Here is a 63,532-nt window from a genome sequence, read left to right on the forward strand (position 1 = left end):
TCATAGTAAGACAGAGTAACTAGTCCAGCGAACAGACTTTATTCTTAAAAGAAAAGATCTTCAGATGATTATAACGTATTGCAGCTGGTCAGACACAGAGAATTTACTCTTGAGACAGTGTCTTTTTATTACAGTCACGCACAACTGCTGCTCCGATGCAAATAATCTATTTCTTGGCGGGAACCTTCAGATCAAGTGCAGTTACAAGCTCTTAATAATGAATACTAGAAAATATTTCATAAAACACTCACTAGTTGCAGCTTTCAGATTTAAGAAGTACGGAAAAGGTAAAAGCCATATCTGTTCCCCCGGATACCCTGGGTATAGATGTAGAAACTGTAGTTTCGAGTTCACAAGCTGAACACTTGAATTTAAATAATTTTAAGTCATATCAAGGAATCAACACACATAATACATGTTGATTAACCAATGATCAAAAGTGTTTGTTTTTTCGATAATATCCTAAGATGCGAAATGTCGTTTACATAATTTACACCCTTTATCAAATATCTCATTAAGATATTTCATATCTACAATTCTTCTTTTCGGAATATGTCCGTAATCACCTGAATGTTCTTACATGTTTAAAAAAATCGACTTTTCTTTAACGCTTTCTTAGCAAATCTCACCATATGTCTCTCAATACTTTCATGTCGATTCATTTCATCAATTCATTCCGAATTTACCGTTAATACATGCAGCTTCGCATATTCTTTAGATTATTTTGTTAAAAAATGACGATTAAACGTGTCATTTCTTAATGGGGTAGGGGTAAAATATTGTCAAATATTGAAAAATTAAAGTCGGTGACCCCTAAGTATTTATGTGTCTACTAGACGTACACACACTGCGAAGCAACATACAAAAATTTTACGTTTTTTTATCGAGTCGATTTTTTATAAACTGGATTTTAAGGCAACATTTGTAACAAAACTTGATGTGAGTTTTTCCGTTCTGACGTCACAATATCGTCTCTGACGTTCTAGGCGTAAATCTTAATTCGCTGAATTTCATACCATTAAGTAGCATTTCCTGAATGCAAAGTGACAATTATTTTGTATTTTTCATTGATATGACATTCAGAGCGCAGGAAAGGAAAAATGCCGAAAGCACCCGGAACTGAGCGTTACACGAAAAGTGACGACAGGGGCCATGTTTGTGACACAATAGCAAAAAATACGAACAATATGGCGACAAAGTAAAACCGGAGCTCAATCGCATATATCTTGAATTTTATACAGTATAAATTTCAGGACGAAATTCGGCAAAAAAATTTGGGGCGCATTCCACCTTAAAACAATTTTATTCCTCTGTTTACAACAGGTAAATATGAATACTGTTAATAAATGAACCATAAATATCACGATAAGTTTGATCAAATATTAAGTAGTAGGTCTGCATATAAAACTTGGGGATAAAACAAAGACTTGGTCAGACGTAGTACTCGAACCTACAACCCTGATATTGGCAGCTAAACGCTTTGTCCGCACAGCTACCTCTACATGCGACAGTATACCGATTAAGACTTTTAATATTGAGTTATACCACTATTTATATTTGGAAACGAAAATTGATTTACGGAAATATATGGAATAATCATGAGTGCCAGGTCAATACATACGGACAAAACTTGTTTGTTTGTTGTTTTTTTTTTTAATTCTGAAAGATATTATTGCAGTAAGGTCAACCATATTTCTAAATTTGTAATTAACCATCTATTTGTCAATAGTTGAACGATTTTGAAAAGTTTTTCAGCGTTATGAATTGATTGCTGGTTGGTGCTTTCACAGAAAATTGACATTAATATCATAGATATGGTTACATATTCTGTCCTCTTCTAAATGATATGTAATATCTATTTTTTTTTTGCATATAAACATGTATCTATAATGAATGAAGCTGGTGGTGCCTGTTTTCAAGAGTTTGTCCTCAAGTTGTCAGTCTTACCAAAACAAGGGATAAAGGACATGCTGGCGAGAACAAAAAACATTTTAGATTTGATATGTAGTAAATAGACTATCATTGATTCATGTAATTACACCTTAAAACGATTTTCAATGTCAACATTTACTAAGTTCTATAGCAATTAAGTCTTATCGAGTACGATTAAATTTCTTTACCCAAATTTTGCACCATTTATCGGAATGAAATTCCAATACTTTTTGGCACATATGTTTCTCAAATTAACCTTCGATTCAATTTATCCTTAAAGACTTAGTGTTGTTATACTACTGGTCCTTGTTGGCCATGAATATTGCATATATTAATACTTTTCATGAACAGACTAGACTCCTTGGTTGCCTTCTACGAGTCCCTTTGGTCGCGTTCTCTGCTTCTTAGGGAATTTCTTGCATGCGTTATTACTTCATGCACTGAGTAGAAAACAATAGAAGTAATCATGCCACTGTCTAAATATTAGTTCGTGCATTAGTAAGTGGAACGTTTGTTAGATGCCACTCTCTTAATACCACACATATCCTATTAACCGATGCAATGACTAGCGTATGATTATAGCAGGCGGAAGCTTTGTGAGATGCCTCTCGTGTCTTTCTTTTATATTTTATAAGTTCATGTCCTGAGAGAAGCAAAACAATTTAGGTAGCGATAGTCTTGTTAGAAGCCACTCTCTTATTACCGTTACCTTTTTCTTACATAATTCATTAGTTCATGCACAGACAGGCGGAAGTCTCATTCAATGCCACTTTCCTGTTACCGTTAGATCTTTCTTAAATATTTTATTAATCCATACAATGAGACAAGCAAGTGGAAGTCTGGCTAGATGCCATTTTCATATCGATTTGATTACAGGCAAAACTTTTCACGCCGATATTTTACGAGATATGGATATCAAATCAATGAAATGTTTGTTGAACTTAACATAAATCATGTTAAAAGGAAGTTTTGTAAGAATATTTCAGTTATGTATACCAGTCCTTGAACTAGGTTCTTTACCAGTGCGCAAGTTATGGATGAATAGGACGTGGAGGAAGAATAACCTTAGAGGCAATGTCTTCAATTAAGTGTTACGGAGAAAACATTTAGCGTCCAGACTAGGAACATGAGACCTCTATATAAGGAGTCCTACCTATTAATATACCCCAGTTGGCTGAGTTTTAATTAATTAAATCTGTGAAAAGGTACTTTGCAACCAAGCAACATAATAGCAGACTCGGTTTGGTTTAGTCTTCTGTTCATGAGAGGGTATGAAATGTGTAACACCCCTCAGGCTTAAGCGGAATTCTATTATTATTGTTAAAATGAATAAACTCCATGATCTCAAAGGACCAATAAAATAAGTTTACATTGTTGTAAGTGACATATATACACTTAGACATAGAGGACAAATTATTTACTTTAATACTATGTTATTTTCACCTATGTAGAAGAGTAAATGGACTCGTGAATTTATTCATTTACGTTGAAACACGAAAACCTTCGGTAAGATAACATTTTATGAACAAGCTAAGTCCCTTTAAATATCCATTAAACTCTTAAACATTGTTATCCAAATTCAAATAATTGTCGGTGCATAAACCAGGAAGTAATTTAAAATCCACTTTATGAATATATTTGTCACATTTAAGACTGAGATCATGATAGTACTGTACATGTATAAGTCAAAATACGAGAATAAGATATAAAAACCTTCTTATCTATACTTTTGATATGTAAACATAACCTATATTCAGAATAAATAAACATAACCTAAATTTGAATTGTGTAAACATAAAACGTACTGAAACGAAATACAATATTGATTTTAACGGTGACGAAAATTAGAAAACAAAATTGATTACCTTGAATTTCTGTCGATCTTTCACTTCTTCTGTAGTGCATTTCATTTTCTCACTTTACGCACTGCCCGTTTTAAGCTATATTTTCTGAAAATGAAAGGTTATGTTTATCTCTTTGTGCTTCGATTTGTGCGCACGCGTAATAATATTCATGACCTACATTCGCCTCCTAGCAAAACATTAGGTAGTTTTGTAGCGGTATTTTCGTAATTTTGATGTACGTCCTGTAAATGTTTGTTTACTTTATACTATTTCAATTTGACCATGTTTTCAAAAAGATCAACACTTAGGGTGCAAATCCTTGTTTATCAAGGAGTGATTTTTACGATAAAAAAGCAGGTAAAAGACAATGTCGTTTTGCTACAGAAAACACACTGCTTCGTTCAAATCTGACTCCTGAAATGATGACTCACATAATAGTTTATGTGCATGTAAGGTGTAAAATATTTGCACCTGCTATTTAGAGTAGCATGCATGTGCACATTGATGTCTTTGAGAATCAGGTTTAAGTAATTAAGATCTTTTGTTATACTAAAATGCAGACGGGTTGATCTTGCTTAATTAAAGCAGTGAAGCGACATGAGTAGCTTTAGAATACATGAATTCAGATATGTCAAGTTTACATAGAAATCCCTAAGTTAATGCTAATTTCCTTATACTCATACTTTTTTATACTGTACTTATTTCAGATGAAGATTCAAATTGATTCAAGGAAATAATGGGACCATGAATGCTATAGTTTTACTTTGCCATATGTATACATCATTTTTATAAAGGTTGATGTCAGTGCTTTGAAAATAAATGTGACATTTAGCGTTTGTCAAACAAACTATATAATAATTGATTTTAAATTTATGTATTTCTCAAATTTGTTTTTAATATACAGTGTCAGCAATTGAATTTTAAAGAGAAAATACAGCTAATTGTGAAAGTAAGATATATGTGTATATATAAATGTGCATGTTGGATTTTTATTTCAGTTACAGTATGATATGGTGAAAAAAAACCCTCAATGCAGCCTTATGGAGCTTTGACTAGACCTTGAACAGTAGACCCCACAAAGGTACAGGATAGTTTAGTGATGCTTTTATTAAATTCTTTCATGTATATACTAAACATCTACATTTTCCATCAAGTTTAAATGAAACTTGGTACACAACATCAGCATGAAGTGGACTTGCAAATATTGTCGTAGACTTACAAAGCCTGTTGAGATCAAGTAATCTGTAATAAAGTTAATGACACTGATAATTTCTAAGAAAACCCTTTCCTCTACAGAGTCAGAGATAAGAGATATTGTATTTGTTTCAGAAAGTGCTATTTGAGAGGATGTAATGACAGAGATATTTATTTTAAAGGACTCTAACAACTGATGCCAGTCTATTATTGTCAGGACTATCAACTTTGAACATATTTATCTTCAATTAATATGCATTTTTTATTTTATTATATCACAGCTACAATAATACCTTGTGTACTAAAACTCCTTCTGCAGATTCAATCAGATTCAAATGAATCATGATATACTTCATGGGCAGGCAGCAGACATACACATTCTATCTTGACTGTTATATCCGATGACCCTTTTCTAAAGTTATGGCCTTTTTTGGATATTATAAATTAAGTATTACACTTTCTATCCTATTCCCATGAAACTTGTTATACATCATTACCATAAATTAAATTTCTAGGCCTTTATCTATTTTAGGGGTTTAATGCCCCTTTTTGAAATATAACAATTATATTTGTATCTAATATACTCCTTTCCTCCTACAGTTTTCATACAATGGAAATGTAAGTTGATATGAAATTAGCATGTTTATTTAGCATGCACATATTGCCAGACCTCCATTTCAGGTTATTTTTTCTTGAGTTATGCCCTTTACTTTAAAATATCACAAATACACTTGTACATTGTGTACTCAAAGTTTCAAACAAATCAAATGAAACTTAGTATACAGCATCAACATGAAGTGATCATGTACATAGCACCAGGTTGTAGCTGAAAAATGAAGATGAAGACATATAGACAAATATATATTATTATCATCTGTTACAATTGATAGGTCTTAGTCTTTATTATCTGTGTGTGTGTGTGTGTGTGGGAGGGGGAGGGGGGAAAGTGGGGGGGGGGGGGGGGGAGTGATACTGTTTTATCACTTCTTAATAAAGTCATGACATTTTTTTCTTAATAATATCTTTCAGACTGCTTTTGTTATAATTCTAAGATATATCATTTTACATTTTGTATTCTAAAAGTCGTTGTTTTTAATGAACAAACAAAACCTGTAAGATTTATACTAGTGTAAAAATGACTAAAATTTCTCCTTTCAGATACCCATCCAAAGGGCCACAAGTGTTTGAAACATTAGTCAACAAAAAACTCAATTGTTTGATGGATCATACAGAATATACAATCATATTTCCAGACACAAATTTAGAGAATCAGAGAAAAAGAAATATCTAGGATTAGGGAGAGAAAAAATATGCATCATGCATGAAGAACCTGCCTAAATACATTGAAATCTCACAATTGGTAATGACACAATGCGTATGGAAGTTAAGAAAGGTGTATATTCTTCTGGAAAATATGTGTCCAATCAATACTGCAACAACAAAATATTATTTTTAAATTTTCTGAGCATTATTCTACATAAAATTGTAACATGGCTACATGGATAATTCAAAATGTGCAATCTTTTTTACAGAATCAGAGAAGAAATACTAATATCAAGAACTAGGGAAAAGGAAATATTTGTCATGCATGAAGAACCTGCTTTAGATTAATTTGCAAAATACATTGTTAATGACATTATGCATATGGATGTTTAAAAATTGCATTTTGATGAATCATCTACTGGCAAAATAAAATAATAAAAAAATCAATTCTCTGAGCATAGTTCTACATAAAAAAGAACTAGTCCTGTTGAGAATATAGTTTGTGATTTGTCTGTCAATCTGTCTTTTTTGTGCCCAACCAAAAATTATATATAAACTAAGAAATACAACTATGGTATATTGGAATGTTTGTAACACTCTCTATCTGTTTAACTTGTTCCATATTTACTTTTATAAAGTATGTCTTTCGTACTTGTTTTATAGAAAACTTTTCATGATGTTTTCAATGTAAATGTGCTGTTACTTTTATCATGTACTTTTGATAAGAAGTAACCTTTGTGGTTGAAAGTGAGATTTAAATAATGCTTTTCTCATTGTCAGTAACTTTTCCGTGATTGGGTGAGTTTTCAAATTACTTGGCACGATCATTGAATGTTATCATTCGATGTGACACATGCTACATTCTAATGATACTCAAGGTCAAGGTCACAATAAATAGTCAAAATTTAACCTTTTTCTGTCTGTAACTTTTTATGAATGTGTTGCAGCTCACATAACGTTGCACAAATATTCATCATAACAAGATGACTTATAAAATTTATGACTCGGACTTCTAGCTCAAATATCAGTGTTGTACATAGAAGTTCCCCTTAAACTAGGTTAATGAATCCAGCTTACTACGTTATGAAAACTTTTAAAGCGTATTTATTCCAAAAGGGATGGTGTTGATATATAATGAAATCCTGATGTCTCCGGGGCCAAAGAACTTAACCCATACAGTTGCCATCAAAGTCATATAAAACTTTGTTTATATCATCATCATGAAGGGGACATGAGCATTGTATCGGGACCTTTACGCACAATTATTTTTTCCGGAGTTTTCTGTCTGGAGTTGATGCCCTTTTTTACCTCGAAATAATTCATCACATTGTGATGTGAACTCAAGTCCTACAGCTTCCATCCAACTGAATTGGAACTTGGTATACATCAACAACTTGAAGTGGACATGTGCATGTTGTCCGGACTTGCATGGTCGAGTATTTTGTCTGGAGTTGTGGTCCTTCTTTAACGACTATGACTACTACATTGTTGTTTCCTACATGTCTCTTCATTTCAAATAAAACTTGTTAAGATCATGAACATATAGACATGCGCATTTGTTTTGTTTTTCGTTCAGTTGTTTTAGTTATGTCATTTTTTAAATAACATTATTGAGCCGTCGGTATACTACATTGTTGAATAGAGCATGTCGTGACACCATTCTAGTTCCTTTTCAACCTCCGCGAAGGAATACTGTCTATCTTTACCGATAAGGGGAAGAAACACTGTTTTGGAGTTTGGTTCCTTTTGTAGCACAACTTTCTATGCATAATTGTGTATTGATAATAAATACTTTTATTTGTATGGACATACATGTATTCTGTAAACCGAAGAGACAATAATATGCATATAGTTCTTATCGAAGTACATATACCAAATAACTTTGCCCTGTACAGAAGAAAAAAAATGAATAACTGTCATATATTTCTGAGAATATTTCAATATTTCACTGTCTATACTTTTAGATTATTCTTGAATTAAAGGCCTGAAATAAAGAGCTACTACATTTTGGTGTTACTATCTCCTGATTCGGCGTTTTATATAGACACTTAATGTTTCTTTTGGATTTTCGTTTCATTTTACTAAAAAGCAATTTCACAATTTTGCATTTTAAATTCTAATTATGAACTTTCAGTTATTTTGTCCATCTGCAGTTAAATCACGTTTAAACTTCATCAGTTTCTGCGAACACATTTAATTGATAATAATAATGACCGTGTGTATTACTTTCGGCATGAATCTTCAAAATGTTTATGGCGATCTTTCTTTAAAATGACAGAATTCTTAGAACCTTGACCATGCTCTACATAAATGAAGTTTTTTGCGTTAGGTATATTCTTGGGAAGTCCACGCCTATACAGTATGATGTTGCCTTATCTTAATTTAGCACGGAAGTATGTAACTTATGTTGATTCGGATGCAGACAGGCACTTCTATAATTTTCTGTTTTATAATTTTATAACAGCGTTATTATAACGGTATATTGATCTGCAATGTCGTATTCGGCTTGAGAGGATATTGCCATTCTAAGGAAAACAGATGTTCTATATAGAAATAAAAAGGGCGTGTACACATTTTAACTAGTAATATATTAGAATCATTATGTGCAAAAAGTTTATCCATGTTTAACATTGGATTCATAAAATGATATTATGAAATACATTTCATCCTTAATTTCAACTGACCCTCCCCACGATTTTCGTCATATTTTTTTTCTCTGCTATTTCCTAGTATATAGAATGTGTAAAAGTGTTATGCATGCGTTGTTTTAAGCAACTTTGTGTTTCAGACCATTGATATGAAAACCTTAGGTGTAAGCGACTTTTTTCTCTCAATGAATGATATATATATTTCATTTTTGTTTTAAAAAATTGATGAACTCACATACGGTTTATTTCCACTAATTTTGAACAATAATTAACTTCGGCGCGAATTTTTGTTGTAGCGTCGTTTGTAGGCGATACATAATACCGTGTAACCATCAAGTATCGTGATCAAAAGGTTGAAATAAATTATTAAGTCATTTAAGTTAATTTGTGTTTGAATGTTTTATTCGACTTAGTTAGTGTAAATTTTAATATAAGTGTACTTCGCAAATAGTGTTGTGTTAATTATACGTAACTTATAGCATAAGAAATCGTCCAAATATTGCATATACATAACGTAACATAACATAAACTTTATTCGTCTTAAGCGACATAAAAAACATATAAACAGAACTTTTGGCATGCGTAAAATGTTCATGTAAAGGTGCGAGAAAATCAAAATAAACGTAAGCATAACACAAAGTATGAATGTTAAGATGTGAGAGTATATTCAAAATACGAATGTACATAAATAGACTGATGTCTTAGTGACACCTGGTCTAACATATAAGTATAGGTTATAGATCATTTATTGAACTTCTAATGCAATTTAGTTTGCCGAAACGGAACGTAGCGTAGTGAAGGCAAAACTTAATGTGTTAGAAGTTCAATAAGTGTATCTATAACCTATTTATAGTTTAAACACCCCATTTTATTTAACTGACCGGTTAAAGAAACAAAAAGCTCTCTTTGAAGTAAACTAAACCACGCCTTCTTCAGTCTCTTGGAATTCATTGGCTAGTCTTATCTTCACTCATGATGGAGAAGTACATGTTTACTACAACTTTATACAAGGTCATTTTAGTGCCAACCTTTAGCAAAACAGCAGTTGATCCAGTGCTAGAAGATTTTAATTTAGTTATCATAAATACATAGTAGACGACTAAGTCTTATCAAGTAGTTTGTGGAACACAATTTTATATTCTTATTCAATGGAAATATAATATGCAGGTTTATAACTCGTAATGATCTAACAGTACAATTTAAGCAACTACATATATAAATAAAACAAGACAAGGTAGAATCTATGTGCACCCTGGTTTATTTTTAGACTAGTAGAGGTAGTGAAAGGTGCAGAAAGGTCAAACTTGAACTATGACAGTACAGCTTGCATTAAAATGAAACTAAAAACATAATTTGGTATTTGAGCCGCGCCATGATTTGCGATCAGCATGGATCCAGACGTCTGGTCAGGATCCACGCTGTTCGCTTTCAAAGCCTATTGGAATTAGAGAAACTGTTAGTGAACAGCATGGGTCCTGACCAGACTGCGCGGATACACAGGCTGGTCTATATCCATGCTGGTCGCAAACCCACTATGTTGGTTTTCACATGGCACGGCTCATTTATCTATTTGGTCCGTTTATTACATAGACACATTATTTCTTGTATGCAGTCCCTGCTTTGGTAATTGCTCCGCCCCCTAGAATGTGGGAAATCCATAGTAGGCGGAACAATGAATACTCATTAATTTTGAACTACTTCATGATTAAGTGGATCAGATTCTTCAGTTATGAAACAATATGAAAATAAGTTGGTTACTTTTTTGAAAATCCCTCACTTGTCATTGGATAAAAACGATGTTTGAACTATAATGATACTTTCGATGCTAAAAAGAAAGAGGTGCGCATTTTCTTCTTATGTTGTTGTTCTCACCTTCTGCCATTCACAATATAACTGTCAATTATGTTAATTAAGAAGACAAAATAATTTGCCTTTGATTATTTGCCTTTGAATTTTTGCTATACTTTACCTAAATTTTTGATTCAATCAAATCAAGGTTCGTCTTAGTCAAATTAAAAGGGGGACTTATTTCCGGAGGATTTTGATGCACAAAAAGTGTTTTTGTAATGTTACTAGAATATCCGCATCAAAAATAGATATTTAATTCAATAACTGAATTTTGTATCCTCTTAACTACTATTTTTTCATGAAAACTTTCCCAAAAATAATGCGGGTACTTTTAATGAAAACTAAAAATATCATGAAAACAGATATACATGTATTTATCATGTTAACTTTTCATGAAACCAAATGCCACCAAAATATAACCGTTCTTTATTAGCTCTTACATACAAATAACGTGTTTAAGTAAAATTCTTATAGTGTCAATCGTTACTGATAAAAAACTTACAAAAACTAATGGTCTTTTTACCTAATGTTCACTAATATCTTAATCTTTACTTTATCTTAACTTTAAACCTATATTTCTGAAGAAAATTACTGTTGTTATCTTGAACGTTTAATTCGAACACTACAAATGTAATTATCCAGATATAAAGCTTGATATTGAACATTGATAGAGAAAAGGAGAAAAACAACAATGAAAAACAAATATGTCAGGAAAAATGTGAATCAACCGTAGATATAACCTCTTTATTGGAGTTGTAATAAAACTTGCCACTTACCCGTTAATAACGAGTGTTAAAACAACAGACATAATACAAAACAGATAAGGCTATAAATGTTTCAGTTACGAGTAGTTATTGGTAATTGCAAAATATAATTTTAATGCCATTTTTATCTTTCGCAGCATTTTATTACTACACAACTTTGGAAAGGGGAAAGAAATGTAAAAAAATACATCTGAATAATTTACAATAACCATTTGAGTTTTATTAAGCCTACACGAACATCATATTGTTGAATGAGTGCAGTCATACAGGACAAAGAACAGTTACTCAGACCTTGATATGATATAGCTAGACAACAATGATCTCTTGTATAAGCATACTTCTGTGATCTAATCTTGGTCCCTCGCTGCATGTTTTTTTTTTCAAAAACACTGCAAACATTTTATTATTTAATTAAGCCTCTAAAATAACACTTTTTTATCTGATCGCTATAAACCATGTTCGGAGCCAGGGGTAATAAAAATGTCCCTATAGAAAGAACCTGCTGGTGTTACTTCCACTGTTAATGAAAAGACTTATATATGAGAAATATGACAGAACAAACATAGGGACAGGAGCCATTCTAAAGCATATCGTGTACGTTAAAGAAAATGTATCTAAACTGGCCTTGCATTATCTGAGCCGGGCTCTGAAATAAAAATTATAAATCATGGTGTCAGTCAAGCCACAATTATTTGTGATGATGGTATACAGCTCTCGTTAAAATGAGGCGGCATGTGAATTACGCCATTTAAAGGGGCTTGTACAGTCTGATATATGTGTATTTTTGTAATGTATGTAACTTATACAATCTTTAAAATTGTATACCCAACATAAACTTTGGAGTATACAAGGGCATTTCTAGAATACTATAGACTTTTGTCATCAATAGCCGAATATTGCGTAAAGAACAATGTGAAATATATCATTCTAATTTGCAATCTTTCTATTATTTGTCATACATTCTTGGTATTGTTTTTGCTGATAAACTAAGCGCGTAGAACGTTTTAATTACCATAGCTTCGCATTATCGGCCCAGTCGCTGTTTCATCTGTCGTGTTTTGAGCATAAGATTAAACGTGTCGTATGTAGAGTAGTTAGTAGAAAGATTTAGAATCACTATGTTATATGTTTTGTTTTGCCTTATCAAAGTATGTAAAAGTTAAAAAAAAGTCTACGTAATTTTTTAACAGCCTCGTATAGATTAGGATAATTTTTGTACAGTTACATTTATTTATTAACGATGTATTATATATTTCAATATTCATTCGTTATAACGATCTTTCTAACAGAAAGCAGTATTGATTCTGTCGAATGTCTTTTTAAGTCTACCGGGACATTGTTCGTTAGCTTCATCACCATCTGCCAAATCGAATCTTTGCAAATCCAAGCACATCTGTTGCTGTCCAGGGCTGATAACTTCCTCACTTAATACTCTCCAGTGTCCAAACAGAAGACCAATATCGAAAATGGTCGAAATGAGAATGATAAGACAACATCTCTTTAGTATCTGAAATTTAAAGTTCAAACTGTTATAACTATGGCATCGATTGCATTTTATCAACATGTCATTGCTATATTATTTAAAAAATAATTTACATTGCCAGATTTAGCAGAGTAAGATTTTTTAATATCGTGTCGCGCACTGTCATGAATAAATACAGCGAATTCTCATCGCTCCTCAAAAATTAGCTGCCACAAACGTTTAGAGGGGAATTGTATAATCCTATTTCAATTTTCAAATTTATAAATAATCATAAAGTGTCAAATGTAAGAAAAATTACGATGGTTTATTGATTGAAACGGTGAAGAATATGCGAAGTGAAATGTATCTACAATTAAACAGTTTGTCTACGGATCGCGGGGTCGTGAGTTCGATCCTCGGGCGGGGCAATGTTCTCCGTGACTATTTGATAAACGACATTGTGTCTGAAATCATTAGTCCTCCAAATCTGATAATTCATGTGGGGAAGTTGGCAGTTACTTGCGGAGAACAGGTTTGTACTGGTACGGAATCCAGGAACACTGGTTAGGTTAACTGCCCGCCGTTACATGACTGAAATACTGTTAAAAAATGCGTTAAACCCAAAACAAACAAACAAACAATTAAACAAATCCTATGTTTACATTTATTTAGTAAAATGTCAATGATACAACCCATGCATCTAACCTTCACTATTCTACCTACTGAACACACGTATCAATGAATCTAATCATATCTTAAAATAGAAGAAAAAGTTACCTTAAGATTTTCTCGATAATTCTTAAAGGTATCTCCTGTCATGTCCGTAAAATATGTCTGAAATATTTCACAATTGATTAATAAAATCTATAACAAAATCATGCAACCTAACAGAATGATAACAGAACGTGTTTGATTGAGTCTGTTCATGAGTGGTAATGAAAATTGTAACACCCATCTCTCACGCCCCCCTAGCACCGTCTTAAGCGGAAATATATTACGCATCAATAGAATGGACTCCATGGTCCCAAAAGACCAGAACATATAATAATGAATCCAAGTACGGGGAGACTTTGTTCAGCCGCCACACGGCACTTAAAGACTGATGTTGTGATAGGTAAAAAGATCCTTTAGAAGCAAAGAATGCAACCAAGCAGAATAATAGCAGACTCGAAAACATATTATTTGTGACGTGGTGACGTGTAGTATGTAAATATCATATGGCAGCGTGTGTGACATTGATATTATTAACACGAGGGCAGAATGTCACCCGAGGCGAAAGCCGAGTGGTGACATTCTGTTTCGAGGGTTGACAATATCAATGTCACACACGCTGCCATATGATATTTATATTATTATACCGAACACAATTTAGTACATAAAAATGTTTAAAAATGTTTTTAATTCATTTAGTTTAAGTTTAAACATATTTTTATTCCGAAAAGCATGAAATATATAAGTACAATACAACATTTCAGGAATTGGACAGAAAGCTATATTAGCTTACAGTTGTCCTCTCCTTAATTCATTTAATTTAACAGTTTTAACTTAAGCGCGGTAATCGCCTGTGTATACATGGAATAGTGACGTCACTACTATATGTGTACAAAGGAGGCAATCATAGGGCTAAAAAACTGAAGCAGTTAGTTAAGTTTATATGACATTCAAAATATCAGCGCGGTCACATGACCTGACAGTCACTTTCGCTTGGTCACGTGTCAAAAAGGTTGAAAATGTTTTTGATAGTCAAAATATCTCTTTCGCGGGTAATGGGATTTTATCATTGTAGGCAAAAGAGAGGTATAATAATATATTATATGCAAGGAGGAAGATAATAGTTATATTTGTTTAAACTATTCTATTTTTACAATTAACCAGCGTAAACCTTTACGCTTACTGTCAAGCTTTCGTTTTAAATCTTATACATTTTTTCACTTTGTACTTTTATTTTGAGTTATACTCTAAAAGTTTATTAAATACAGGTAGAAGGATTCAAATCACGAGTATGTCAGGAATGCTTATGAATTTGAATTATATAAATCAGTGTCACATAATGCTAAGGCTAGATATATTTTCTTGTTATTTTTCATTTTGGTTTTTACCAAAATGTGTGTATACATTGTAATCAAAGAAAAGATTTCTACGAATATATATATAAACAAGTATAAGACGAATAATTGACCAAATGCATACAAATGTAATGTCAGCATTTTGAACATGCTAAAACATATGAGAAAATTGATATATTTATAGAATGCGTTGCTATTCGCTGACATTTAGATAGTAGCATTGTAGCAGATAGTGTTGTATATCGCCATAAACGGTTTAACTGGCACGATAACATGTAACAAAAGGAAAAATATTGTGATAGATGTTATACATAGGTTATTTCCATACCCTGGATGATTTAGAGTCACATCATAATTAAATGTAATACAAGTTTCTTGTGCAGTATATCATATATAAAAATCAGTTTGCTACAAACTCCGTTGTTTTCTGAATTCTGTGGGTCTTTGCAGGTATATTTCCAGTATTTATTGATTTAGACAGGTTGACTGATTCAGCCGAGGAGCTTATATACATCGATGATACACTTTTGTTATTTTTGTATTTTTCGCGTATTGTTACGTTGCGTGGAAGCCGAAACAAATAGCAGAGTAATATTCAATAGCTTTCTTATTTGTAAAGCGAACTTTTTAGTTGAATCTTATCACGGTGTCACGTGATCAACTGGTAAAAGTCGATGTTAATACAGTGATGAAAAAATGGATTTTATCTGGAATTTAATGATTTATTCAAAGTGAAAAGTAAATGTAGTTACTGGAAATATAAATAAGGATATATAGACAATTTTACATGGGGAAAGGAAAACGGATAAGGTCAGAAAAAAGGAAGAAAAGTAGCGAAGGAGAGAACAATGGGCAAACACTAAAGGCGGGAAGGTATAGGTCGAAATCTAGTTCAAATTCAAGTCCGGTAGTAGTGAGCGAAATTCTGAATGAAACTAACGGCATTTTATACAATAGTGAAAATTTTAGTGACAGTGTATTTGATCTTTCATGTACTTCCCCTGATACCACCTACGCAATCAATATGGCATCAAATGTAAATAAGGAGACTAGTAATGATGATCTTCTGGCGTACATGAAAAAACTTGATACCAAAATTACAAATATGGACACTAAACTACAGTCATTAGAAAACCTAGAAAAGAAAGTTGATTGTTTTGACAGTGAATTAAAAAGAATATGGACTAAGCTACATGACATGGACAAGAAAACTAGTGAAAAAATAAACAAAATCGAAGAAAAAACGGAGTGTAATGATTTTGCGCTGGCGCAGACTGCAAGCAAACTAGCAGAGTTAGAAAAACAAAGAGAGGACTTGCAAAATGAGGTAACCTATTTACAATCACAATCTATGCGCAATAACCTCATTTTCACTAACATACCGGAGGCCCCTGCAGAAAAAAATGAGGAAACAGAAAGTAAATTAAGACAATTTATGACTGAACAAATGAAAATTGCGCAGGACCTTGTCGATAAAATATCTTTCGAGAGAGTACATCGTATGGGTAGTAATGCAAACGGGCGCTGTCGCAGTATTGTGGCGAAGTTTACTTTGTACAAAGAGAAAGAGCTTGTACGCAAACAATGGAAGACCCTGTCCGGTACACCGTACTTTGTCAACGAACAGCTCCCGAAAGAAGTTGTCGACAAAAGGAAAAAACTCGTTCCTAAGATGAAAGCTGCCCGGGAACAAGGCAAGACTGCATGGATATCTTACGATACCCTATACATAGATGGAAAACCAGTCAGGGAATAGGAGTTCGCCGGAGATGAACTTAAAATTCTTTCATGGAACATTAATGGATTAGGCAAAGATAAAAGAGGCGATACTGAACTCGTGAACATTTTATTAAAGCATGACATCATTTTTTTGTATGAGACATTCGCTACTAAAGACAGTAATATTGAATTATCAGATTATGTATCCCATAACTTTTATAGAAAATTTCAGCATCGCAGAGCAAAAAGATCGAGTGGTGGAATAGCATTATATTATAAAGAAGCAATTTCGGAAGGTATTTCTGTTATTCAAAACAGGTATGACACTTTAATTTGGATAAAATTAGATAAAACGTTTTTTCATACAAAAAATGATATGTATATTTGTGGCGTTTACCTATGGGGTGAAGACTCACCTGCCTACAATACAGTGAATGTGGACCTTTTTGAGTGCCTTGAAAATGATGTTAGTCTCTATGAAACTCTAGGCTCAGTGTATTTAGCTGGAGATTTTAACAGCAGAGTTGGTGTTAAACATGATTTCATTATTTACGATGGCATAAATCAGGCATTTGATGATGACTCTTATGTTCCCGACAATTACATGGACCGGGCCTCTTTAGATAAGACTTATAATAACTACGGAGTCAAATTAATTGACCTGTGTCGGTCTAGTAATCTTCGCTTAGTCAACGGGAGATTAGGTACTGATTGTAATGTTGGAATGTATACATATGTTTCTCAAAACGGGGCGTCCGTTATTGACTATGTCATAACAAAAGAAAATAATTTTTCTAGTATAAGCTCTTTTTGTATACAAAATATAAATGAATTGAGTGATCACGCTCCCGTTACTTTTTCATTGATTACGAATTATAGCGCACCTGTGTTAGAAGAAGGTGATAGTACTAGATATAAATGGGAAAATTATCTGCAAAATAGCTTCCGGGTAGGTCTGATCGCAAAATTGCCCGATTTTAATCGCCTTACGAGCGATATTGATAAAAATGATCGCGGGTCCATTAATACTATGTTAAATAGTTTTACAGGTTTAATTAGAGAAGTAGCAGACCCACTTTTTTCAAAAACTTTTAGAAGTAAAAAGCGTGTTACATTTGCAGATAGTTATTCTGTAAGTGATGCAGACTGGTTTGATGCTGATTGTAGGTCATTGAAAAGAGCATACTTAGACGCACTGAGTGCTTTTAATAGTTGTAAAAATTTAGCCAGTAGGCAATATTTTTGTCGGTGTAAAAAAGAATATAAAGATTTTATTCGTAGAAAAAAGAAAGCTTATATTAAAATGAAATACTCTGAAATTGAACGATTACGGTTTTGTAATCCTAAGCAATTCTGGAAACATTTTAAGAAAAAGAAGTCTGCCGTTACAAAAGACAACATATCTGTAGATGAATTTAGTAAATATTTCGAAAATTTGTCAAACAATGTATTTCAGTCACAAAATGATGAATGTAAATCTTTCTGTAATGAACATGATTTTAATTCTACTGACTGTAGTTATGAGGAATTAAATGTCCCCATTACGCTTGAAGAAATACAGAAGGCTGTAAAGTCACTAAAGTCAAACAAAGCTGCAGGTTCAGATTGTCTTTTAAACGAGTATTTTATTTCATCTATAGACGTATTGTGTTCACATCTTTGTGATGTATTTAATGCTATTCTAGAGTCTGGTTTTTTTCCAGACAAATGGACAGAGGGCATTATTGTACCTGTATTTAAAAAAGGTGACCCCAACGTTGTAAATAATTATAGGGGAATAACTCTAGTTAGTTGTATGTCTAAGTTATTTACTACAATATTAAATAATAGAATTGAAACATTTTGTAATAATTATTCAGTCATTTCTGATTGTCAGTTCGGTTTTAGAAAAGGAAAGTCGACTGTTGATGCTGTGTTTATTTTGCACTCTGTTATACAACATTACCTTAATAATAATAAACGCCTTTATGTAGGATTTATTGATCTAAAATCTTGTTTTGATAGCATCTGTAGAAATTCATTATGGCTGAAAATGTATAAATGTGGCATACAAGGAAAACTTTTGCGTATTATAAAGGATATGTATGATAAAGTAAAATCATGCGTAAGATGCTGTAATTCATATTCTGATTTTTTCCAATATGCAATAGGCTTACGTCAAGGGGAGGTAATTTCGCCCATACTCTTTTCTCTCTTTGTAGAAGACCTTGAATTGTATTTGCAAGGCAATTTTAATTCGGGTTTATTGATTGATGACATTGTATTAATTCTATTACTTTTTGCCGATGATATGGCAATTATGGGTAAAACTCAGGAAGATTTGCAGAATAGCCTTGATTTATTACACACATACTGTATACAATGGGGATTAGAAGTTAATGTTATGAAAACTAAAATTGTTGTATTTAGGAAAAGGGGGCCTATTTTTGCTAGAGAAAGATGGTTTTACAATGACCAACCAATAGAAGTTGTAGATTGTTTTAATTATCTTGGTACATTGTTCAACTACACAGGGAGTTTTGTTTTAAATCAAGAACATTTGATTGGTAAAGCATTAAAAGCTTTAAATGTTTTATTATGTAACTGTAAAGATTTTGATTTTAAACCAAAGTTATTATGTCAGTTGTTTGATTCTTTTGTAGGCTCTATTTTGTCATACTGTTCTGAAGTATGGGGCCACAATACGTCAAAAGATATTGAGCGTGTACATATGAAATTTTGTAAAAGGATCTTAAACGTTAGAAGTAGCACGTGTAATTCAAGTGTTTATGGTGAGTTAGGTAGGCATCCTCTGTATATTAATAGGTATGTGAGAATAATAAAATATTGGTGCAAATTAATAAACACTGATAATATTATATTAAAGAAAGTCTATGAGCTGGGCGTATCCGACTGTAATATAGGTAAAAATAACTGGGTATCGAATGTAAAAAAAATATTAGATATGTATGGCTTTTCTGAATGTTTAAATAATACTTGTTTGTTAGATTGTAAAACGTTTCCAAAGATTTTTAAACAAAGACTTATTGATAATTACATGCAAGAGTGGCGTGCATCTGTTGAAAATAGTGCCGTGTTAGATTTTTTTAAAAATTGTAAAACAACTCTTGTATATGAATGTTACTTAGATTTATTACCTAAAAGTTATAGATTTTTTGTTACAAGAATGAGAATGTCTGCACATATTCTTAGAATTCAAACTGGCCGATACGGGCAAAATAGAATACCACGTAATGAGCGATATTGTCTATGTTGTAACACGATAGATATTGAAGATGAATACCATTTCATTTTAATATGCCCATGTTATATAGATATTAGGAGAAAATATATTAAGAAGTATTATTATAGCAGACCATCGATGTATAAATTTATTGAACTTATTACTACAAATAAAAAGACTACATTATTAAATCTTGCAAAGTATATTAAAGAATCTATTAAAACTAGAAATATGATTATGAATGTTAACAATTAATATTAACATTTTCGCCTTATATTAGCAATTTAAAGGACATATTTATGCCTATTTGTTGATAGAATTATTTTAAATATATTATGAATGTTATATTATAACTGTTCATCCTCCATCATCAAACATTACTATTTATTGAATAATCATCATTGTTTGTTTAAAAGATCATGATAACGTGACAATGTATTATAATATTGTGTTGTTTATTATGAATGACGATGTACTATGTACAAGTCTTTAATAAAATTCTGTTCTGTTCTGTTCTGTTCTGTTCTTATCTAATCCAACATCAAGCTGAAAGAATTTTTAAAATTGGACCGTAATTGAAAAAGATATGATTGTTTGAAATTTAAGAGAATGGTTGATTAGGGACGGAGCCATTTTAGCGTGTTTGTGACGTCCGTTACACACTGTTGAATTCCCTTTTAAATAGATCAATTTAAAATGTTGCTTGAGTGCAAGATGTAGTACAATGAATTTTTTCTTTATAGTTGGAAAAATGAAATAGGTCATTTATAACAGTAGACTGATCTGGGATGCTGCTTTCAGCTCGAGTAGAATTTGCAAGATCAGAGCTGACGTGGCGAACAGGCTCATTTAAATAATAAATATACATATTTTTGTTGGTTGTTTTGTTATCGAACAAGATTTGAAATATTTGTCGATGTTTATTATTATAATAAATAGAAATGAGCAAAGTTTTACGTGCGTGTGTGCGTGCGTGTGCGTGTGCGTTTGTGTACGTGTGTGTGTGTGTGTGTTTCTGTGTGTCTGTGAGCGGGCGCTATTTATAGAACCGTATGGTCATGCATATTAAATCAAAGTAGTCAGAGAATATTCCATACAAAAGGTACAATACTGAATTCTTTCCTTCGTGTTCGTTTTTACTTGTGAAATACAAGCCTTACATGTATATTTGACAAAATTCGTAAAGGTGTATAAAAAGAAAACTATTTTACAGACATATGTGAATGAAACTCAAATATATATCTAGAAATCTAACAATTTTTATTGTTGTCAAGGAAACAAAGGCCACCAATTTCATCAAATATTGAAATGCTTATATTTTTCTCATTTTTATGCCGATTTTGAAATTTCGAAAACTTTTTAAAAATGATTTAAGAAATCCTAGCAAACAGACTTAACGAAAGAACACTATATTCTACACTATGTCGTCATACATGGGATGTCTTTTACTTGACGTTGTCCATTATTAGTTCTTTATTGTAAGTAACAGTCGTCGTAAGTTAACGACTTCGTGCGGGTGCATTTTACCCGATGAATACGGTATTTTGGTATAATTCTTTGTCAATAAACTGTCACTTATGTTGAATGCTTCATTTTTAACAATGGTCTCAATAATCAAACCTTATTGCTGGGTTTTATTTAGTGTTATGTTTAGCTGGTGACCATAAAATATTGCTTCTGTCAATATGTATGCGCGATATCACATAATATAATTCAAAGGCGTTCAATACATTTGCTTAAACATCTTTGCATAATTATTATTTTATTACATAAAAAAACCCTTTACACAATGTTCTGTTCATGACTTACCTTTTTCTTTCTACCAAACATGGCTGATTATTAGGTACACGATGAACACAAGGAGCAGGATTATTACTAGAACGATGATGACACAGGAAACTGTAATGTGTCATGTAAAAGAAAATTAAAATGTATTGCCCACAATCTGCGAAACTGTATAGTACTTTCCTGTTATTTTAATTTCACAGAAAGTATACATATTCGTAGAATGTTTAATATCTTGAGCGTCAGTAAGCAAAACATTTTGTATAATTCTTACATACAAAGTAACAGAATTAAACAATTGTCACAAACTGCACCCAATACAAAGATCATTTGGCATTTTAACAGTTTCTGATATTTAGGTTATGCACATCTATACATGCTAAACTTTTATTTACATTTTAAAAGTAGCTTGTTACAAAACTAAGTTGTTTTCTTATCATGTTTCAGTCTTTACGACATGTAGATAGAATAGCTAAAAAGATCCATTGTAATCCGCCAACCAATAAAATTTATTGCAGATTTAAAACATATTTCAATCAAATGATAAATCACACTATCGTGTCGATTTCGTTCATCTTCACCGTCAGGAAGTTGTGTTTTACCAAGGAAAAATTGTTATAAGTATATTTCAAAAACAAAAACAAATATTTCAAGGCAAACTGATATGTTACAACTTTTGTTCATTTTTCTTCATTACTTTCTATTGATTATTTTACACATCGGATAAATTATCATTCAGGCAAGACAAACCACATATGTTGATCTTGTTGCATGGTTTGTTTTAAATTGTGTTTATCTGTTATCAATCAGTCTTGAATAAAATAGAAATAATTTTGCAATAGAAATTCAGTGCCAAAAGTCGAAAACATACCTCTTCGATTTCTCAGAATAGCCGCAATGTGCTGTTGATTATAATCGATCACAAGTCCTCTAATTTCTTCAAGCGGTACTATTTGGTCGTCAATTGGCCAGGCCATAAGTCTGTGAAATAATACTAATGCAATTAATATACACGTTTTCTAAGAACATCAAAATTCAGTTTAAGACAGAAGACTCCACCAGATATATTGCAGTTTTCAAATTTAACAAAATACTTTAATCTTAATTTTAAGATTTTTAATATATTTACAATTTAAAATACAAAAAAGATGTAAACATCAAAGAGAACTATGATAGTGACCTATTGTACTTGTAAGCTCGGACGGACGGACGGAAAAGCGCTGATCTATAATCCATTATCAATCAGTCTTGAACAAAATTGAAATAAAAAGCCATTTCATTGAAATAGTGATCCACAGAAAGAACGCTTGCGTTAGAGTAAGTCTGCGTAATAATTTGCAATACGAAGCAATTCAATACTAAAATTAGTAGGGAGATAACTTTGCCGTATAAACATTACATGTAATGGGTTTATTAGTTGACAAATTAAAGTAAAACGTATTTCAAACATCTGAATACTGACAATTCGAGGACATTCAATAATACTCAGAACATTCTTTTCGATTTTCAAACGATTGGCGGCCGAGTGTGAAACGTTTGAAACGCAAATATGAGTACAAGTTATTTAGGTTTTTATTTGTAAAGATTTACTGTTGATCTGACATTGATAAAGTCGAAAACATATCTCTTCGATTTCTCAGATTAGCCACGGTGTGTTCTTGTTTATAATTGATCACAAGTCCTCTAATTTCTTCAGAGAGTACTATTTGGTCATCAATTGACAAGGCCATGGATCTGTGAAATAATACTAAATGGATCAAATATACACATTTTCCAAGTACATCAAAATTCGATTTAAGGCAGAAGACTCCAAAATATATTGCAGTTTTCAAATTTAATAAAATATTTTAATTCAATTTTAAAGATTTTTGATATTTTTAGAACTTCAAATAAGAATGTAGTGATCCTCTCTCTTATGCTGTTTTGAAGTTTCATTAAGGCATCAATGTATTCACTTGTGTATATAGTGCTACCAGGAGAAGTTCTTGAGTTTCTTCCAAGAACATTGTTATACATATCAGAAGAAGTTGCATGTGATAAGATTGGGAGTGAACGGGAGATATGATGTACGTTTTCAGAAGCCTAAAATTCCTTAACATAGTGGCTTTTTTAGAGGAAACTTTGTCATAGATAAAGTGTAGAACTGACCATCCTCTGTTTGGACGCTTCCTATTGCAATACGATTTCAATTTGTCCTACTTACAAAAACTGCCAGTGGTTTTATGACCCGACGTGACAATAGAGTCAATGAAAACATTTTCTCCTTACTAATCGTTTTCTGCAATACATAGGTGAGCCCCCATCTTCTGTCTTTAGTCCCTAATTGTGGCTCAGTCATGTAAACCCAGTTTTAGTCACTGGTAAAAAAGCAAGAACTAATTAGACTGTGTCAGTTTTCGTACTTTTCAAAATGTTTTAACCTCGGAATATAACACATGCAAAATAAAAGCACGTGTTTGGAAGAATCAGACAAAATCAATATTAAATTTACAACAAAAGTAACTTTCCAATTATACCCGATCCTTCGTATGTAATGTAATTTAAATTGATGCTTTTGCTGATACACAGTCCGGTATAAAATTCGAATTAAACACTTCTTTTCGTCTTAGCTTTTCCCGTTACCATTATTTTTGGGTTTTAATCGTTGTGTTGGTTTTGTGCACATAAAACGTTAAAAGGCGGTACAATTTCATTTTTAAATTTCATTTAAAGAGTGAAATCCAAAGTCACATTTTTCTTAATCAGTACAAGGATATAAAGTTTAACATTGACAGTTCATTCATAACAACACGGGCTGAAGTACTGAGATAGCATAAACATAATCATTAACAAGTAGCGTTTTTTCAGGTAAGTAAGTTGTAAATCGTCTCTATTCAAAATGGGTAAGTGCAGTTGTTCAACGTGTGTATTATTGCAGAAGAATGTAAAAGATGTAGCAGTTTAAGGTAAGGTTTAAGGTATTTTTTGAGAATGCTTAACAAAGTGATTTCAGACAGGGCATTAATTAGTACGGATGAGAAACAGGATACAATATACCCGGAGATGATATTATCCAAGCCAAATGTGCCCTTTAATAAACAACGCCTGCTTACATTTTCTTAGTTTAAGGAATACATGATTATTTTGATTTGCAACCCCCACCCACTATATAGTGTAGGTTATAAGCCGAAAGATTGTGCGCTTTGTAGAAGAGTTCTTGTTTTGTATGATCCTTGCGTATTATATCATAATATTACTATTCCGATGTAGCACCCGTTGCTGCATGAAGAATATGGCCGATTTTATGTAACTTTACCAGTGGAGATTTTTATTGTACTTGTCATAACATTTTTTTATATATTTTGTTTAATTCTAAAAATCTGTTGTACAAATGTTTGTCTTTTAAATGCCGGCGCGATACATATATTTGTTTGGTGTTTGTTGCAAAATTACTGGAGCGTGTCGAACTTTATTGATTTAAGCAATTCTGCATGTAAAACATGTACACATCGACCTATTTTGTAAAAATGCATGTAAAGAACAAGGATGAAGCCGGGCCAACTAGAATTGATATGAAAGTGGATAAAATGTCAAGGTAGACATAAATAGACATTTCTGAAACCTGTTTTAAAATTTCATTGCAGTTTTCTAATACAGTGTTCTGAAGCTTATGGCAAAAGCCACTGGACCGTGAAAAAATGTATTAATTGCTAATATGAACGTATTCATTTGTAAATATTAAAAAAAAATGTTTATATAACATGCAGATGATAGACATTAAGACGTTCATGCGAAATAAGGCAAAGCTCAAAGTGAGCTTGACGACTTAGAAGCTATTCAAAGTGGAGATTCTTGAGGAAGTATTTAAATACGGAACGAAGGTAGTAATTCGCTGATTATGCCCTTTTAATGCAAAATTGATAAAAAGGGCTTATGTCCTGATTTTAAGGTGTTCCCCGTACCTTGGTTTCGCATCAGGGACATTATTACAGAAATTGTCGGCTTTTTAAGTACTTACAGCTGTCCCTTGAAAAACAATAGAAATAAGAAAAGTAAGATAATAACCGTTGTAACAAACTCTTGCAAAACTAATGACAATCGACTTAATTTTATGTACAATAACTTAATGTAACCAAAATTGTAATTATTTTAACCCTCGACATTTCTCACTGGTACGGAGGTAGTAATTCGCTAGATAACCTTTGATGTGCAGTGCCGTAAGACCGTTATAGTTTTACATTGAAACATTAAGTTGAGTTTCATTTATTCTGAAGAGGACTTCATTTCAAATGCCTTTTTCTTAATCAATACACGCCCACAGGTAAATCCCTACGTACGCCGGAGCATAAACCGCCACCCCACCCCCACCACGCCCCCCAGATATTTCAGAGAAATCTTCCAAAACATTTGATGAACTCCGGAGTTGTAATTCTTTACATAGAGATACTGTAAACATGTATGTTCACAGCGACATTAATATAAACAAATTAATTAAAAACAAAGAAGTAAGTATTTAAACATTCTAATTGAAATAAAATGTAAATGTTAAAATTATACCGTCGAAGTTTAATTCCCAGTAGTTCCTATCCAACTTGTAAACCTAATTATAACAGTCTCAAATACATATAGTTAAAGATTTGAATTACTCAAGCGATCACTGGATAGAATATGGGTTTGTAGGTTATTCAGGAGTTGTGTAATGTTATAATAATGATAAATGAATAATGAAATGACATAAGAATAGTAGGTTATAAAGTTTCTGTTCATTAAGACTTAATTTTGGTATAGATTTTATATCAGTTATATCATAAAAAAGAAAAATGACCTATGTATATGAGGAAAACACCCTCATACAGAAGGCAGGAATTACTTCTTATCTAAAAAAAGTTGTCTACAAATCTTTATATTTAGTAGTATACTTCCGCAAGACAATGACAATTTTGTCTTTTGAAGAAAGTATTGGTTTAAGGAATTATATAAATATGTAATGAGGGACGATAAAATTGTCTGTCTGTATAAATTAAATGCACAATAAAAAAATGACGGATGCAAGGTTCGAACCATCAAGACTATCACTACAAAATGATTACATGTCTATCCACTCAACCTACTGCGCCAACAAGCCAACTATTGATTATACATGTACTTTCAATATCTTTCCCTTTAAAAGAGATTGCTAAGTACTGATTGTTTATTTATATGATGCTAAAAATAAAAACGCCATAATACTGTGCGGTACTTATATGACATGATTGAGTAAAGAGGCATTGCTTTTGTCTTTATGAAATAAAAAAGTAGTATGTGTAAACAGAGATTTTGAAAATACTTTACTTTGCACGCAAAAAACTAGCCGCGTTCTATGAAATATTATGACTCAGTTTCCCTTGTACCCGCGAAATTAAAAACTGAAAGTAAGAAAACGCCGGAACTGAGTAAACCGATCGACTCGTCGTAACTGAAAATGAAAGTACATACTGAGAAGCATACGACATTTATCATAATACCATAGTAAGTAGTAAATAGGTAAGGATTTTATTATTATGACAGGCGCATATTGTATACAATACAGTAAAATTGTACATTAAGAAATAATAACAACCTAAAAGTCACCTAGTAATCAACGTTTTTATTCACTGTATCATATTAAATTGAATTCAAATAATAGAGCAGAAATAAAATGAAAAAAGATTAACAAAGACACACATATATACATATATATGTTTTCAAATTAAATAACAAAACACTTAAAGGTGGTCAGTCTCATTTAAGCAACATTTAAATACAGTATTCATTTTTGCATATTCGGTAAGAGATTTAATAACTTTGATGTTTACATTTTCCTATCTTTTGCGATGAAATATTTTATTGAAACACATTCTGCTATTATACATGTATGTAAATTGTGTGATAATTTCATTCACTCTAGTTTAAATCAATTAACGCTGAAGTCATGCATTGAAGTTTACACTCAACTTACGTTCTTCATATGGGATTAAACTCTGCTGGTTATAGTTCACAGTTCTTGGATATTCATGAATAAAGTTGTCTTTCTTTATCTGATTGATTAAAAAAAGTCTTGGACGAAACTAGAATTTTCAACTTTTGATAAACTGAGGCGTTAGATAACCAACCGCCCTAGTACCTAATATGTTGTGTGATGGTGCTTTACATCGGAGACGTTACTTAAACAGCCGTTTATGCAAAAAGAGCCCGGCTCTGAAAGTCGGACTGGAAACCAAGTACAAGTGCCATATGAGGTGTGGTCGTTACCTCAAACACAATTACAATGCACCTTGTAGCATTCAAGATCGCAAGATCAAGACACCAGCTGAAAATCAACGTCACAAAAAACTTCTCCTAACAAGAGATCACAGAGTGATCTTGGCGCCCACCACTGAGCCATTTTTGAATGTTCTAAATTTCAAGACTAGATCAAGGTCAAAATCAAGGTCAAAGTTCATTTCGGTACACAAAACTGTGCATGTGGTCCATGCATGTGGTCCAAATTTGAAGCTGTAGCTTGAGAAATGCGGAAGTAGGTCACTAGATCAATTTCAAGGTCAAAGTTCATTTCTGTACGCAAAACTATGCATCAAACGGCTTCAAAGTTGAAGGCTGTAGCTTGAGAAATGTGAGAGTAGGTACTAGGTAAAATCAAGGTAAAATTTTAATTCAGAACACAAAACTATGCATGTGGTCCAAATTTGAAGCCTGTAGCTTGAGAAATGTGAAAGTAAGTCACTAGGTCAATATCAAGGTCAGAGTTCATTACAGTACACAAAACTGTGTATGTGGTCCAAATTTGAAGGCTGAAGCTTAAGAATTGTGAAAGTAGGTCACTAGGTCAAAATCAAGGTTAAATTTCATTTCGTTACACAAAACTATGCATGTAGTCTAAATCTGAAGCCTATACCTTCAAAATGTGAAAGTAGGTCAGTAGGTCATGTCAAGGTCAAAGTTTATTTCTATACACAAACCTATGCATGTGGTCCTAACTTGAAGGCTGTAGCTACAGAAATGTGGAAGTAGGTCACTTGTCAATGTCAAGGTCAAAGTTCATATTGGTACACAAAACTATGCATGTGGTCCAAATTTGAAGGCTGTAGTTTGAGAAATGTGAAAGTAGGTCATTAGGTCAAAATCAAGGTCAAATTTCATTTAGGAACACAAAACTATGCATGTGGTCCAAATTAAATGTGAAAGTAGGTTCCTAGGTCAATGTCAATGTCAAAGTTTATTTCGGTACACAAACCTATGCATGTGGTCCAAATTTAAAGGTTGTAGCTACAGAAATGTGAAAGTAGATTACTAGGTCCAGATCAAGGTCAACTCATGTCAAGGTTCATCTAGCCACTCAAAACTATACATAATGTCCAAATCTGAATGTTGTAGGTTATGACAAGAAGATTTTTAAAGTTTTTCCCTATATAAGTCTATATAAACCATGTGACCACCGGAGGGTCAAAATCCACCCAGTAGTTTCTGATGACAGCAAAGTTGGTAGACAGTTTGTAGTTGGTAGCTGAACATTCGAATAACCAACTACTTACTAGTTGCCAGTTGGTTATTCTAAATATATTAGCAAATCCGATTACCTTTTCAAAATTAATGATAAAAAATTCATTCTAATCCTTGTTTTGTTCTTTAATATTAATCTTCATTTCTTTAAATGCATTCAGCAGTCTCAAAAAGTACCAGGAGAGCCAGGTGCCAAATCGCGATATGTTTCAGAAAAGCCATTTTTCAGACACAAATAAATAAAATAATTCAATTTTACATTTAATATGTTCTTTCATATCAATATCCGACACTTCCAACGTAAAGATCAGTCTTGGAAACACTCTGGAGAGCCAGTTGCCAATTCGCGTGCGAATAACCAACTGCCTACAGGTAGGCAGTTGATTATTCGACATTTTAAGACAGTCATTGTTTTGGTCATTCTGATCCTTGTTTCTTTCTTTAATGTTTATATTTATTCGTTTAAATGCATTCAGCAGTCTCAAAAAGCACCAGGAGAGCCAGTTGCCAATTCGCGATATGTTTCAGAAAAGCCCTTCTTCAGTCAGATATGCATAAAATAATTGAACTTTACATATATTGTGTTCTTTCATATCAATATCCGGCACTTTCAATATATAAATCAATTGTGGGAACACTTAAAGAGCCACTTGCCAGTTCGCATGCGAATAACCAACTGCCTACTGGTAAGCAGTTGGTTATTCGACATTTTACAAACAGTCATCGTTTTGGTCGAAAATATAAAAAATTCATTCAAATCCTTGTTTTGTTCTTTAATGTTAATATTTATTCCTTTAAATGCATTCAGTAGTCTCAAAAAGTACCAAGAGAGCCAGTTGCCAATTCGTGATATGTTTCAGAAAAGCCTTTTCAGACACAAATGCATAAAATAATTCAATTTTACATATATTTTGTTCTTTCATATCAATATCCGACACTTTCAACGTATAGGTCAGTCTTGGAAACACTCAGGAGAACCAGTTGCCAATTCGCGTGCAAATCACCAACTGCCTACTGGTAGGCAGCTGGTTATTCGACAATTTGCAGACAGTCATTGTTTTGGTCGAAAATGATCAAAAATTCATTCAAATCTTCGTTTTGTTCTTTAATGTTAATATTTATTCCTTTAAATGCATTCAGCCGTCTCAAAGAGCAAGCACCAAGAGAGCCAGTTGCCAATTCGCGATATGTTTCAGAAAAGCCCGTTTTCAGACAAATTTGCATAAAATAATTCAGTTTTGCATATATTTTGTTCTTTCATATGAATATCCGACACTTTCAACTTCAGTCTTCCAAGTTGGAAACACTCAGGAGAGCCAGGTGCCAATTCGCGCAGTTGGTTATTCGACATTTTACAGACAGTCATTGTTTTGGTTGAAAATGATAAAAGAATTCATTCTAATCCTTGTTTTGTTTTTTAATATTAATATTTATGTCTTTAAATGCATTCAACAGTCTTTTGTTCTTTAATGTTAATATTTATTCCTACAAATGCGTTCAGCAGTCTCAAAAGGCACCAGGAGAGTCAGTTGCCAATTCGCGATATGTTTCATTAAAACCTTCTTTTTCAGACACAAATGGATAAAATCCTTCAATTTAACATTAATTATGTTTTTTCATATAAATATCCGACACTTTCAGCGTAAAGATCAGTCTTGGATAAACTTAGGAGAGCCAGTTGCCAAATTCGCGTGCGAATAACCAACTGCCTACTGATAGGCAGTTGGTTATTCGATATGTTACAAACAGGCATTGTTTTGGTCGAAAAATGTCTCGAATTGGCATCTGAAATTGTGAGATATTGATCCTGTTGATATGTAAGAACAAATTAAATATGACATTGAATGATTTTGTCCTTTTATGTCTGAAAAGGGGGTTTATGAAATGGCAACTTGCACTCCTGGTCTTGCTAAGACTGATGAATGTATTTAAACGGATTAATATTTATATTTTATATTAGACTAAAAATGACTTTGTGAAAATGGCATCACTGCTACATGTAGGCGTCAACATTTAAATCGCCCCTATTTAATGAACGTACGTATTGTGTGTACTAGATACTGACTAAAGGTTAGGGTTAGGTTTAACATTCAATGCGTGCGTAAACTCAATGCGGGAGATTTAATGCCGACTACATTTTTCGCACGCCACAGGCTCTCCTGAATGTTTCAAAATGAAAGTGTCGGATATTGATTTGTAAGTACAAATTAAATGTTTAATTGGATGTTTCTATATTGAATACTTCTATGACTTTCGACAAAAATAGTGAACTTTCGACAAATGTAAAATAACCAACTGCATACTATTAAATATATTCACATGGCAGCAAATCACCAACGAAAATCCTCGGGGAAAACACAAAGCTGCAGGTCAAGTTCAATAACACCGTTTATGAGATCGCGTTTCAAGTCATAAATCAAGCTGGACGATGAATCTTAGGTCATAAATCGGTTCTGCTAATGGGGATATTACGCATCGAAATGTAAACAATGTGCAGAGTTCATCAGGGCTGAACATCTGTGGGGTTAAAATGCCTAAGTTAATTTCAGGACAGGTTCAAAGGCATTGCAAAATTGAAAGATTTTCAGTTAAAGGCCGATCAAACCAGTTGCTCAACCCACGAGAAAATTAACCTTCCAAATCAGAAAAAATGTTAAAACGAACTTGTTGAGTTAGAGAACTTTCTACTCAAGCATAGTGTTGAAACCCCTCCCTGCCCCTTCAACAAAAATAAAATCCACATGCAATAAATTATATTTAAATATCTAACAACATAAAGTATTGCCACATTATAACAATGGTTATGCTCTTGAATCTTATCTCAATTTTATCAAAAGATATTAATTTTATTGTCAATGCATTAGTGTCATATTTTCATGAGCCAATAAGAAAATAAAGTTAAAAGACAGCAAGTCTTTTTAAAAGGCTGCAAACAGGAAAATTGCATTTCTTACTATGTATTTAATCTTGATTATGCAGTATACTATGACGAAATTGAATATGAAAGTACATTCAAATAGTACTCTATATATTTCAGATAATAAATAATATCAAATATCAGTGCTTAATTAGAAAATACAAAACGCATAAGATATATATTTATATATATAAACAATTACCTGCAGATTTTATTTGCGAAACACATTCTATCTGTAACAATACGTGTTCAGATCAAAATGATCCAGATACAAAAAATCACAATATCATCATTGTGACGTCCTGTGACCCCATAACTCTACAGGGGTCTGGAATTTTACTGCTATGGTGATAAGGTTAAGTGTTTCAAAAGTAGGCAGGACCCCTAATTAGTTTCTTGTAGCTTGTCAGTTTTTTTTTTCAAAATTCAAATTTCAAATCATTGAATTTGAAGCTAATGTTAATTTTATTAATGAGTGAAAATGTCGAATAACCAACTGCCTACCAGCAGCCAGTTGGTTATTCGCACGCGAATATGTTCCCAAGACTGATCTACTTGGTGAAAATTTTTGATATTGATAGAAAAGATAATAATAATAATTAAAACATTAGTGTATGTTTTATGTGTTAAAAAAAGATTTTCTGGAAAATGTTGCGAATAGGCAACTGGATCCCTCGATGCCTTCAAAGACTACTGAATGCAATTAAAGGGATAGATTTTAACAAACAGACACAAAAAAAAATGCTGAACATGAATATTTTATCATTTAAGACTAAACAATGACTTTCTTGAAAATGTCAATTTATTAACTGCCTACTAGTAGGCGTTTGGTTATTCACAAGCGAACTGGCAACTGGCTCACCATGGTATTCCCTAGACCTATCTACTTGTTGAAAATATTTCATACTAATAAAAACAAGTTAAAGAATAAATTGAATGTTTCTGCTGTTTTATGACTGTAAAAAAGATTTTCTGAAACATCTCGAAAATTGACAAATGATTCCCTCGATACCTTCGGAGACTACTGAAAGCATTTAAAGGGTTAAGTTTTGATAATTTAAAATTAGAATAAAGCAAGGGTTAAATGAATACCTTTATAATTTTCGACCACAAAATGACTTTCAAAATGTCGAATAACAAACAGCCTACCAGTCTGCAGTTGGTTATCTGCACACGAATAGGCAACAGGCTCTCCTGACTTCCTAAGACTGATCTATATGTTGAAAGTATTGGATATTAATATGTGCAACTCACAAGTTCAATTGAATGCTTCTCTTCTTTTCTGTCTGAAAAAATCTGAAAGTTATTGCGAATTGGCAACAAGGATAAAAATGAATGCTTTTAACATTTTAGGCTAAAAATGACTGTCTTGAAAATGGCGAAAAACCAACTGCCTACCATTAGGCAGTTAGTTATTCACATGCAAATTGGCAACTGGCTCAACTTATTGTTCTAAAGGCTGATCTACATGTTAAAAGTGTTCGATATTGCTATGTAAAGCAAATTAAAGATTTAATTGAATGAGCATAAACCACAAGTACAACAACGGCAGCTCCAACCACAAGAACTACAAAAGGTGCTCCTACCACAAGTACTGCAACAGCTGCTCCTACCGCAAGTACTACAACAGCTGCTCCTACCACAAGTACTACAACAGCTGCTCCAACCACAAGTACTACAACGGCAGCACCAACAACAAGTACTACAACAGCTGCTCCAACAACAAGCACTACAACAGCTGCTCCTACCACAAGTACTACAACGGCAGCTCCAACCACAAGTACTACAACAGCTGCTCCTACCACAAGTACTACAACAGCTGCTCCTACCACAAGTACTACAACGGCAGCTCCAACCACAAGTACTACAACAGCTGCTCCAACTACAAGTACTACAACAGCTGCTCCAACTACAAGTATTACAACAGATCCTCCTACCACAAGTACTACAACGGTAGCACAAACCACAAGTACTACAACAGCTACTCCAACTACAAGTACTACAACAGCTGCATTTACCACAAGTACTTCAATAGATCCTCCTATCACAAGTACTACAACGGTAACACAAACCACAAGTACTACAACAGCTGTTCCAGCTACAAGCACTACAACGGCAGCTCTAACCACAAGTACTACAACGGCTGCTCCTACCACAAGTACTACAACAGCAGCAACAACCACAAGTACTACAACAGCTGCTCCTACCACAAGTACTACAACAGCTGCTTCTACCACAAGAACGACAGCGGTAGCACCAACCATAAGTACTACAACAGCTCCTCCTACCACAAGTACTACAACGGCAGATCCAACCACAAGTACAACAATATCTGCTCCTACCACAAATACTTCAACGGAAGCACCAACCACAAGTACTACAACAGCTCTTCCTACCACAAGTACTACAACAGATGCTCCAACTACTAGCACTGCAACGGCAGCACCAACCACAAGTACTATAACAGCTGCTCCTACCACAAGTACCACAACAGCAGCTCGAACTATAAGCACTACAACGACAGCACCAACCACAAGTACTACAACAGCTCTTCTTACCTCAAGTACTACAACAGCTGCTCCAACTACTAGCACTAAAGACTGATTTTTATGTTGAAAGTGTCGGATATTGATATGAAAGAACATAATAAATGTTAAATTGAATTATTTTATGCATATGTGACTGGAAAAGGCTTTTCTGAAACAGATCGCGAATTGTCAACTGGCTCTCTTGGTGGTTTTTGTGACTGCTGAATGCATTTAAAGGAATAAATATTAACATTAAAGAACAAAACAAGGATAAGAATGAACTTTTTATCATCTTCGTCCAAAACAATGTACTATAAATCTGTAAAATATCGAATAACCAACTGTCCACCAGTAGGCAGATGGTTTTTCGCACGCGAATTGGCAACTGACTCTCCAGAGTGTTTCCAAGACTGACCTATACATTGAAAGTGTCGGATATTGATATGAAAGAACAAAAAAACTATAATTATGTTGAATTGAATTAATTTATGCATTTGTGTCTGGAAAAAAGGCTTTTCTGAAACATCGCGAATTAACAAATGGCTCTACTGGTGCTTTTTGAGACTGCTGAATGCATTTAAAGGTATAAATATTTACATTAAAGAACAAAACAAGGATTAGAATGATTTTTATCATTTTCGGCCAAAGCGAATTGGCAACTGGCTCTCCAGAGTGTTTCCAAGACTGACCTATACATTGAAAGTGTCGGATATTCATATGAAAGAACAAAATATCTGTAAAATTGAATAAATTTATGGATTTGTGTCTGAAATAAAGGCTTTTCTGAAACATCGAGAATTGGCAACTGGCTCTCCTGGGGCATTTTGAGACTGCTGAATGCATTTATTGGAATAAATATTAACATTAAAGAACAAAACAAGGATTAGAATGATTTATTTTATCATTTTCGACCAAAACAATGACTGTGTGCAAAATGTCGAATAACCAACTGCCTACCAGTAGGCAGTTCGTTATTCACATGCGAATTGGCAACTGGCTCAACTTAGTGTTCTAAAGACTGATCTACATGTTAAAAGTGTTTGATATTGATATGTAAAACAAATTAAAGATTAAATTGAATGAGCACCAACCACAAGTACAACAACGGCAGATCCAACCACAAGTACTACAACAGGTGCTCCTACCACAAGTACTGCAACAGCTGCTCCTATCGCAAGTACTACAACAGCTGCTCCTACAACAAGTACAACAACAACTGCTCCTACAACAAGTACTACAACGGCAGCACCAACCACAAGTACTACAACAGCTGCTCCAACTACAAGCACTACAACAGATCCTCCTACCACAAGTACCACAACGGCAGCACCAACAACAAGTACTACAACAGCTGCTCCAACTACAAGCACTACAACGGCAGCTCCAACAACGACTGTCTGAAAAATGTCGAATAACCAACTGCCTACCTGAAGTCAGTTGGTTATTCACAGGCGAATTGGCAACTGGCTCAACTTAGTGTTCTAAAGACTGATCAACATATTAAAAAAAAATTCGATATTGATATGTAAAACAAATTAAAGACTTAACTGAATGAGCACCAACCACAAGTACAACAACGGCAGCTCCAACCACAAGTACTACAACAGGTGCTCCTACCACAAGTACTGCAACAGCTGCTCCTATCGCAAGTACTACAACCGCAGCTCCAATCACAAGTACTAGAACGGCTGCTCCTACCACAAGTACTACAACAGCTGCACCAACTACAAGTACTACAACAGCAGCACCAACCGCAAGTACTACAACAGCTGCTCCTACCACAAGTACTACAACAGCTGCTTCTACCACAAGTTCTACAACGGTAGCACCAACCACAAGTACTACAACAGCTCCTCTTACCACAAGTACTACAACAGCTGCTCCTACCACAAGTACTACAACAGCTGCTCCAACCACAAGTACTACAACAGCTGCTCCTACCACAAGTACTACAACGGCAGCACCAACCACAAGTACTACAACAGCTGCTCCAACTACAAGCACTACAACAGCTGCTCTTACCACGAGTACTACAACAGCTGTTTTTACCACAAGTACTACAACAGATTCTCCTACCACAAGTAATACAACGGTAGAACCAACAACAAGTACTACAACAGCTGCTCCAACTACAAGCACTACAACGGCAGCTCCAACAATGACTGTCTTTAAAATGTCGAATAACCAACTGCCTACCAGTAGGCAGTTCGTTATTCACATGCGAATTGGCAACTGGCTCAACTTAGTGTTCTAAAGACTGATCTACATGTTAAAAGTGTTCGATATTGATATGTAAAACAAATTAAAGACTAAACTGAATGAGCACCAACCACAAGTACAACAACGGCAGCTCCAACCACAAGTACTACAACAGCTGCTCCTACAACAAGTACTGCAACAGCTGCTCCTACAACAAGTACTACAACGGCAGCACCAACCACAAGTACTACAACAGCTGCTCCAACTACAAGCACTACAACAGATCCTCCTACCACAAGTACTACAACGGTAGCACCAACAACAAGTACTACAACAGCTGCTCCAACTACAAGCACTACAACGGCATCTCTAACAATGACTGTCTGAAAATGTCGAATAACCAACTGCCTACCAGTAGTCAGTTGGTTATTCACAGAAGAATTGGCAACTGGCTCAGCTTAGTGTCCTAAAGACTGATCTACATGTTAAAAGTGTTCGATATTGATATGTAAAACAAATTAAAGACTAAATTGAATGAGCACCAACAACAAGTACTACAACAGAAGCTCCAACCACAAGTACTACAACGGCTGCTCCTACCACAAGTACTACAACAGCAGCACCAACAACAAGTACTACAACAGCTGCTCCTACCACAAGTACTACAATAGCTGCTTCTACCACAAGTTCTACAACGGTAGCACCAACCACAATTACTACAACAGCTCCTCTTACCACAAGTACTACAACAGCTGCTCCTAACACAAGTACTACAACGGCAGCTCCAACCACAAGTACTGCAACAGCTGCTCCTATCGCAAGTACTACAACAGCTGCTCCTACCACAAGTACAACAACGGCGGCACCAACAACAAGTACTACAACACCTGCTCCAACTACAAGCACTACAACAGCTGCTCCTACCACAAGTAGGCTAAAAATGACTGTCTTGAAAATGGCGAATAACGAACTGCCTACCAGTAGGCAGTTGGTTATTCACATGCGAATTGGCAACTGGTTCAACTTAGTGTTCTAAAGACAGATTTACATGTTAAAAGTGTTTGATATTGATATGTAAAACAAATTAAAGATTAAACTGCATGAGCACCAACCACAAGTACAACAACGGCAGCTCCAACCACAAGTACTACAACAGGTGCTCCTACCACAAGTACTGCAACAGCTGCTCCTATCGCAAGTACTACAACAGCTGCTCCTACCACAAGTACTACAACAGCAGCTCCTACAACATGTACTACAACGGCAGCACCAACCACAAGTACTACAACAGCTGCTCCAACTACAAGCACTACAACAGCTTTTCCTACCACAAGTACTACAACAGCTGTTTTTACCACAAGTACTACAACAGATCCTCCTACCACAAGTACTACAACGGTAGCACCAACAACAAGTACTACAACAGCTGCTCCTAAGACAAGTACTAAAACGGCAGCTCTAACCACAAGTACTATAACAGCTGCTCCACTAAAAGCACTACAACAGCTGCTCCTACCACAAGTACTACAACAGCTCTTCCTACCAAAAGTAATACAACAGATCCTCCTACCACAAGTACTACAATGGTAGCACCAACAACAAGTACTACAACAGCTGCTCCTAAGACAAGTACTACAACGGCAGCTCCAACCACAAATAATGCAACAGCTGCTCCTATCGCAAGTAGTACAGCAGCTGCCCCTACCACAAGTACTACAACAGCTGCTCCTACCACAAGTACTACAATATCTGCTTCTACCACATGTTCTACAACGGTAGCACCAACCACAAGTAATACAACAGCTCCTCTTACCACTAGTACTACAAGAGCTGCTCCTAACACAAGTACTACAACGGCAGATCCAACCACAAGTACTACAATAGCTGCTCCTAACACAAGTACTACAATATCTGCTTCTACCACATGTTCTACAACGGTAGCACCAACCACAAGTACTACAACAGCTCCTCTTACCACTAGTACTACAACAGCTGCTCCTAACACAAGTACTACAACGGCAGATCCAACCACAAGTACTACAATAGCTGCTCCTAACACAAGTACTACAAGGGCAACTCCAACCACAAGTACTGCAACAGCTGCTCCTATCGCAAGTACTAACATAGCTGCTCCTAAAACAAGTACTACAACAGCTGCTCCTACCAAAAGTAGTACAACGGCAGCTCCAACCACAAGTACTGTAACAGCTGCTCTAACTACAAGCACTACAACAGCTGCTCCTACCACAAGTACTACAACAGCTGCTTTTACAACAAGTACTACAACAGATCCTCCTACCACAAGTACTACAATGGTAGCACCAACATCAAATACTACAACAGCTGCTCCAACTACAAACACTACAACGGCAGCTCCAGCCACAAGTACTACAACGGCTGCTCTTACCACAAGTATTACAACAGCTGCACTAACTACAAGTTCTACAACATCAGCACCAACCACAAGTACTACAACAGCTGCTCCTACCACAAGTACTACAACAGCTGCTTTTGCCACAAGTTCTACAACGGTAGCACCAACCACAAGTACTACAAAATCTCCTCTTACCACAAGTATTACAACAGCTGCTCCTAACACAAGTACTACAACGGCAGATCCAACCACAAGTACTACAATAGCTGTTCCTAACACAAGTACTACAACGGCACTTCCAACCACAAGTACTACAACACGTGCTCCTACCACAAGTACTGCAACAGCTAATCCTATCGGAAGTATTACAACAGCTGCTCCTACCACAAGTACTACAACAGCTGCTCCTACCACAAGTACTACAACAGCTGCTTTTACCACAAGTACTACAACAGATCCTCCTACCACAAGTACTACAACGGTAGCACCAACCACAAGTACTACAACAGCTGCTCCAACTACAAGCACTACAACGGCAACTCAAACCAAAAGTATTACAACGGCTGCTCCTACCACAAGTACTAAAACAGCTGCACCAACTACAAGTCCTTAAACAGCATCACATACAACAAGTACTACAACAGCTGCTCCTACCACAAGTACTAAAACAGCTGCTCCAACTACAAGTGCTACAACAGCTGCTCCTACCACAAGTACTACAACAGGTGCTCCTACCACAAGTACTGCAACAGCTGCTCCTGTCGCAAGTACTACAACAGCTGCTCCTGCAACAAGTACTACAACGGCAGCACCAACCAAAAGTACTACAACAGCTGCTCCAACTACAAGTACTACAACAGCTGTTCCTACCACAAGTACTACAACAGGTGCTCCTACCACAAGTACTGCAACAGCTGCTCCTTTCGCAAGTACTACAACAGCTGCTCCTACCACAAGTACTACAACAGCAGCTCCTACAACAAGTACTACAACGGCAGCACCAACCACAAGTACTACAACAGATGCTCCAACTATAAGAACTACAACAGCTGCTCCTACCACAAGTACTACAACAGCTGCTTTTACCACAAGTACTACAACGGTAGCACCAACAACAAGTACTACAACCGCTGCTCCTACGACTAGTACTACAACGGCAGCTCCAACCACAAGTACTGCAACAGCTGCTCCAATCGCAAGTACTACAACAGCTGCAGCAACTACAAGTACTACAACAGCTGCACCAACCACAAGTACTTCAACAGCTGCTCCTACCACAAGTACTACAACATGTGCTTCTACCACAAGTTCTACAACGGTAGCACCAACCACAAGTACTACAACATCTCCTCTTACCACTAGTACTACAACAGCTGCTCCTGACACAAGTACTACAACGGCAGATCCAACCACAAGTACTGCAATAGCTGCTCCTAACACAAGTACTACAACGGCAGCTCCAACCACAAGTACTGCAACAGCTGCTCCTATCGCAAGTACTACAATAGCTGCTCCTACCACAAGTAGTACGACGGCAGCACCAACAACAAGTACTACAACAGCTGCTCCAACTACAAGCACTACAACAGCTGCTCCTACCACAAGTATTATAACAGCCGCTTTTACCACAAGTACTACAACAGATCCTCCTACTACTACTACAATGGTAGCATCAACAACAAGTACTACAACAGCTGCTCCAACATACAAACATTACAACGGCTGCTCCAACCACAAGTACTACAACGGCTGCTCTGACCACAAGTACTACAACAGCTGCACTAACTACAAGTACTACAACATCAGCACCAACCACAAGTAATACAACAGCTGCTCCTACCACAAGTACTACAACAGCTGCTTCTGCCACAAGTTCTACCACGGTAGTACCAACCACAAGTACTACAACAGCTCCTCTTACCACAAGTACTACAACAGCTGCTCCTAACACAAGTACTACAACGGCAGATCCAACCACAAGTACTACAATAGCTGCTCCTAACACAAGTACTACAACGGCAGTTCCAACCACAAGTACTACAACAGATGCTCCTACCACAAGTACTGCAACAGCTAATCCTATCGGAAGTATTACAACAGCTGCTCCTACCACAAGTACTACAACAGCGGCTCCTACCACAAGTACTACAACAGCTGCTCTTACCACAAGTACTAAAACAGCTGCTTTTACCACAAGTATTACAACAGATCCTCCTACCAGAAGTACTACAACGGTAGCACCAACCACAAGTACTACAACAGCTGCTCCTTAAGCATGTACTACAACGGCGGATCCAACCACAAGTTCTACAATAGCTGCTCCTAACACAAGTACTACTACTGTAGCACCAACCACAAGTACTCTAACAGCTCTTCCTACCACAAGTACTAAAACAGCTGCTCCAACTACAAGCACTACAACAGCTGCTCCTACCACAAGTACTACAACAGGTGCTCCTACCACATGTGCTGAAACAGCTGCTCCTATCGCAAGTACTACAACAGCTGCTCTTACCACAAGTACTACAAGTACTAAAACAGCTGCTCCAACTACAAGTACTAAAACAGCTGCTCCAACTACAAGTACTACAACAGCTGCTCCTACCACAAGTACTGCTACAGGTGCTCCTACCACAAGTACTGCAACAGCTGCTCCTACCACAAGTACTACAACAGCGACTCCTACCACAAGTACTACAACAGCTGCTCCTACCACAAGTACAACAACGGCAGCATCAACCACAAGTACTACATCGGCTGCTCCTACCACAAGTACTACAACAGCTGCACCAACTAGAAGTTCTACAACAGCAGCACTAACCACAAGTACTACAACAGCTGCTCCTACCACAAGTACTACATCAGCTGCTTCTGCCACAAGTTCTACAACGGTACCACCAACCACAAGTACTACAACAGCTCATCTTAACACAAGTACAACAACAGCTGCTCCTAACACAAGTACTACAACGGCTGCTTTTACCACAAGTACTACAACAGATCCTCATACCACAACGGTAGCACCAACCACAAGTACTACAACAGCTGCTCCAACTACAAGCACTACAACGGCAGCTCCAACCACAAGTACTACAACGGCTGCTCCTACCACAAGTACTACAACAGCTGCACCAACTAGAAGTACTACAACAGCAGCACTAACCACAAGTACTACAACAGCTGCTCCTACCACAAGTACTACAACAGCTGCTTCTACCACAAGTTCTACAACGGTAGCACCAACCACAAGTACTACAACAGCTGCTCCAACAACAAGCACTACAACAGCTGCTCCTAACACAAGTACTACAACGGCAGCTCCAACCACAAGTACTGCAACAGCTGCTCCTAACGCAAGTCCTACAACGGCAGATCCAACCACAAGTACTACAATAGCTGCTCCTAACACAAGTACTACAACGGCAGCTCCAACCACAAGTACTGCAACAGCTGCTCCTAACACAAGTACTACAACGGCAGATCCAACCACAAGTACTACAATAGCTGCTCCTAACACAAGTTCTACAACTGTAGCACCAACCACAAGTACTACAACAGTTGCTCCAACTACTAGCACTACAACGGCAGCACCAACCACAAGTACTACAACAGCTGTTCCTACCACAAGTACTACAACAGCAGCTCCAACTACAAGCACTACAACGGCAGCACCAGCCACGAGTACTACAACAGCTCTTCCTACCACAAGTACTACAACAGCTGCTCCAACTACTAGTACTAAAGACTGATCTTTATGTTGAAAATGTCGGATATTGATATGAAAGAACATATTAAATGTTAAATTGAAGGATTTTTTCCATTTGTGTCTGAAAATGGGCTTTTCTGAAACATATCGCGAATTGGCAACTTGCTCTCCTGGTACTTTTTGAGACTGCTGAATGCATTTAAAGAAATGAAGATTAATATTAAAGAACAAAACAAGGATTAGAATGAATTTTTTTATCATTATGTTTGAAAAGGTAATCGGACTTGCTAATACATTTTGAATAACCAACTGGCAACTAGTAAGTATTTGGTTATTCGAATGTTCAACTACCAACTACCAACTGCCTACCAACTTTACTGTCATTAGTTTCTGAGGAGATGCGATAACGAGAAATTGTTAACGGACGGAAGGACGACGGACCACGGACGCAGAGTGATTTGAATAGTCCATTAATAGCTAAAAACAGTAATCATATCATTTGATATTTTTACACTGATACACTTCCTACTTCTGCTAATTATATAATAAATCAACACAAATATTTAAAATTAAATCAATTCGGTTTGTATTCTCCTGCAGCACATATAGCATCGAAGCTTTTCCGCTTATAAGTGTAATATAACTGTATATATTCTATATAGATAGTATATTACTATCTTTGGCTAAGACCTTTTGTAGGTCAGCAATATAACTTTGAGTATGTATACATAAGTCAAGAAAGTAAGTAAGTAAGTAAGTAAAATATTTTAAATTTTCAGCTTCCTATAAATATCGGTGTGTCGGTATTTGATAGTGAAAAGGGAATGATTATTATTTTTTTTTTGTGTGTGTGTATGTGTGTGGAGGGGGGCGGTTAACGTCGCAGGCCATATGGCGACTTTCCAGCTTTTATGATCGAGGAATACCCGGGTGCCCCTCCCCTCCGTGCATTATTTCATCACGAGCGGTCACCTGGCCTGGGTAGAACCACCGACCTTCCGTAAGACATCGGGATGGAGTGATCAATACCATTATGGCGGGGTGATGAGGTTTACAGCAGTTTAAGTCCGAGTCAAAACCATTTAATAAAACATTTAGCAGACTTTCTATTGTATTAAACAGACAAAGTTCATGGAATATTGCTGCCAGTGTAATGCACTTTGTGTCATATGAAGTTGGTGACGATGTGGAACAACTAGTCTAAGTTGGAATGAAATCCATTTCATGATAACAAAGATAAAGTGAACGTGCCTAAAAAGTTTCGCTTGAAATTCAAAGTAAAACGGGGACATAATGCATGTATCTTAGTTGGAGTTATAGACCTCCTGTCATATATTGGTGATGATGTATGACATTTAACAGTCTCATATATCAGTTATTTATAAAACGCTCAAAAATCATAAAATATTTTCCTATATTTAGTAACAATGACTGTGACCTAAGCTTTCCAAAATGAAGCAAAACATTTGTCTGTATGAAAGTTACCTTTTTTTAGTTATAATTTACCAGGTTTGGTCTACTTAACCCATTCCTAACTGAAGCAATTGTGAGAAAACCATTTTCTTTTTTAGTAATTCTAATACTGACCTTGACCCACGCATCCAAAATTAACTAAAGCTATATCGTGCGATAAGAATGAAGACAGGCAGAGTTAGGGAAGTGACTACTTGTGTAAGAAAAACAGTCATACAACATTAAAACTGGACTCTATAATGAAATTACATTTAGAATGGAACTGATATAAAAACTAATCCGTCAATAGGGGCGGGGCCAATATTTTTGGTTATCAGGTCATTGAGGTAATAACAAGACATCAGATAAGTGTTATCAGGCAGCTTTCATGGAAGTTGCATAATTAGTTTCAACAATAAGATCATAGGAATACTGTATCTCCTTTTATTCTTACGTTTTATTATATACCTATATAAATTCTGTAAAAATCGGCTTGTATTTCACAATTAAATATGAACAGGCAGAAAAGAAATCCGTACTGTACCTTTAAAATTCCGTATTGTACCTTCCTTATTGTATGCTGCCGGACTACTTTCATTAATATGCATGACCTGGCACATTTCTATAAATAGCGCACATAAAAACTTCACATAGTTCCATTTTAATATCGATAAACATTAAAGATTTCGTTCAATAACAACTCACAAAATGGTAAAGTATATAATGAAAGGGTCATTATAACAGTAGCTAGATCTGGGATTTTGTATTCGGCTCTCGTAGATTTTGCTTGGTCGAATCACACTCGGCGCTTGCGCGCCTCGTGATATCCGACTTTACAAAAATCCACTCGAGCCGAATACAGCATCCCAGATCAAGCTACTGTTATAATGACCTTTTCATTATATTTTATGAATACTAAAATGATTACTTCCAGGACCAGACATAAGGTTGTAGGGGCGTGAAGTAGCAACATAAATTCGATCATGTTCTTCAAGATGAAATACAGCTCCTATGTGACTTGTCCAACCTGCATGTCCAACAGCCATTTCGCACATGGATTTTACGTGTTCTAGGAGAATTCGTTCACCGCCTTCGTTGTACGAGATAATGTATAAAACGTCTGATCTGTTTCGTCTATACCGGTGGCATTGTCTGCTCTTGTGGTCAGTTGAGAAGATATGTAATACTTCCCTGATTTGCGTACATAAATTGCGCCTTCTGTCTGTAAATGTTGTATTCCATTCCCTGAACTTACATCTGACTTCCAGAAAACTTACGTTGCTTTTCCTGGAACTAAAATGACAACATTACAGGTTTTATGTAAACGTTTGTGTCATGACTACCCTCTGTCGCTCAACTGAGCTCGCATGGGGAAATCAAACTGCTCGAGTTAACAGCGATACCCAGTTAACCCTACAAATGTGCCTAAAAAGGCCCAATCGAATCGTCGTTGCATTTTAAGAAATATATCCATTTCTTAAATAAATAACAAATGCATTGGTGCTTTTTACTACAGTGTAACCGTATTTTATCTAAAGCTTGCATTTGTAAAGAAAACTACATTCAAGAACGGCATCGTATTTTTTTATAAACACACGGTGAAGAAACTTGAATAAGACATCTCACATATTATCAAAGTTTCAAAACGTTGCACATATGCTCGGAATTTGCCAAAAGACAAACAACAAAAAAAGTCACGGACATTTACCATTGCTAAACCGAGCCTGTGCGTCGTATAAGGAAATTGGCCTGGACGAACTGAATAACTCTACCTACCAAGGGTTCTTAAGTTATCTATGCCTGAGTAATCGGTGTTTCAATGTATTAAAATTAGAGGAAGAAAATATGGCAGAGTATGGGTACGAGTGGATTTTGGCAAACATGTTTAGTATAAATAATTGTCCATGCAGACGTTTATTTTACCTGGCTTAGCATGAGAAGTAACTTGCTTCGGGTGCAGTTGTGCTTCTTCTCTATTCGAATATGTGCAATTAAACTGTTTAAGACTGAGCGAAACATACTCTGAAATATATCAAGTATCAACACTTTAGATATAAGTAAATGGTATCACATTGAATATATAAATGAATGGATTTGACCTTTACAAACAGTTTAGGTGACGCGGAACGTTGATCAATCAGATTAAATATACAATTATTGCACATTCCATGCAGTTTTATGTAGAGGATATTGCGTGAATGTCTTTTCATATCTGTTTTAATCAAATAATGCAAGCGTAATGCCAAAACTCTGTAATGGTATTATTTTTTCTCCCACGACGTCACACATGTTATAAATACATTCTTCCTTTTGGGATAAAAAGATAATTGACAGAGGTTTACGAAAACATATTTGATTTGATCTAGAGGAATAACAGTTTAACAACAATTAAAAAAAAGTATTGTTATGATATCCCTGTATGATTCATGTAAAATATTATTTTTTTTCCATTGTAATTTGCTTAATAAGACTGTTTTAAGAATTACACTTTTCTTAATTCGTAAAGAAATCTATTTCTGGTTCTGAACAACATAAAGAAAGGAAAAGTCACTTCTTTACAGTGCCACAGGATCTAAACGATACCACACTCTTCCATATACAAACATATAAAATATAAAGAATTTGAATAAATATGTGGTGAAAAAAACTAACAAAAATGTAACTTTAAATCATATATATTAATTAATTTATTTATACACATACCTGGGTTTGTATCACTGTTGTACTTTTCTCCTATCATCTGAAACCAAATTAAAGCGGTTTCACTTTTGTCATGCTGAATAAATATGAGTACATTTCCTTAAAATGCTTTATACATTTGTTTATCAAAATTACTTATTAATCTCACGACAGAACAGTTTTATCTGAGATAAATATTTTAAACAGTTTATATTATATGTTTAACAAAATGAATGCAAGCTTAATCGTTTATTCATTTCAAAAAGTACATTTCTTTCAAATGAACAGCAATAACTTCACCATAAAACAATATAAAAGAACAAAATTACTAGTATGAACATAATACATATAATTATTCAAAGGACGTAAATAAACACATATAATTGTCTACCTGTTTAACACTTCTTTCGAGCATTGCACTGACTTTATCGCAGTTGTTTTTTCGCTTTGTATTCTTGTCTTTTTTGATTATCAGTTCTTTTAGCCAGGTTGCTTTGCTCTCGCCTATGACAGAACCTTCCTCCAGGAAGCAATACTGCGGTTCTATATTGTGCAGCTGCGCTGTCCTCTTTGAACGCCAACACAAAGAAAGAACGAGCAGAATACTCATCCAAAGTGTTGCGCAAGCGATTAATGCCTTAAGGATGAAATTCATTGACTGTAACTGAAAGATGCAAACATTTCATGAAAATATCCAAAGAACGCTAAAAGTACAGAACGAGTACGGTATCTCATTCCCAGCATTCATAGTTATAATAAGCTTCACAGAGGACACAACTAATCAAATATGATCCTTACCAAAACAAGTAATTATTTTAAACAATGTCAGAATTCAGAAATTATGCTTCTCCACAAATACGGTTTACCATATTAAGCCCCTGCATGATTTCAAAACATAGGCGTCCAGAATACCTCATCAAGGTTACAAGTTTATAGAGATGAAATATAGATACGATATAATGTTTACGAAATACTAAGAACTAAAAAATATAAAACGTTCAGATTGGTTTGTTTTGAAAAACAGTTAAACAAGTATTGTATACGAGTCTGCCTGATACAATAGGAGAACGGGTTTTCTTTGGGTGCACAACATGCCTTTTTATTCATATAGATTTTACCTCGGCTAATGTTTCGAACCACGGAGCAAACACAAAATGTACCATACTCTTGAATAGTTGCGGGATTTTTGAAGTTTCAGTTAAATGTATTTAACGACAGTCTTTAGCCTAAAATGTATTCCTGTTCTACAAATGCCTACACCAACGGCAGACAGAAAATATAACCATTTTTATTGTGCTCAAATACGGGTATGTCCGCGAATAACTAACCTTTTCCTCACCCCTACAAATAAGAATGAGAGGACTGTTTTTGTCGCTTGGTAAATTCCAAAATGCAGGTCTACTGATCGCAATTGCTATAAAACAGTCACACTAACTGAATCTAACTACACAAACTGTATTTAACTTTTATAAATTTATATTTTTTATTATTTTATTATTCAATTTGACAGATTTATTACTAAACAAAACGAAAAATACCCTACCTTCATAGCGATTTTCCGGTACGAACACCTATTAACAGTAAGTACGTGGTTATAATTTCAAACCGAAACCGTGTTTGACATTTAATTCATTGAAAAATAATGACAAGATATATATATTTATAAATGTATTGTCCATTAAAGAATATTTGGAATGTTTCCGTAAATCAATTTTCGGTGTTCCAACCTTAATAATGATATAACTAATGATAAACAGTTACCAAACTCGGGTGGTATGTCTGACCATACCATTTTTTAAATATCCCCTGTAAACTAAACAAACGAGAAAAGTGTCACACTGATCATGATTTATCTTTCAATTATTTAGAAATACTCCACTATTCAACAGTTTTCTATGTACAGTAAACCGTTCTACAAAATTCTTCAGGGCTGGACAAGTGTTCAGTCAATAAACGGGATTGGCGCCAGTACACAAGAAAAATGATACCTTTCATAAAATAATGTAAGAATAAATGTAATATCGATACAAATCAAAAGGTAAAATGTAATTGTCTGAACTGAATTCGAACTCATGGCAGCATATAACTGAAAAGGTTATTTTAATAAATGTCACTTATATGGCGTAAAATAAAGAAAACGCCCGAAAATATTGGTGAAAGTGCCAGGTCAATACATACGGACATTATTATTATAATTGTTGAATGTCCGAGTGCTGTGGGTTTTTTTTTTCGTGTGTGTGTGTGTGTGTTTATTGTTGTTGTTGTTGTTGGGTGGGGGAGGTCCTAATGAAAAGACATGAAATAAACATCTGGTGTCATGTGGTATTTGAGTCAATAATTTGAAAATTTTGCAATTTTATTGAAAGTGAGATCAATTTACAATACATCAGAGTAAGATCACTTAGTGATTATTATTTCTGGTCGTTGAGATCATGAATCTATTCGATCTAATTCGACAAAATATTTCCGCTGGTGTAGGCTTTCTCTCACATGAACATGTTCAATTAAACCATGCCTACAATTAGTTTGACTGATGCGCGCGCGTGTGTATGTGTGTATGTGAGTGTGCGCACGTACGCGCATGTGTGTGTGTGTGTGTGTGTGTGTGTGTTTGTGTGCGGTTATAAAAGATAAGTAACCCGCTATAGGTAAGTATCCATAGGGAGAGCACAGATCCACGGATCTTGGAGTCGCGACTTCGATCCCCGGGCGGGGCGCATTTTCTCCGTGATGATTTGATAAAATACACTGTCTGACATCATTCATCCTCCACCTCTGTTTCATGTGGGCAAGTTGTCAGTTACTTGCGGAGGACAGGTTTGTATTGGTACAGAATCCAGGAATACCGGTTAGGTAAACTTCCCGCCGTTAAATAACTGAAAAAAAATGACGTCTTTGTTTAAATATGAATTGTCTCTGAGAACGAGAAATAGTAATAAAAAACTGAGCCCAGTACGGACGGGTTTTAGGACAGCCACAAGGCACTTAAAGACAGGTGTGTGATAATATATAATAAGATTCTTTAGATGCATAGACTGGTCTTCGTTTTCTTAGATAGTGAAACAGAATCCCATTGATGCTTTCATTCGTATTTAATTAAATTAATTGTGCCAATCGGCGAAATTAGATCCCAGCGAACAAGGAAAATTCATATTGAATTTCGTCCTTGGATTAATGCTCACATAAAGTAGTCTTTTAGGTCAACGTGAGTCTAAGATCCCTCTTACATCTACGGGATGTAACTATGTAGGCCATAGATATTTATACTGTGGTATTTTGCTTTGTAGTCTTACTTGTTTTATTAATAAAGATTTTTATCAGAACGGCGTTGGCGGTGGGGAAGGGGTGTTTACAGGTCAACGTTTTACATGCCGACGTTCTGCGCGGTGACTTAGAAAGTTTTTCCACTTCGGTACAAATGTCATGGCAGAATGATGAGCAACTACAACTCTGATCCATATCCGTAAGACATACTGGCAATAATTTTTCGCCATCTGTCATCTTGACAAACTTGAACCGAAAACAGGTTTGAAAAGTGTATTGAGATAGATCACTTAGTCGCATTGGTTCTGCATGTTTGTCAAGGTTTTCTTGGGAGATTGTTTTGGGTTTAAGTCATGACATTTGTACCGAAGTGGAAATAGACTCGGCACAAGATGGAAGTCTATAAATCAAATAAATAAAATGGCTTCACATGCCTTTCCAACAGTATTTAATTATAAAAATACAAACCAGTTTCGCCTATCGGCTCATCATTGTACATACAATGTAACGTGACGTTAATGATTACCATAGTAACGTCACGTTACATTGTATGTGTTTACCATAGTAACGTCACGTTACATTGTATTTACACACTGTTCCAAGATCCCAGGTACGTATAACGGCACATTACTGAATGAATAGAGTTACGTTCAAACATACCAGTGGTATATATATATAGTTTTGGTTGTTTCAACCACATAAATCACCACATTCCAGTTTTATCATTTTTTAAATATTCGTTAAGGTAACGTAAATAACATGCTGTAATTCAGAGAGAACCCGCTTGCCAGATGGCAGAATTCAGAAATATGATCTATAGACAAGGGGTTTCAAAATTAATGGGGTCTAAAAAATCCCAGGAGGGGGAGAGAAGGGTTTCACCTCCGAGCTCTATGCCTAATATTATTCCTCTTTGTCATTCAATATATTTAACTTCCACGGAAAAATATGTATAGGATAAATAGTTTTGATAAAATAAAAAACAAAGAAATGACTTACAGTCTATAATAAATATATGTAATTTAAAGTTATATGTACTAGTTGAGTTAAATAAACAAAATATCATACCGCCATACTGGAATATCCTGGCAACGGGGACTTCTGCGCCTATTACTAAACTCCATTCAGGAACGGGACACGGAACGGAACAAAAAAGAATATAATGTAATGAAATTAAAAAAATACGGAACCTTAATCGGGAGTGATTATAGAATTAATCTAAAATCTAAATAAATTTGTTTTCATATCAAAGAGATTAAGTTTACGTAAACCTTAATTAGATCTTTGTCAATTTTCTCCCTTATGTAAATTAAATGAAAATATCATTCCCAATACCTTATTACATTAGTCTATAACGTTTAGCTATATATAGCTAAGAGTTTTGTATGGTTAACATATTTGCACGGTGTTTATCAGTGCAAATACAACATGACTTTTGGATGCTTAATCCTATTTAGTAATTGAGCCGCGCCATAAGAAAAGCAACATAGTGATTTTGCGACCAGCATGGATCAAGAGCAGCCTGCGCGTCCGCGCAGTCTGGTCAGGATCCATGCTGTTCGCTAACGGTTTTTCTAATTGCAATAGGCTTTGAAAGCGAACAGCATGGATCAAGAGCAGACTGCGCGGATGCGCAGGCTGGACTGGATCCATGCTGGTCGCAAAGCCACTATGTTGGTTTTTATCATGGCGCGGCTCAATTAGAGTGCAGTGTACTAGCACCATTTTACTGTTTTATCAATGTAGACTGTATACCATACTAATAAATAAGTGCCTTAGTTAAATGGTTCTCAAGTCGGACTAAAGTTTTTCTCCATATATATTGCATCTTTTGTTCGGACCACAGTCAGTATCCTAAGCATTGTATGTTTAGAAATTTAATACAGTTTGCAAGCAAAACAAGCCGTATTTGCTTGGATACACTTCAATCTAAATCAAATTTACTTCTCGGTCCGTCCTACTTTGAAGGTGCCAGTGCATTCATATGGGAATCTGGATACATTTATATATTTGACATCTATTTAAGTGCCTCATTACTTGACAACGGGAATGCTTGTAATAGAAAAGAAAAGTAAATCCATACTGCCCTTCTCTAAATTTCTCAGAACTAATTTCTTATTTGTACATTTTTAAATAAACACATATTATCATTTCCTAATTATGTCACAGTACACAACGCTGAGTTTAATCATTCTTAAGTTTAAATGAATCTATTATCCCTTTTAAGTCTTACTGATGATACCAGAATTTTTCATCCATTGTTTAACAATAAAGGAAACAAGTCTAATGAATTTCCATTTTATGCAGTTTGCATACAAATTTAGTTCTTAATCAAAACCCGAGCCTACATTGAGTACACACGTAGATGAAATAAAGCAAAAAAAAATCGAAAAAAGAGTATTTTTATAGACGAAACCTTATAATGGAATGTATAAATAAAATATGTCTAAACAAAAATTGCTCTCCAAAAAAGCAGATCGGTATTTTTGTCAGCTGAAAGGAAAGAAATGCTTTATAATGCCTATATATTTTCTTTTTTTGAACAAGTGTATTATTTGGAGCAACTAAAACAAAACTGTTTTTTTTTTAATTTTTAATAAATAACGAAAAACGTCGCACATCGTCCTTGCATTCATATTTAGATTCAAACTGGACGAAAGTTAAAAAAATCAAGACTGCATTTTATTGCTTTTTAAATCTGTAAATGGATTGACTCATTGCTATATTTTGAATCAAATAGTGATTTCAAAAATGCATCATATACTCTTAGATCAGCTTACAAAACAAATGCAAGATAGTACACAAAAAACGCTTAAAGTACATGGATGTATTCCGCTATGCAAGTCTGGAATGGCTTGAGCCTGCCTAAGGATAATAAAACATTTTGGTTTTTTATCTATATTATATATGGTATTATATCTGTAAACTGTGTATTGTTCCTATAAACTGAATGCAGTGCATGTATTCACACCCTATAAACGACTGTATTTCCCCTCTTCCTGTTGCGATCGATCAAAACAATAAACTGACAGCTAAAAGTTGAAAAACACCATTTTAAAGTGACTGATATGCTTTGATTGTATGTATGTTTAAATTTTATTAGAAACTGAACATTTTTTGTTTCTGTATATGATGTGTTAGTCTGATTACAGGTAAAATTGTAGCAAAGAAACTTGATTGATCACTGATTTTGTCCAGAAATTGTACATTGTCGGCGTCAAAAGTACATATTTTCTTGCTTGAAGAATGATCTTCAAGTAAATTCCATGGATAAAGAAACAATACTAGTTTGGTAAAATAAAATAAAACCATTGCTAAAATCTCCAATTTGTTTATAACCGTCAATGAAAGAAGAGTCGGTGTGATTTCCTGACTGTATGCATGTTTGCTTGAGTACTGTACAAATGTTTGCGACCTTCGTAAAAGAGACTGTATGCCTGTTTGCAACTGACTTATTTAAAATATCGGCTTTTCCTATGCTCCTGTAGTATTTCTACATAATTATATCCCGCAAACGAAGTTCGAAGGAGGGTGGTATATAGGAGTCACCATGCGGTCTGTCTGTTCGGTCTGTTTGTATGTGTGTCCTTATAAATTTGGTCGTGCCATTACTTGAATATTATTACACAAACCTCTCTCAAACTTTATACACAAACATCGGCAATATGTAGTTAATGCCCGTCTTATTATTTTCCTTTTCTCTTTAATGTGACACTTAAAGGTAAAGCAGGGTCAATTTTTCGTGTCCGTGTCATAACTTCTTTATAAATTAAGGGATTCTGAAATAGCTTGGCACAAATGTTCACCATCATGAGAAGATGTGTCCGCACAAAGGCTCGTACTCTAGAATTTTAACCCATTGAAACCGTTATATCATCGCAAAGTATCCTGCGGCTGGACAAACAGCCGTCGTATTTACTAACCGCCGTGATTTAACCGTTATTTCTCAAACATTTATACTTACCAATCAACACCCAGCTTTCAATTTTAATGTTTCTTTAAAATATTCTGAATTTACCGATGACGAGGTAGAACTCACGCCTTTTTTAAACCAACGGAAGTGGATTGAGCAAGGATTAGCAAAGAAAACAGCTAAATCCGCAAGGACAGATTCCCGGCGTGTGCAAACGTTATCACTATCAAATGTAAATTATTTCAAACATAAGAAATAACGGTCAAATCACGACAGGTAGTAAACACGACGGCTGTATGTCCAGCCGTAGGGTACTTGTGGGTGCATTAGTTTTTAAAAAGGCAGTGGATACGATAACGGTACCGTAATCCTAGCCTCAGATTCTAGGGTTACGGAAGTTCCGTATTCCGAGACAACCCTATGAGGATGGATCATTTTGTTGGCAGACGGACAGACAGACAGACATACACACGGACAGACGGACGGGGGTCAACCTATAGGCCCCTCCTGTCTCATTTCTTTGACATTTTGAAGCCGTCAGGTAGCATTTCTTCGCGTGATTTCCATATGGAATTGACAGACGCGTAATTTCTTGCATGACATAGTAGGGACCTTGTGTATACTTTCAGTTTCTAATTCTGTATTTTATGATAGTATGTCTGTAAAACTAACACGGAATACTTGCATGTAAACGACTCTGAAGCATTCAATTCATAATATAATTAGGTAGGATAGCGAGTCACAGACCCTCCAGCCCAACCCCCAGTGGATAGGTACATGAATAGCACGAGGGGTTCGACATTAAATGACATTACATACATGACGTCTGATCAATAGAGACAATTTGGTATGTATCGTTTTTTTATTTGCGCCCTTAAAGGACATAAATCGGCTACTGTAGTCGCAAAATGGAATACAGTGTCAGTCGCAAATACGAGTTCAGATCAAATATCAAAATTGGCAAGTCGGCATATAGTGAATGTTTTTTACCGACTAGATAAAAAGTAATTTCTTTCCAAAACGCACCACATATGCAACATCTTATTTATATATATTTATGGAGTATGCATGCTTATTTCAGAAAATATCATAGATTATTGATTGCAAATCAATTTGACGTGTTATTCTTCCGTTTCGTGACTTGGTCGAGTGAATTTTCATGCAATGAGTGTGATCAGTTAGCATTTTGTCAGCATTTTGTAAACATAACTTGTCTGTCTCATCTATAATATCACCATATACACATATTTATGTTAGACTTATCGTTAAACTTAAAAACACATACCGTGTAAAGCAAAATAATTATTTTTAAGATTATGTCTTACCTTTGACCTGTCTATTTATTGTTTTGATCGGTCGCAACAGAAAGAGGGGGAGTACAGTCGTTTATAGTGCGTCATAAAATAAAGTGTTTACATTATTATTACTAAATCTTTGTTAATATTGATTGACTTAGATAATGCGATATTTCTGTATAATAAGTTTTATTTCAAGATTTTGTATTTTATAGAACGGTCCTACCAACCATTGAAAAAATAGTACAACGGTCTTAGGGAGATACATGCAGATCGTGACCAACTTCTTTCTTTTGCTTCTTAACAACTCTGATCAGCTGGTAAAGTGCCCGAAAGTGCAGAACGCTTCTGTTTTGTATAAAACCCGAAGGTCGCAGTTAAACAAAATTACGGAAAGGAATTGGCTGTCATTTCAGTATTAATTATAAATTTCGTAATTTTGTGGTAAAGTCAGTTCAGTATCAAAAATTGACATTTCTACCATGTCTAGCGCAATGCATATATTTGGGACTAAAAAGACATTATTTCAGTCATCCCGTAGTGTATGCATTGATAAACTTTAAAAATTCAATTCGAAGCCGGCAAAACGTTGGGAGCATCGAAAAAAATAAAGAAGTTAGTTTATACTAATTTATTTATTCTCGATTGCCAAACAAGTTCTTACAACTTATATTAATGGCTCTCGAGACTCATTCCAGATGGAACCAATCTCTAAGAGCAGACAGAGAGAGGCAATGTGGAATTAAAGTGTCTTGCCTAAGGACACAACCACCAAGGCAGTGGCCGGGATCGGACCCGGGACCCTTCGATCTCAAGGCGGACGCGCTACCACTGCGCTAATGTGGCTCAAAAAAAATAAAGAACTCAGTAATTATGATATACAATCACCTTTAGAATAACTCGTTTAAAATCAAATCTTTTATTAGGAAGACTGAATTTGTTCTGATGATACATGTTTTTTTTTTAAATTATGTATTTTGTTAACATAATGACATAACAGGTGACTGTACCACACAAAGTAAAATAAAATTGTCCGCTATTAAACTATTTATTTCTATAAGCGTACTTTGTGCATGACTTATGGTGATTGGTTACTTGAATTCTTATATGAATTTGTCATTATTGTAATAACACGTTAATCCTCTATATGACAGTCCTGTAATAGGTTTCGATATGAAAGGTATTCTAAAAATAAATTGATTTGACATATAAAACGTGAAACCTTCGCTGTTTGACGTTAACCTTACTAATTTAGAAAGAAAGCATGAAGCACGAAGATATGCATAACAACGCACAAAAGGTGAAACAGAAATCATGTAGATTGTATAGATATAGGATAGTGAAAAGGTTATCTTTTAAATATCCATCTTCTTTTTTTAGAAAATGTAAAATAAAGTTTTATTGGATACGCTTCCAAGACAGAACTCGATCCTGAGGAAATGTTATCTCTACTTGTACCGTACACTAAACATGATATAAGTGGATTGCAAGAACAGAATATGTCCCGTAATCAGTTGCAAATTAGAGCATTTAAAAGATTAGAGGCGAATGAAAGAGTGAATCTGGGAATATCCTACACAAAATGATGTTCTCAACATAATGGTAACTTCCGATGATTTCATTATCTATAAGCAAAAGTTACGATATCAGTGCTCATACTCTGCATTTTTTTAAAAAGGCATAAAGCTTTCCTTTCAGGAAATACTCCTTTTTTTTCTTCATTATTTGATTTCCTGAAACATCAAGGATTTGTATATTTTTTTAATTATTTGATTGCAGTTCTAATTAAATACTTAATTTCTTAATGTATTTTTGGATGAAATCTGTAAAATCTCTGTATCTTATCAGTTGGATATAATTCATATTGCTCGCTGCGGGTATTATAGCATATATACTGTGTATTTCTAAAACGGGATCGTACGTTTTTGTTTATGGCAGATTTCTCGATTAAAATAACGTTGCTTGCACATACACAACTACACAATGAAACTGATACAACGAAATGGAATTTTAGGCCGTATATAGTTATAAGTATATATGTAATACAACACACTAAATAATGAAGTGAAAAGGTCTCTGTGCCATTATTCTATAATGAATTTCAATCTATTGCCTTTTTTGTTAAACGTAAAATCGTAGGGCAAAATCGAAGAAGTGTGTCTGATGAGCATCATTTTTGAATATGAATAAACTTGATGTTAAGGCACATACTTTTTAAATCAATAACCTAAAGCAGAAACGACAAAAAAAAATTAATAATAACACTTAAAGACAAAAAAAATCCAATTAATTTTCTATTTGTCTGTAATATTAAGATAGCTACGATCTGAAGAACATACGATAAAATGGAATTAGACCTACTAATTGTTTTTGTAAAAACAACCAGGAAAGCAGAGTGAAAACATGACACAAGCACCGTCACAAGCATAATCAGGATGACGCGCAGGAACATGCTTAATATATGTCAATAGACGATTTGAATAGTTTGAACTCCGTTGGGGGAAAGAAATGGAAGAATGTGTTATCAAAATAACGGCTTCAATAAACCTCGTCTTTAAATGAATATATGGCAGTTTACCTTAAGATGAATCCCTCGGCCGTAGGTTTATGGTTTGATATTACGTGTTATCTTGGATGAGTTTTAGATGACAGATATGCTGCACATTATTAATTTAACCAGTTCCCTCTTACCTATCGTGAAATAAAACTTCCTTCATTACATAGACCATGTAAATCTGCAAATACAAACATTGAGCATGGAGACCTTATCATTATCTTTATCTAATTTAATACAGTTTTAACACCCAATGCAAGTATTAGGCAGTTTTCAGCCCATGGCCAAAGGGGAGTAATCGAAACAAAAAATGATTGTCAAATTAAACGGCAATGGAAGATCCTCATTTCATTGCATCGTTCTGAATGTTGAATAAAATTTCATATTTCGTTTGACGAAGTTATTTATCTTGTAAGGAGAAATTACCAAATAAGACAATAAATGATAAGCATAGAAAAATTTATGATCAAATGTTATATCATAATGTGCAATTTATCAACTGCTATTTGATTTCAGATAAATTGTAAAGTATAAGATTAACTCTTACTGAAAATGCTACTAAATCTTTAATCTTACAAACAATTGTCCAATTACCATTTATAAAGATGATTATATGCGGGATTCTTCGTTTACAGATCGGTTTGGTAAATATACATGAGCATTTCTGATAGTAAGCATTATTGGTTTTGAGATCCATTTACAAAAAAGTCATGTACACATTTTCTACATATGTAAAATTAAAATATATAAAAAACAACACAATTGTGTCAAAATGTGTTTCGCATTAATAAGCTTCTTCAGTTGACATAAATAACAATATATGAATCACGGGAATGCCGTTTAAACGCTGCAGTTGCCATATAAATGTATGTACATAATAAACAAAACTTCTTGGAATACAAAACGCAATTATCTTGTAATAAGCTATTATATACGTTCAAAGAAATGTGACGTTTTGTTCACAGCAGCAATGTATTAGTGACATTAATAAATACTGAATGTGTTTCATCTGCGTCAGTGGTACAAATGTAACTAATAATCAAACAAATATATTCTATTGTAAGAACAGTTTTCAGTTTATTCAGTTGTAGCCTCCCTTGTACTGTAAGCTGTATTAGATATACTTGAGGGAAAATGTGTCGTTTTATTCTGCGATCAATGCCTGAAATAAATACTACATCTAATTTAACGAAAATTGTTATAAAACGTCAGTTTGTAAAATACTTTTAGTCATTAAGGACTTTAAGATCTATTTCTTAGCTTTAGTTCAGTCCTTTTTCAAAATGTTACATTTCACTTTATGGCAATAAAGAGATCACCTCGGTTGTGTTACCTTGAGGTTTAGGGTAGCAAGTGTCGCCGAGCTATTACTACTGCACATCGGAGATCGTTATGACCAAAAGTGCTCTGAAACAAAAACAAACAGACAAATAAAAATTTAACGCATGTCATGCGCATTTTAGGTAGTGATCTTGTTCGGCCATATTGTTATTGTATTAGTTTTCAAATGGTTTATAAAGGTGTTGAAAATCACAAATTTAAAAGTTTCTACGTGTTACTGATGTCAATCAAATTTCAATCCACATCAATTTTGAAGGTCAATTAACCCATAATGCTTTTACAAATACCACACTGAATATGAAGCCCTATCCGATTTGATTTAATCACACGTTAAGACGATATGGTATATTCCTATACGAATGTGAATCTTCCACTCTTTTGATCTGGTACTTTTCGCGGCGTTATATGACAACAAATCACTTACAGTTAATCAGCAAATTGTTGTTTAGTTGTCATAATTTTCTTTCGCGAAAGACACCAACGCCCGTAAAATGCTAAAAGTATACTAGTAACCATATTGGCGATGGTCGTTGAAGTGAGGACTACCAGAGTCGAGTTGTAACCTGAAAATTATGAAAGTAAGATACGGTTGTTATATAAGAAGTAACAGTGTCGGATTTCGTTTTCCAATAAAACAGTAGCTGTATGCAATAACCTTCGTCTTTATACTCAGTACCCGATATGTACAAGGTATACAATGTATATACATGTATGTAAATAAGAATAGCGTTTGAAATCCCATTTATTTTTTTGTGTAAGTTACTGACCTTTCCAAGGTGATGCCTGCTTCTCCGTCCGTTTACTTTCAGTTGTTTTTTAATATTATCTTGTATTTTTGTGTCACTTTCCTTCCCCCCCCCCACACCCCTTTATTCCCCATACGACATTTTCTTGTCCCCTTTTAAACTTACCAACTCCCCGTCACTACCATCCCTCACTTGTTTTCAATCCATCGTTTTTTTTTTTAATTTCGTGTTTGTTGATCGGTATTTGAAGCAACCCGTCCGCATATCTTCCCTCTACAGTTTCTATTTGTGACACCCGCTCTGTGCCTCAAGTGATTCAACACTCATCTTTCAATTATTAAAAAGGAAAAGAATACATTATCATTTAAAGCAACTCTCCCATAGTTTGGGTGAAATTGTTCAACATGCTCATTTCCATCAAGTTTGGCATAGAATGTATCTATGACACTGAAAAATGATAAAGTGGTTGAACATAAAAGTAAGATACTGATAAGAATTCAGGAGAGTGTGCATCTTTTCTGCATTACTCCAAAAGTGTTGCAACGTTTTACTATCTTCTGCACAATATTTGGTTATTCATAAGAATATCTTGCAAATATCTTATGCTAATAAGTTTTTATCACAAGACTTTCAGACTATTCATTTATTTCGGAGTCATTAGGCCACACATTTCATTTGATCTTCGTTTTACCTTGTCTGAATGCTTATGTGAAATTCAGGAAATTTTTGAACTTTGCTGTATGTTGAAACCTAGGGCGTTAGTAAAACTCAAGGTAAACACTGTAACACTCTATAAGACAAATGGTCAAAATACTATGCTATTAGTTATAAATCTAAGCCAAGACAGTACGAGGGTCCTGCATAAAGTTCTGTCATTTGGTTCGGATTTCCTAAGTGCTACGTTTTTTTTAAAACTTATCTTTATTAAAAACCTTCAAAGTATTCCCGCTTTACGGAACGAAATTTTTGTAACCATTTTATCCAATCACGAGAAGCAGGTAAATAGTCTTCTTTTGGTGTCTGTTAGAGACACTGATAAATAGCGCTGCCAAGAACTTTTGGACTTATTTTTCTTACCAGAAGAGATTTTCTTAAGTCCTGGAAATAAAAAATGTCGCAGGGACTTAGTTCAGGTAAATAAGGCGGATAGTTACAACCCCCATCTTTTCAGAAGCCAAAAAAAAAAAGACTTGTGAGAGGAATGGTTGTCGTGTACATAAGACTGACTGCTGACCATACTTTCCTTACTTTACTTGGACGTTTCTTATTGTAAAACTTTTTTTCACTTTTTCATTAAAGAGTTCTAATAGAATCGTCCAGTGACTGTATGGCCAGATGCACAAGTCATTTGAGCGTCTGACCCGCTAGAATTGAAGACAATTGCTTACAACATCGTTCTCGAACTTATGCTTCTCCTGGCAATGCAGGGACGTATTTTATTTTAACCTGACTATCACAGCCTTCCTATGTTTTCAAAAGTTTCCGGCCACATTTAAGGCGTTGTTTCTTTTGGTCCTCAGTGAGCAAATGAGGTACCCACCTAGCGCAAACCTATCTCTAGTCCAAACCCTTTTTCAGAATTGTTTGCACACTGCCTTCTGATATGCCAGTACGACTGGCTATATTTTCACCGGCAATCGCGCATCCTGTTCGACCACAGCTTTTACAGCAGCGATGTTTGCCTTAGTAACAGAGGGTTTTGAGCCTAGCAGAACAAGTAATATCCTCGGCAGATAATTTTCCAGCTTTAAAAGCTTTAACCCACCTAAAAACTGTGCGCATTGAAATAGCTACGTATTTCAGTCTTTTCGTCCATTTTACAATGTGACAAGTAAATTGGTCAGTGTAAATGACTGCGTGCATTTCAATTTGAAATAGCTTGGTCATTTGAGAATCAATTTGCAAAATATAAACGGATATCGTTAGCTATTGGACACGCCATTCAAGTGCAATGAAGCTTTTAAAAAATACATGGGATAAAATTACGGAAGCCAATTAGTGAAAGAACCTTTTGCAGGACCCTCGTAATTTGTTTATCTTGGGTCTAAAAGTAGATCGCTAGATCAAATCGTATAAAAAATGCTGTTGGTTTAAACAACACTTTATTAATCACAATTCATTTACAAGATGTACATATATCACAATGTCATACAGGATTGAGTAGGAAGCTGTAAGCTTATTTAAAAGTCTCTCATTAAATTTGCAATTAATACCTCAGATGCCACATTAATCAGAAAGCCTTACTTTGTAAAAAAGTGAGGTTCAAACTGCATCAGTTATATGTAACAACTAAGTCATTATGCCAAATCGTAACATATATTGCTAAAACTGCAGAGGCAACTTTACACATTTAAGAACTATTTCACTAGGTAAATGTGTAGAAAAACCGTGTTAACAATCTTGTAACTGATCTTAATGAAGCATGATTGTTAAAATAAATGTAGATAGTGTGTGCATTAAGTTATTTAGAGTAAAAAGTAGGTAATTAGAAACACACAACCAGCGGCCATTCAAAATTGAACCTCTTAATGCTGAGCACCAAGCGAGGAAGCTAATTGTACCATTTTCACCGTGCATAGAACCCACGGCCTCCCGCACTCAAAGCGGACACGTGACATGTTTTGTTGCTGTTGGATTTAACGTCACACCGGCACATGATAGGTCATATGGCGACTTTCCAGCTTTAATGGTGGAGGAAGACCCCAGGTGCCCCTCCGTGCATTATTTCATTACGAGCGGGCACCTGGGTAGAACCACCGACCTTCCGTAAGCCAGCTGGATGGCTTCCTCACATGAAGAATTCAACGCCCCGTGTGAGGCTCGAACCCACATCGATGAGGGGCAAGTGATTTGATACCCCACCAAGTCACATTACACTGAGACCGGGTGACCAGTCCTAGCACTACCCTCTTAGTGCTGAGCGCCAAACGCGGAGGCAACTAATATCATTTTCCCCGGGAATCGAACGCACGACCTCCCGCACTCAAAGCGGACGCTCTAGGCTACACTAGGCTACCGAGGCGGTTGATTGAATGTAATGTGTAATGTAATGTACAATGAAATTATGACATGTGTAATGGAAATTGAATAAACTTATACCTTGGTTACCGTAATGATAATGTAATGAAAAAAAGTAATTTGCAAAGGTATTTCATGTATTCCTTAGCCATGTAATTGAAACTAAATCACTTGTATGTAAAATATTTGTATCGATCGTGAGTATCTGAAACATTTTATTTACTATTCTCTGACTGACAATTGTGAATGTACCGAAGTATATAAGGAATATTGTCAGTAGTAACATTTACCTGATGAGATC

The 63,532-nt window shown here is 34.9% G+C and overlaps 2 protein-coding genes across 2 annotated transcripts; one reads left to right on the forward strand and one right to left on the reverse strand.

The window, feature by feature from the left end:
- Positions 1 to 17,116: 17,116 nt before the first annotated feature.
- LOC128553396 (mucin-2-like) lies at positions 17,117 to 43,012 on the forward strand. The gene is made up of 18 exons (XM_053534539.1): positions 17,117 to 17,444; positions 17,862 to 18,338; positions 19,383 to 19,545; positions 33,836 to 34,185; positions 34,282 to 34,725; positions 35,775 to 35,987; positions 36,412 to 36,771; positions 37,014 to 37,241; positions 37,429 to 37,818; positions 37,995 to 38,254; positions 38,359 to 39,814; positions 40,235 to 40,354; positions 40,481 to 40,833; positions 40,958 to 41,284; positions 41,461 to 41,513; positions 41,704 to 42,296; positions 42,471 to 42,647; positions 42,906 to 43,012. Exons 1-18 carry the CDS (start codon positions 17,117 to 17,119, stop codon positions 43,010 to 43,012), a joined length of 6,399 nt encoding a protein of 2,132 aa, XP_053390514.1.
- A 1,143-nt stretch (positions 43,013 to 44,155) lies between these two features.
- LOC128553395 (uncharacterized) lies at positions 44,156 to 49,030 on the reverse strand. The gene is made up of 5 exons (XM_053534538.1): positions 48,644 to 49,030; positions 47,492 to 47,764; positions 47,125 to 47,161; positions 46,345 to 46,443; positions 44,156 to 45,714 (listed from the first exon to the last, which is right to left on the reverse strand). Exons 1-5 carry the CDS (start codon positions 48,647 to 48,649, stop codon positions 45,695 to 45,697), a joined length of 435 nt encoding a protein of 144 aa, XP_053390513.1. The 5' UTR covers positions 48,650 to 49,030; the 3' UTR covers positions 44,156 to 45,694.
- Positions 49,031 to 63,532: the final 14,502 nt, after the last annotated feature.

This window comes from Mercenaria mercenaria, unplaced genomic scaffold, assembly GCF_021730395.1.
Source record: "Mercenaria mercenaria strain notata unplaced genomic scaffold, MADL_Memer_1 contig_3782, whole genome shotgun sequence".
Lineage (NCBI taxonomy): Eukaryota > Metazoa > Mollusca > Bivalvia > Venerida > Veneridae > Mercenaria > Mercenaria mercenaria.

Excerpts from the sequence above, each read along its gene's own strand:
- LOC128553396 (XM_053534539.1), top strand. The coding sequence starts at position 17,117 with ATGTATATTTGTGGCGTTTACCTATGGGGTGAAGACTCACCTGCCTAC. Across the intron at positions 18,339-19,382 it reads AAAGTCAAACAAAGCTGCAG|GCTCTATTTTGTCATACTGT; the intron begins GTTCAGATTGTC and ends ATTCTTTTGTAG. Across the intron at positions 38,255-38,358 it reads CTGTTTTTACCACAAGTACT|TACTATAACAGCTGCTCCAC; the intron begins ACAACAGATCCT and ends TCTAACCACAAG.
- LOC128553395 (XM_053534538.1), bottom strand. Across the intron at positions 47,162-47,491 it reads TCGAAAGAAGTGTTAAACAG|ATGATAGGAGAAAAGTACAA; the intron begins GTAGACAATTAT and ends ATTTGGTTTCAG. Across the intron at positions 46,444-47,124 it reads CAACAGTGATACAAACCCAG|AGTATGTTTCGCTCAGTCTT; the intron begins GTATGTGTATAA and ends GATATATTTCAG.